Source organism: Gastrolobium bilobum, unplaced genomic scaffold (genome assembly GCF_033153095.1).
Source record: "Gastrolobium bilobum isolate Gb01-03AN ecotype WA unplaced genomic scaffold, APGP_CSIRO_Gbil_v1 utg7641, whole genome shotgun sequence".
NCBI lineage: Eukaryota > Viridiplantae > Streptophyta > Magnoliopsida > Fabales > Fabaceae > Gastrolobium > Gastrolobium bilobum.
The window spans coordinates 131,151-193,030 of record NW_026895989.1 but is presented as its reverse complement, the minus strand read 5'-3'; the positions used below and the strand labels follow the sequence as shown (position 1 = coordinate 193,030).

At 33.9% G+C, this 61,880-nt stretch overlaps 4 protein-coding genes across 4 annotated transcripts; 2 read left to right on the top strand and 2 right to left on the bottom strand.

Annotated features, from left to right (window-relative positions):
* Positions 1-1,309: 1,309 nt before the first annotated feature.
* On the bottom strand, positions 1,310-2,608 carry LOC133297164 (uncharacterized). Its single transcript, XM_061496252.1, has 5 exons — positions 2,506-2,608; positions 2,296-2,417; positions 1,798-2,025; positions 1,556-1,690; positions 1,310-1,441 (listed from the first exon to the last, which is right to left on the bottom strand). The coding sequence occupies exons 1-5, from the start codon at positions 2,606-2,608 to the stop codon at positions 1,310-1,312; spliced, it is 720 nt and encodes a 239-aa protein (XP_061352236.1).
* Positions 2,609-20,876: 18,268 nt separating this feature from the next.
* LOC133297163 (uncharacterized) lies at positions 20,877-26,114 on the top strand. The gene is made up of 4 exons (XM_061496251.1): positions 20,877-20,933; positions 25,400-25,639; positions 25,734-25,868; positions 25,983-26,114. The coding sequence occupies exons 1-4, from the start codon at positions 20,877-20,879 to the stop codon at positions 26,112-26,114; spliced, it is 564 nt and encodes a 187-aa protein (XP_061352235.1).
* An 8,920-nt stretch (positions 26,115-35,034) lies between these two features.
* LOC133297161 (transcription factor GTE12-like) lies at positions 35,035-35,706 on the top strand. Its single transcript, XM_061496250.1, has one exon. The coding sequence runs from the start codon at positions 35,035-35,037 to the stop codon at positions 35,704-35,706; it is 672 nt and encodes a 223-aa protein (XP_061352234.1).
* An 18,372-nt stretch (positions 35,707-54,078) lies between these two features.
* Positions 54,079-57,312, bottom strand: LOC133297160 (putative receptor-like protein kinase At3g47110). The gene is made up of 2 exons (XM_061496249.1): positions 54,615-57,312; positions 54,079-54,500 (listed from the first exon to the last, which is right to left on the bottom strand). The coding sequence occupies exons 1-2, from the start codon at positions 57,310-57,312 to the stop codon at positions 54,079-54,081; spliced, it is 3,120 nt and encodes a 1,039-aa protein (XP_061352233.1).
* Between the last annotated feature and the right edge of the window lie 4,568 nt (positions 57,313-61,880).

Below are 61,880 nucleotides of genomic sequence, written 5' to 3'. Positions count from 1 at the left end.
GTATTCTATAGGAGTGAGAAATTATATGCAAACATTTGTGCATAGAAATGCTTCAAGAAACTCAAAATATTTCGAGAATAAGAAACAAGTAAGAGAAGCTAAGTTGGAAAGAGCACAATAAGAATGAACAAACAATTAATTGAAAATTATAAAACAAAATAAGAGCAACTAATTAGTTAATTAAAAAAATTAAAAAATAAAAAGTTTGAAAAATAAACATATCTCATTTTAAGAAGAAAATAAAAAAATCTCGACCACTCATAACTTTTAATTACAAATTTGTAACGGTCAATCATCTAAATGACTCATTTATTCTTCTCTGGTTTACAAGTACAATAATTAAAAACTATATATTTCATTAAGGTAAATCAAGCTTCTATGCAACTCTAACATGAGGATTGATTAATAATGAATGAATAAAATCTTCTCACACCAGAACATAGGTCAAATTCAGATATGGAAAAATTCATTTCCCTGCTTTCCCATAACCCATTAGGCCATTAGGGAGCCACAACGGAATCCACTAGAGAAGACTCCTCCACCAGAACTGCAACATAGGTCCAACGCCTCACCAAAAAAAAAAAATCACCGACATTATTTGATCCAATTTTGGATCATTCATTGATTCTCTACAAGCAACAGGATGGTTCCAGACCACATTCCTTAACCAGAGACCGTAAGTAGAAAAATAATGCCTTCCCCGAGAACAACACCGGGAGTTTTTCATGATTTGCAAGCCCCGAATATAAACAAGTGATGCGGGGTCTTATTATAAGCAGATCAATCTATGCTGAAGTCTAGGCATCAAAGAATAAAAGCAATTACATCCAACGGATACATCATTTTTCTGTCTTCTAATCCCACTAGATTGCTATAGTAGAACTCCAGACTAATGAAGAGGAACGCTCACCTATGATACGAATAAATCTTTGGTGCTACTGTTGCACCAAAGATTCAGTACATCCCACTAATAAAATTATTACATGTCAGCTAAAGTTTTTTTTCTCTGTCAAATTTTTTCTCTCTCTTATGATGTGTAATACTTTCATTGATGGGATGCAACTAATCTTGGTGCAGCAGTAGCACCAAAGATTTATTCCTACGATACATATATAGTGACAAAAAAAAAACTGGACCTCTTACATAATTCACATATTGACCCGGGAAACTCAACAAGAGTCACATAGCCGCCCGTTGTCTGCCAGCATACCTAATTCTAGACTTAGATGGCAAACAAAGATGTTTACTGAAAATATCATTAAATTCTCCATGTTATCATCATCTAATCTTTTATGACGAATATCATAAACTAATTTTCATCTTTAATAATTCTTGTCACAAGTCCAACAGCAATTGTTCTTCCTAATGATCTTAAGGACACCCTTCCAAGAGCTTTGCAACTAGAGAACTCTACTACACAGACTGTCTCGTGCAAAATCACCTGAAATCAGAGACAATAAAAGTCATTCCAAGTTTTTTTGAGTCCGTGGCATCGAAGACGAACAAAAATCCGGGTAAGATTATTTAAAAAGCAAGGTTTGCATTGTTTATTTACCTCAATTACTGCACTTTGCTTTGCAGTAAGACAACGTGGGGACTTTTTGGTTACCTTACCAGTCTTGGGATCAAGTACTGACAATATTTTTGAAACTCTAGCAGGTTCCTTTGCATGGTGTATATGAAACTCTAACTGCACGTATAGAAAAAGAAAATTGAATTTTTTTCCCCCAATGAATACAAATTGGATAATAAACTGTAAGAATATCTCATACATATCATACACACATGAGAGCCCACCAATAAGGGACTTGCACCATCCAAGAGAAGTACTTTCAACTCCAAATGCTTTGCAACTGTGACAGGAATGTCAGGATGACATAGTACATCTCCTGCCATTACATGACTTCCATCTACACCTAGCAAAGTTACAGCTACGTTATCTCCAGCTCTTGCAACCTTGCAGGCATTAGAGTCACGCTCCAATGAGCGTACTGTCCCCACAACAGCTGAAGGCATAACTAAGACCTACAATATATAAATGATACAGTTATAGAAAGAAAATAGTTTTATTTCATGTCGTGTTAGAAGAGTTTAGGCATGTGATTTCATTCCATGCACTGTTATATTATACAGTAACCACATACAAAAAGGTTAAATTTCCAGGCTATAAAAACAAAATTCAAGGAATAATGACCATCAATTTGTAACACTATAAACATCACAAGATAACACAAGGAATAATGAACAGAAATATTTTCATTGACCATAATTGATTCCGCCGAAAAAAGGTATAACCTGGTCCAAAAGTGTTTCATTTTGTGCTTTACAGATAGTATCTGCAAAGCGGCGCTTCAGTGTAGCAACACGGATAGCCTGTTTGGGTGATAACAGTAAATCATAAACAAGAGTGCTCCATTCTGGAAAAAAAAATAGCAATTAGAGTCATACCAATTCACAATATAAAATGCAGTAGCAATTAAATGAAGCATAAATGGAAAAGTTGACCTTCTCTAGAAAGGGAATCAGTAACAGGTGATGTAAGGTGAGAAGTATGACATCCATGTTCACTATCGAGACAACTTGCAGTCCCTTCACATACTATCCACATCATCAGTGCATTCCAAATTATCGAATAAGTTACAAGTAGAACGTCACATATCACAAATCATTTGCAACGAATCTGTAACGACTTAATGCTAAAGCAAAGGTACAAAGCATTATTCGATACAAAGGTACAAAGCATTAAGTCGTTACAAATCAAAGCATGTAAGCATTTGTTTCTTTTTTTCTAAGACTGTAAATTTTGTTAATATAATTATAGGCGATCATTTACCTAAAAAAAATATATACATATATTTTGGTGTCGTTGTCTTGCTGATAAACTTAAACTCATTTGTGTTTTCTATGTTTTCTATTGCAATTTCATATTTGTATCATTATGAAAAGTATATGCATTGAAGAAGTATCAGGGGTAGTTAGTATTTCCTATTAGTCTTAATAAAATTTGTAATTTTATAATTTTATTTTTATCCCCTGTTATAAAAAATCCCGGGTCTGCCAGAGAAATTTGAATTCATTCATACACGACTTCAGCAAATGGATCTCTGTTGCTCCATCTTCTTCGTTACCAATTAATTCCCCCTATGACACAAACAACATAAATACTAGAGAAATGCATTTCATTAAATACAAATTTTAATAAAGCACTATAAGATGTAACAAAATCAGACTTATGCCAAAATCAAAAAAAAAATTGATTACCTTCACTAATTTCTCTTTTATTATAGCAATAGCTTTAGCATTTTATGTAACGAAGAAGATGCTGATTAGGAAACCCAGAATATTGTTTGACTTGCATCGATATGGGTTAAATCACATGCAAGTCCTCACGTGCAACCTTGTATTTCGCGTTACTTTGCCAAGTTCTCAATCCATATATAGTTTCCTCTCTTTTCTAAAATCTAAATTTTCTCTTGAAGTAAAGACTGCCCATAACAATGCTAGTTAAGCATGTATCGTGCAATATCATCCTTCATTCCATTGAATATGATATAAAATAATATCCCAATGTCATGCAAAGTTTTAGGACATTCTTTGCTCAGTTTTGTGTAACCCCATATAGTCACGATACATCTTATTTGTGGTGAAATCTGTATTTGACTTGTTGGTCCGTATAAGACCTCTAATAGCTTTAGTGAAAATATAAACAAGGTAATGGATCCGATGGTCAATATTGCAGGTGGTAATGGTGCTGCAAAAGAGTACCATGGTGGCCTCCTTTTTAATTTTGTTTAATTTTTTTCAGTCTTCGGATAGAAAGTATTGATGTGATTGGAGTTTGAATTTTGTTTTTATAGCCTGGAAATTAAACCTTTTTGTATGTGGTTACTGTATAATATAACTGTGCATGGAATGAAATCACATGCCTAAACTCTTCTAACACGACATGAAATAAAACTATTTTCTTTCTATAACTGTATCATTTATATATTGTAGGTCTTAGTTATGCCTTCAGCTGTTGTGGGGACAGTACGCTCATTGGAGCGTGACTCTAATGCCTGCAAGGTTGCAAGAGCTGGAGATAACGTAGCTGTAACATTGCTAGGTGTAGATGGAAGTCATGTAATGGCAGGAGGTGTACTATGCCATCCTGACTTTCCTGTCACAGTTGCAAAGCATTTGGAGTTGAAAGTACTTCTCTTGGATGGTGCAAGTCCCTTATTGGTGGGCTCTCAGGTGTGTACGATATGTATGAGATATTCTTACAGTTTATTATCCAATTTCTATTCATTGGGGGAAAAAATTCAATTTTCTTTTTCTATACGAGCAGTTAGAGTTTCATATACACCAAGACTGGTAAGGTAACCAAAAAGTCCCCACGCTGTCTTACTGCAAAGCAAAGTGCAGTAATTGAGGTAAATAAACAATGCAAAACTTGCTTTTTAAATAATCTTACCCGAATTTTTGTTCGTCTTCGATGCCACGGACTCAAAAAAACTTGGAATGACTTTTATTGTCTCTGATTTCAGGTGATTTTGCACGAGACAGTCTATGTAGTAGAGTTCTCTAGTTGCAAAGCTCTTGGAAGGGTGTCCTTAAGATCATTAGGAAGAACAATTGCTGTTGGACTTGTGACAAGAATTATTGAAGATGAAAATTAGTTTATGATATTCTTCATAAAAGATTAGATGATGATAACATGGAGAATTTAATGGTATTTTCTGTAACATCCCGTTGTACACCGGTATTGTTAACATTAATTATGATATTAAGCGCAGTTACAATCACAGCAATTCATTTATAAAAATGCGAATAAACTTTTTCCGATTATTACGCGAGAATTTAAAACATAAAAAGGCGTAATAATTAAAAGCTGTGACCGTAACTGTAAACTCTTGCGGAAGACTTATTTAAACTATGTTTACAACTCACATTACTTATTATAAGTTACTAAGGAGTTCCCATAAACTTACTTAGCCAAATTCCAAACTTTACGTTTTTATCTATTCGGACATGTTTCACTCTTAATTTTTCTGCGACCACACCGCTAGCAACCAAACCTTCTTCTCAGATTAGATCTTTGTCTTACTTAATTCCCTTTTCTACAAGCTATCATATGCTCAATTCGGAGCTCATTAGCTCCGGTTATCGCCGTTTGAAGTTGGATCAGCAAATAGCCAAACAACCCCAAAAACAGCTCCAAACCACTCACCTTACTCGGTTTACTGCACTCAATCCATTCAACCATTTGCTCTCAAATTTTTATCCTACAAACTAGACATCTCAAACTTCATTTTGATATATCACACGCTTAATTTGACTGAGAAACGAAGCGGGAATTAATTTCCCAAATCCGGTCCAGAATCTGCCTCAGGTGCAGGGGCACATGAGCAGTCCGTGTTTCTCTAGTATTTTCAGGCCGAAGATCAACCCAGAATTTCCTCACATTTTGACACAAGGTAGAGGACATCTCAACCTTCAAAATGGAGTATGGCACGTCCCTATTGGACCTCTATGGATGGAGATATGCTCTCCCGAATTTCGCCTAAAATCTGCCAATTCTACAGAAATTTCGCCAGAGTTTCCTTTGTTTTTCCAATAATCCCAAAATTGTAAATGATCATTTAAACCTCAAATGTACCTAATAAACACATGATAATACAGTAATAATCCAAAGGGTGGCACACACAAGGACCAACAACGCCTTGGGGCACTTACAACCCAATCCAGTTTATAGTTGTTACACAGTTTATACAATAGAGCTCACATTATATTTCTTACTTGTTTCAATCACATAGGTCCCATTCACATGTAGTTTCACAATGTAATCATGTAATCATAACTCTAACATAGGCCTAAAAGCCTTCCATCTTGGTACATCATGCCTCTCTTACATTTACAACATACACTTAAATATTACAACTTACAACTTTAACTTCAAATTGCCTTTTACAATATTACAACACCAATTACAAATTTAGACATAAATTTAAATGATACAAACTGCTAGACCTAGGCATGCCAACATGAACAATATGCCAAATGCTGAAAATGTTCCTCTATCACCCTGCGGGCCTCTTGCCCGCTGCTCCAACGCTACAGGTACATCATGAAATAAATGCCCCGAGACGGGGTGAGATATACGAATATATCTCAGTAACCAAGAGGTTCTGGAGAAAACTCCACCCAATGGTTCGCTTCGATGCATATCAATAGAATAAAACAACCACTTTGAAAACGGGATATAGCAAGGGATTTAGAGAAATGGGGAATATAAAGAAACAAACTACGACGATACGGGATGGTAACCTCAATTCCACGTACGCCCTGGGCATATATAAGCCTATGGGTATCATCCAAGGTGTGTTCACAGAAACCACAACCATGATGCCCAAACCAACCAAAACGCCAAAGACATTCCTAGTGTGCTCCTACCCGGATCACACACCATGACACGCAGTCAACTGGAACTCCCTCCTGGAGACCTATCCAGCGAAAGTCCGAAAATGCCCGAAGGCTAATAAAACTGTCTACTGGCCAGAGACTCGGTACTGCAGTACCCATAGCAATAATGCATGCATGCTCATGTGTTCTATACTATTCATACACACTTCCTACCGTTGCCATCAACTGGCAAGGTGGAACAGAAAAGGGGAACAAGCCCCAGTACCAAAAGGTTACCTTAATTCGTTCCTTCACTTAGCTCCGCAGCAGCTTAAGTTCCAAGTCTGCTACTCAAGAGAACGCCTACACATAGGACGTTCCCACTTACTCAAAGTTCACAAAATGCATGTCAATTCTCAATTTCACATGCATAATACAATCACTTACCTCAATCCACTTGGTCCAAGACCAAGGGCAATCCACCGACTCACGGTTCGGGATTCAAGTCGACGTACAGCAACCTATACAACCATGTACAGCAATCAGTATGCGTCCAATAACATCAGAACGCAAAATCGCAAAAATTCCTCCCCATCCTCCTTGATGGTTCGGCCATAGTAGTGTTAATTTGAGATTCATTTTTCTAAATTTTCTTTCTCATTTTATTACTCATCCTTAGGTTGCCATAAGGCTAATTCAAGTGTCGTTTCGTCGTTTTACGTCTTTTAAGCATCGTTTTACCAAATAGCTTACTCTAGGTTCATTATGTCCCTAAACACAAGTTATTAATTTCCATTGATTCTTCCACTATCAATCCATCACACAACCCATCTAAAGACCATTTAGTTACACCTTACACCATTCAAATTATTTTTCCAACACAATTACTCATTTTTCCCACAATGGCCGAATTATGTCCTAGGGAATCCCAAAGGATTTCTTTCCATTTTCAACCATTCCACATCTAATACAACCTCATATTGTCAACATACAATCATTCAACAACTCACCAATCAAAGCCCAACAAAATTTCAAAACCCAAAGTCATGACATTTCTCAAAATTTCTAAGTTAAAATCCATATTTTTCCACTAAATTTTTCATGGCATTTCTAGCTTTAATACATCATTCTAAGGCACTATCATCTAATACACATTTTTCATTTGAGCTCTCTAACATCACAATTCATAAAATTCAAGCTTTAGGTTTCCAAAAATTCAATCACAATTAAACCATGTAAATGGGATGGAAACATACTCACAACAAAGGCTAGAAGCTAACCCAAGACTCCTCCAAGCAATGGAAGCTCAAATGACTCCATGAAACTCCATTTCCCCCCCAAATTTTCGCTGCTGATTTTGCCAAATAACTCACCAATGAGAGGGTTTCAAGGTGAATGGATACCACCAATGTGTTTGGAAGGTTGTTTCCAACAAATTTCAACACAAAAATCGCTTGATTTGGAGCTAAAATGACAAAGTTATGATGAAATGAAAATTTGAAGCAAAATGGTGTTGTTGGTGAAGGGGCTGCGGGTTTTGGCTGAAAGGGGAGGAGAGAAGGTGATGATGAATAGTGGTGATGAGGTGGATTAAGTGGATTTTAAGTGGGGTGGGTCCCACGCCACCTCACGCGACTTAAAACTCATCCGGATTTCTCTACGATTCCACTAAATGCCTGTAAATTCACAACCTATTTAGAAACTCTAATTTTTAAGATTAACCATTCTCCTTTAATTATACTTGATTAGGTGAGTTCGGAGTTTTCCGATCGTTCGGAGAAAACACTGTTTTAAGCTACTGCGCGCGCCATTGGCACGCTTCCCCAAAATGACTTACTTTCATCAAATTTTATCAACAATTATATTTCCTAACTCAATAGACCATTTGTAACTCATATTTGAAACCTAGAGCTCAAAATTCAACTGGCACGTTTTACGGTGCAATCGTAACGCGGTATTTTTTCCCGCGAAAAACACTATTCACTGATTTTTCTGAAACTTGCCTATCCACTCAATTTTTTCGTTCTGAACCCATTTCCAGGGTTATTTTTACCATCTGAGACCTTCTACTCAATTTTTATCTTCCTAGGGTTGTGTGTTGGCTAATTACCGTTTTGCCCTTTCTTTGTATTTTGGCATAATCTTTAGGATTTTCACTAATCCATCACTTGATTGCTCACTTAATATTTTATTTACTTGATTTAAAATTGTGAGGTGTTATATTTTCAGTAAACATCTTTGTTTGCCGTCTAAGTCTAGAATTAGTTATGCTGGCAGACAACGGGCGGCTATGTGACTCTTGTTGAGTTTCTCGGGTCAATATGTGAATTATGTAAGAGTAGTCCAGTTTTTTTTTGTCACTATATATGTATCATAGGAATAAATCTTTGGTGCTACTGCTGCACCAAGATTCAGTGCATCCCATCAATGAAAGTATTACACATCATAGGAGAGAAAAATTTGACAAAGAAAAAAAACTTTAGCTGACATGTAATAATTTTATTAGTGGGATGTACTGAATCTTTGGTGCAACAGTAGCACCAAAGATTTATTCGTATCATAGGTGAGCGTTCCTCTTCATTAGTCTGGAGTTCTACTATAGCAATCTAGTGGGATTAGAAGACAGAAAAATGATGTATCCGTTGGATGTAATTGCTTTTATTCTTTGATGCCTAGACTTCATCGTAGATTGATCTGCTTATAATAAAACACTGCATAACTTGTTTATATTCGAGGCTTGCAAATCATGAAAAACTCCCGGTGTTGTTCTCGGGGAAGGCATTATTTTTCTACTTACGGTCTCTGGTTAAGGAATGTGGTCTGGGACCATCCTGTTGCTTGTAGAGAATCAATGAATGATCCAAAGTTGTATCAAATAATGTCGGTGATTTTTTATTTTTGGTGAGGCTTTGGACCTATGTTGCGGTTCTGGTGGAGGAGTCTTCTCTGGTGGATTCCGTTGTGGCTCCCTAATGGCCTAATGGGTTATGGGAAAGCGGGGAAATGAATTTTTCCATATCTGAATTTGACCTATGTTATGGTGTGAGAAGATTTTATTCATTCATTATTAATCAATCCTCATGTTAGAGTTGCATATAAGCTTGATTTACCTTAATGAAATATATAGTTTTTAATTATTGTACTTGTAAACCAGAGAAGAATAAATGAGTCATTTAGATGATTGACCGTTACAAATTTGTAATTAAAAGTTATGATTGGTCGAGATTTTTTTATTTTCTTCTTAAAATGAGATATGTTTATTTTTCAAACTTTAATTTTTTAATTAACTAATTAGTTGCTCTTATTTTGTTTTATAATTTTCAATTAATTGTTTGTTCATTCTTATTGTGCTCTTTCCAACTTATCTTCTCTTACTTGTTTCTTATTCTCGAAATATTTTGAGTTTCTTGAAGCATTTCTATGCACAAATGTTTGAATATAATTTCTCACTCCTATAGAATACTTTTTTTGTAGAATATTTATTTGTACTCGAAAAAAATATGCTAGAATTATTTAGTTAAAAATTAGAGAGTTGAGGAATCAATTATAAATCTTCTGTTTTTCTGAGAGATTCCTAGGTCAGCTATGCAATGAACGCGTGTTTATTTTTTTGTAGCGCTTGTTATTTATTATGATAATGTTAAGTTTACTACTTTTTACTTTTGTTTTTAATTGTAATTCTAGCTTAACAATCTTTTATACTATCATTGTTCTTCATGGTTGATCATTTAGTATTTGGAAATTGCAACATACGATCCTTTACATTCTGGTATGCAATGCATTTAGAGTTTTAGATGAGTAAAAAAAAAGAAAAAAACATAAAAACCATGATATGTGATGCAAAGAAACATGTAACACGTACCTCTCAAGAGTTATAGACTTCATATTTTTTGACGAAGTCATGAATTAAGTGATTATAGTAAACTGTATTTATTAAGAATTCCTTTTGAATAAGTGTATTTCTAACACTACTTTCGTAATATTACACATATTTAATATTAATTACAGTAATATAATAAACAATGTCTATCAAATAATTTCAAATAGAATCAATTTTGTGTTTTTTGAGCTGCAATTTAAAAGGTGCAAAAAGAATAAGATTTGTTTTTTCAGCATTGGTGGTTTAATAAAAAATAGAATAAAATGTTGAGCACAGAAATTTTAAACAAAAAAAGAAATTAGAATATAAAGGATGTGAAGTGTGAATTATAAGAGATTCATGTTTGATTCAGTATATACAATAGTTTAAATGAATTATTACCGGCGTAAACAAAAACACGGATTTAAGGTTTATTCACAAGAAAAAATCACTCTAAAACCGATATATCCCTTATAGAAATGCCTCCCCTTCTTTTAATAAAAAGGATTTTAATGAATGAAAATATTGAAAATATTTAAATTAAATTGGAATTGAATCAATTGATATAAACAACTATGAACCAATACTTTAAAAATTAAATTGAAATTGAATTAGTGAAATTATAAAATAATTATCTACCCGTTAAGGTATTATATTTTTCAACTAATTTTGAATAAAGATTCAATTTTAATAGGTTGATTTAATCAACTTATGATCTATAAATATGTCAACTTTTTTTAAAAAAATCATTGTTATGAATATATTTCTAATTTTAACTATTTGAAAAAATAAAATAAAATAAACTTAATTTCAATACACTTACAATTTGTTAAAATCTATATCCTTTCAAAGGATATAACCTTATATCATTTTAGATCCTAACCGTTGATTTTCATCAATCAACGGTTATAATCTATTAATTAATTATTTAATTAATTATAAATTAATTAATTGATAATTTTGATCCAATAAATTAATGGGCCAAATTTATTATTAATTAATTAATAATTTTGATCCAATAAATTATAACCGTTGATGGACAAAAATCAACGGTTAGGATCTAAAATGATGCAATAAAAATTTCTATTTGTTTAAAAAAGATATTCAGTTTCGAATCTTTTTTTTTTAGCTTGGTTAAAGTTAACAATTCATTAATTTGTAGTGTTTTAAATTTATTGTATTCTATGTTGTCTTGTTTGCTTGGTTATGCATGATTATTTGTTGTTTGCATACTTTTTTTTTAAGGTAGTTTTAAAAAAAAATTAATTAAGTTTCTAGGACGAAACTTCTTTTAAGAAGGGTAGAATGTAATACCCCATATTTTTATTAACTTTAACCTTATGCCTTTTAGTTAATTTGAGGAGCTCAAACTTTTAAGTTTCGAGGACGAAACTTCTTTTAAGGAGGGTAGAATGTAATGCCCCATATTTTTTTAATAAAATAATAATAATAATAATGATAATAATAAACTATAAATTAGTAGTAAAAATAATATATATATATATATATAAATTTTATGGTGATAGATAACAAAGTAGAATATTAATTTTATTTTTGATAAAATTATTTTGTGCGATATGAGTCTTATTGGAAAATAATTTTTATACTTTGTAATACTCTAGATTATTTATAATAACATAATATTAATATGTACATATATATATATATATATATATATTAGATGATAAATTGTAATTAATTGGATTATTAATTGATTGATGATTTAAGCATTTATGTTTGATTGATAATGTTTATTGATTGATAATGATTGATTAATAATGATTGATTGGTAATGTTCGATTGGTAATGATTGATTGGTAATGTTTGATTGGTAATGATTGATTGGTAATGATTGACTGGTAATGTTGATTGGTAATTTGATTAGATATGATGAGTCAATAATGAGTCAGCCTTGAGTTAGCAAATAAGTTAGCTGTAATCTGAGCCATAAGAAATTAATAAGAAAATAGTGTATAAAGCCAAAATCTGAGCCAGATACATCAATAAAGAATAAGGAAATAAATGCACGAAATCCATATCTGAGCCCAAAACTTCAACTATAAATTGAGGTCTAGCCTAACCAAACCAATTCACTCTTCAACATTTCTCATCTACTATTCTCTTTTCTTAGTTTAAAAACTTAGTTTAATTTATTTTATATTCTTCTGGTTACCAACCGGTTCTCTGCCTCAAATTTCTCTAATCTCTAGGTGGTTGTAGAGATTATAATCTATGCTCCACTAGTGAAAAATTTGAAAATTTTGAATTAGGTTATATATACGGTTAAAACTTAAAACCCTGTTCGGAGTAAAACCCTGTTGCGAGTAAAACCCTATTGCAAGCGTGGTCCCTCCCTGCGGTTCGGTGCTCTATCTCTCTCTCTGTTGATCGGGTAGGATGGTTTTTGTTTTGTCGTATTTTGCTTTTCTGGGAATATAACTTCTCAATAAAATTGCCTGATACAATTAGGAAGAAGAATGAGAACGAGTTCCTTCCACCCATTTCTTTGGAATGGATCATCTCATGTGTAAAAGTGGTCATGTGGTCATGTTATTTGATCACAACCATTCATTGATGACGAGATAAGAGAGAGAAAAATATAAAATTTTTAAATGAGTGATTGTGATCAAATAACATGACCACTTTTACACATGAGAGGATCCACTCCCCATTTTTTTTTAAGGGCGAATGATTGCTTTTTTAAAGGTAGAAACTTTTTGTCTGCCTCGAAAGAGAAAAAATAGAGTGTGGTCTATTTATCATATTTATAGTTTCTCTCTCTTCTTGGTTACTTTCTGTGTTTTCGCTTTTCTCCTCTCTTTTTTTTTTTTTGAATAATTTTACTCTTAAAGTTTGCTTTTGAATAAAAACAACATCCATAGTGTAGAAAACACCATACTCTTCCTTAACAGCTGTGTGCCCCTCATCCATTATTGCTTTTATTTAAACCCTTCAAAGTGTGATTATATTTGTTGTTTAAACAGGGACATTAATAAAAGAAACCCATAAATGTATTAATGGTGATAAAGAGGGTATGAGTATTTTCTATATCACAGAGCCATTACTGTTTAAAAAAAGGTTAAAGGGTATTTTTGATTTTAAAGCAAACCATAGGAATATTATTAAAGTTTTTCCCAAATTTTTTTATTTCTGGTGTCGAGGAATATGGGTTTTGGATAGTTTTGAGTTTTTTTTTGGCCTGGGTTTATGCAAGTTGTTAAAAAAAAATTGTCCGAATTTGGTGTTTTGATGTCAATTTCTTTTTTAATCTAATTAACTGGTATATGCATGCCAGCGTTTTTGTTACAAAAAATGTGATTTGTTTTTGGTAATTTATAAAAAATGTGATTTACTTTGCGCAAAAATGTGTTTGATATATGTGTTATTTAATATTCGATTTCTTTCCTTGTATGGTGCTATATTTTATCCCTAAATTAATTATGCTTGTTGAATTGGGTTACATTATTTTTGCTGGGACTGTTGCTATCTTTTTTTTTTTTTGGCACCTTGTTTGGGCTATCCAATATGTGATTGATGTATTGTTTCTTTGATGCCTTTGCAGCAAAGTGTGCCTTCTGGATCCTAAGAATTTGGAAATCAAAACATTATCCTCAAACAATTTGTTTTAATACATCGTTATGGGTGCTACTAAAACAACAGTACAAGGTAAAAAATCAAATTTCGAGTTACTACTTACTACCAAAAGGGTTGAAGTTGAATCTGGATTGAAAAAGTATGAATTTAGAGAAAAAACATCCCACTTTGATGAGAATGAGTGCTCTAATTCAAAGGAAAAATCCTCTATGATAGGTTCCATCAAGAGAGGACCACAAGGTATTATCAAGGGCCATAAAGAGAAAAGGCAGAAGATAGATCGGAAATCATCTCTTCTGTGTACTGCCATTCTGAAGAGTCTAACATCCCACAGACATGGTTGGGCTTTTAATAAGCCAGTGGATCCTGTGGCATTGAATATTCCAGATTATTTTACCGTCATATTTCATCCCATGGATTTAGGCACTATTAAATCCAAGCTGGAAAAAAATATTTACTTTAGCATTGAGGAATTTGCAGCTGATGTTAGATTGACCTTTTCAAATGCCTTGACATATAATCCTCCTATGAATGCCATTCATTTAATGGCAACAGAGTTCAAAAAAATATTTGAGAGAAAATGGAAAGACTTGGAGAAAAAATGCAAGTGTGAAATTGAGAATGAAAAAATTATGACTGGAGCAGTGAGTGGACATGTGAGAAAATATTTTATAGCATATGACATGCAAGTCCTCACGTGCAACGTTGTATTTCGCGTTACTTTGCCAAGTTCTCAATCCATATATAGTTTCCTCTCTTTTCTAAAATCTAAATTTTCTCTTGAAGTAAAGACTGCCCATAACAATGCTAGTTAAGCATGTATCGTGAATTATCATCCTTCATTCCATTGAATATCCTATAAAATAATATCCCAATGTCATGCAAAGTTTTAGGACATTCTTTGCTCAGTTTTGTGTAACCCCAGATAGTCACGATACATCTTATTTGTGGTGAAATCTGTATTTGACTTGTTGGTCCGTATAAGACCTCTAATAGCTTTAGTGAAAATATAAACAAGGTAATGGATCCGATGGTCAATATTGCAGGTGGTAATGGTGCTGCAAAAGAGTACCATGTTGGCCTCCTTTTTAATTTTGTTTAATTTTTTCATTCTTCGGATAGAAAGTATTGATGTGATTGGAATTTGAATTTTGTTTTTATAGCCGGGATATTTAACCTTTTTGTATGTGGTTACTGTATAATATAGCAGTGCATGGAATGAAATCACATGCCTAAACTCTTCTAACACGACATGAAATAAAACTATTTTCTTTCTATAACTGTATTACTTATATATTGTAGGTCTTAGTTATCCCTTCAGCTGTTGTGGGGACAGTACGCTCACTGGAGCGTGACTCTAATGCCTGCAAGGTTGCAAGAGCTGGAGATAACGTATCTGTAACATTGCTAGGTGTAGATGGAAGTCATGTAATGGCAGGAGGTGTACTATGCCATCCTGACTTTCCTGTCACAGTTGCAAAGCATTTGGAGTTGAATGTACTTCTCTTGGATGGTGCAAGTCCCTTATTGGTGGGCTCTCAGGTGTGTACGATATGTATGAGATATTCTTACAGTTTATTATCCAATTTCTATTCATTGGGGGAAAAATTCAATTTTCTTTTTCTATACGTGCAGTTAGAGTTTCATATACACCATGCAAAGGAACCTGCTAGAGTTTCAAAAATATTGTCAGTACTTGATCCCAAGACTGGTAAGGTAACCAAAAAGTCCCCACGCTGTCTTACTGCAAAGCAAAGTGCAGTAATTGAGGTAAATAAACAATGCAAAACTTGCTTTTTAAATACAGAAAAATAGAAGATTTATAATTGATTCCTCAACTCTCTAATTTCTAACTAAATAATTCTAGCATTTTTTTTATAGAGTACAAATAAATATGCTACAAAAAAAAGTATTCTATAGGAGTGAGAAATTATATGCAAACATTTGTGCATAGAAATGCTTCAAGAAACTCAAAATATTTCGAGAATAAGAAACAAGTAAGAGAAGCTAAGTTGGAAAGAGCACAATAAGAATGAACAAACAATAAATTAAAATTATAAAACAAAATAAGAGCAACTAATTAGTTAATTAAAAAAATTAAGAAATAAAAAGTTTGAAAAATAAACAAATCTCATTTTAAGAAGAAAATAAAAAAATCTCGACCACTCATAACTTTTAATTACAAATTTGTAACGGTCAATCATCTAAATGACTCATTTATTCTTCTCTGGTTTACAAGTACAATAATTAAAAACTATATATTTCATTAAGGTAAATCAAGCTTCTATGCAACTCTAACATGATGATTGATTAATAATGAATGAATAAAATCTTCTCACACCAGAACATAGGTCAAATTTAGATATGAAAAATTCATTTCCCCGCTTTCCCATAACCCATTAGGCCATTAGGGAGCCAAAACGGAATCCACTAGAGAAGACTGCTCCACCAGAACCGCAACATAGGAGCAAAGCCTCACCAAAAATAAAAAATCACCGACATTATTTGATCCAATTTTGGATCATTCATTGATTCTCTACAAGCAACAGGATGGTCCCAGACCACATTCCTTAACCAGAGACCGTAAGTAGAAATATAATGCCTTCCCCGAAAACAACACCGGGAGTTTTTCATGATTTGCAAGCCCCGAATATAAACAAGTGATGCAATGTTTTATTATAAGCAGATCAATCTATGCTGAAGTCTAGGCATCAAAGAATAAAAGCAATTACATCCAACAGATACATCATTTTTATTTCTTCTAATCCCACTAGATTGCTATAGTAGAACTCCAGACTAATGAAGAGGAACACTCACCTATGATACGAATAAATCTTTGGTGCTACTGTTGCACCAAAGATTCAGTACATCCCACTAATAAAATTATTACATGTCAACTAAAGTTTTTTTTCTCTGTCAAATTTTTTCTCTCTCCTATGATGTGTAATACTATCATTGATGGGATGCACTGAATCTTGATGCAGCAGTAGCACCAAAGATTTATTCCTATGATACATATATAGTGACAAAAAAAAAACTCAACAAGAGTCACATAGCCGCCCGTTGTCTGCCAGCATAACTAATTCTAGACTTAGATGGCAAACAAAGATGTTTACTGAAAATACCATTAAATTCTCTATGTTATCATCATCTAATCTTTTATGACGAATATCATAAACTAATTTTCATCTTCAATAATTCTTGTCACAAGTCCAATAGCAATTGTTCTTTCTAATGATCTTAAGGACACTCTTCCAAGAGCTTTGCAACTAGAGAACTCTACTACACAGACTATCTCGTGCAAAATCACCTGAAATCAGAGACAATAAAAGTCATTCCAAGTTTTTTTGAGTCCGTGGCATCGAAGACGAACAAAAATTCAGGTGAGATTATTTAAAAAGCAAGTTTTGCATTGTTTATTTACCTCAATTACTGCACTTTGCTTTGCAGTAAGACAGCGTGGGGACTTTTTGGTTACCTTACCAGTCTTGGGATCAAGTACTGACAATATTTTTGAAACTCTAGCAGGTTCCTTTGCATAGTGTATATGAAACTCTAACTGCACGTATAGAAAAAGAAAATTGAATTTTTTCCCCCAATGAATAGAAATTGGACAATAAACTGTAAGAATATCTCATACATATCGTACACACCTGAGAGCCCACCAATAAGGGACTTGCACCATCCAAGAGAAGTACTTTCAACTCCAAATGCTTTGCAACTGTGACAGGAAAGTCAGGATGGCATAGTACACCTCCTGCCATTACATGACTTCCATCTACACCTAGCAATGTTACAGCTACATTATCTCCAGCTCTTGCAACCTTACATGCATTAGAGTCACGCTCCAATGAGCGTACTGTCCCCACAACAGCTGAAGGCATAACTAAGACCTACAATATATAAATGATACAGTTATAGAAAGAAAATAGTTTTATTCCATGTCGTGTTAGAAGAGTTTAGGCATGTGATTTCATTCCATGCACTGCTATATTATACAGTAACCACATACAAAAAGGTTAAATTTCCAGGCTATAAAAACAAAATTCAAACTCCAATGACATCAATGTAGCAACACGGATAGCCTGTTTGGGTGATAACAGTACATCATAAACAGGAGTGCTCCATTCTGGAAAAAAAAATAGCAATTAGAGTCATACCAATTCACAATATAAAATGCCGTAGCAATTAAATGAAACATAAAACAAGCAAAACACAATAACAAGCAACATTATGTTACATCAATTCCAACACATGTATTACATTTTCGCAAATTCCAATGAGGCTTACTTCCCTCGAAGAAAACAATACTTACTTTAGCATGTCTTCCATCCAATGAACTAATCTTCTGAATTTCTTTCATTTCTTTCATTTCAGGTACTTGCATCTTTTTGGGCAAGGTATCCTTTTGCAGGGGACGCATCCTATTACAAAATTTTCTCACATGTCCCCTACCAAAGAAGACACATAGAGTGAAACTTCATGTTGTCATTTTGAAAAACCATTATAAAAAATATATTATACAAGAACAAAACCTTTTGTATTCTGACTCGTTCAGCTTCTCTTTCTTTTTCTCTTTGCTGCTTAAACGCTTCATTGGCTTTTATTCTTGCAGCTACCACAACAGTGTAAATGAAGCAAAATGCAGCATTTATATTATATAAAAGCTAGAAATAAAGCTTCATAGTCCCCAAATCAAAATTCAACTAAGATAATGAGCATTTAAATATGAAAACAATCATAAAGTTATATTAAACCAAATTAATTTTTTCCCCGAGTATGGAAATGACAGATACTATATTCACCTTCATGCTGCTTCCTTTCCCTTTCCTTTTGCATCTTCATTTTCACATCCTAAACAAAGAAAGGCAAAAGGAGTTGGGGAATAATGCTACATTCAAAACTATAAACTATTAAAACACAAGGAGAAAGTACCATAACCAAGATATGCAAAATCCTTACCTGGTCCAAAAGTGTTTCATTTTGTGCTTTACGGATAGTATCTGCAAAGCGGCGCTTCAGTGTAGCAACACGGATAGCCTGTTTGGGTGATAACAGTACATCATAAACAGGAGTGCTCCATTCTGGAAAAAAAAATAGCAATTAGAGTCATACCAATTCACAATATAAAGTGCAGTAGCAATTAAATGAAGCATAAATGGAAAAGTTGACCTTCTCTAGAAAGGGAATCAGTAACAGGTGATGTAAGGTGAGAAGTATAACATCCATGTTCACTATCGAGACAACTTGTTGCCCCTTCACATACTATCCACATCATCAGTGCATTCCAAATTATCGAATAAGTTATAGGTAGAACGTCACATATCACAAATCATTTGCAACGAATCTGTAACGACTTAATGCTTTGTACCTTTGTGTAAGTTTTTCTGAATCAATTTGCAACGAGTCTGTAACGACTTAGGAACCTCAACCTATATAATCAAAGTATTGCCACAATTAAAAAATATTATGAACATACATAAAACAAGCAAAATACAATAACAAGCAACATTATGTTACATCAATTCCAACACATGTATTACATTTTCGCAAATTCCAATGAGGCTTACTTCCCTCGAAGAAAACAATACTTACTTTAGCATGTCTTCCATCCAATGAACTAATCTTCTGAATTTCTTTCATTTCTTTCATTTCAGGTACTTGCATCTTTTTGGGCAAGGTATCCTTTTGCAGGGGACGCATCCTATTACAAAATTTTCTCACATGTCCCCTCACTGCTCCAGTCATAATTTTTTCATTCTCATTTTCACACTTGCATTTTTTCTCCAAGTCTTTCCATTTTCTCTCAAATATTTTTTTGAGCTCCGTTGCCATTAAATGAACAGCATTCATAGGAGGATTATATGTCATGGCTGAAAAGGTCAATCTAACATCAGCTGCAAATTCCTCAATGCTAAAGTAAATATTTTTTTCCAGCTTGGATTTAATAGTGCCTAAATCCATGGGATGAGATATGACTGTAAAATAATCTGGAATATTCAATGCCACAGGATCCACTGGCTTATTAAAAGCCCAGCCATGTCTGTGGGATGTTAGACTCTTCAGAATGGCAGTACACAGAAGAGATGTTTTCCGATCTATCTTCTGCCTTTTCTCTTTATGGCCCTCGATAATACCTTGTGGTCCTCTCTTGATGGAACCTGTCATAGAGGATTTTTCCTTTGAATTAGAGCACTCATTCTCATCAAAGTGGGATGCTTTTTCTCTAAATTCATACTTTTTCAATCCAGAATCAACTTCAACCCTTTTGGTAGTAAGTAGTAACTTGAAATTTGATTTCTTACCTTGTACTGTTGTTTTAGTAGCACCCATAACGATGTATTAAAACAAATTGTTTGAGGATAATGTTTTGATTTCCAAATTCTTAGGATCCAGAAGGCACACTTTGCTGCAAAGGCATCAAAGAAACAATACATCAATCACATATTGGATAGCCCAAACAAGGTGCCAAAAAAAAAAAAGATAGCAACAGTCCCAGCAAAAATAATGTAACCCAATTCAACAAGCATAATTAATTTAGGGATAAAATATAGCACCATACGAGGAAAAAAATCAAATATTAAATAACACCATATATCAAACACATTTTTGCGCAAAGTAAATCACATTTTTTATAAATTACCAAAAAAAAATCACATTTTTTATAACACAAACGCTGGCATGCATATACCAGTGAATTAGATTAAAAAAGAAATTGACATCAAAACACCAAATTCGGACAATTTTTTTTTTACAACTTGCATAAACCCAGGCCAAAAAAAACTCAAAACTATCCAAAACCCATATTCCCCGACACCAGAAATAAAAAAATTTGGGAAAAACTTTAATAATATTCCTATGGTTTGCTTTAAAATCAAAAATACCCTTTAACCTTTTTTTAAACAGTAATGGCTCTGTGATATAGAAAATACCCATACCCTCTTTATCACCATTAATACATTTATGTGTTTCTTTTATTATTGTCCCTGTTTAAACAACAAATATAATCACACTTTGAAGGGTTTAAATAAGAGCAATAATGGAGGAGGGGCACGCAGCTGTTAAGGAAGAGTATGGTGTTTTCTACACTATGGATGTTTTTTTATTCAAAAGCAAACTTTAAGAGTAAAATTATTCAAAAAAAAAAAAAAAGAGAGGAGAAAAGCGAAAACACAGAAAGTAACCAAGAAGTCCCTAATCCCGCCAAGTTTGCCATTCATATCGGAACGGAAGGGTTTTTTCTTAAAAAGAAAAAAAAACTGAAATTTTGAGTAAGCAATTTTATTGAGAGAGAAGCAACTTTATGAGAAAACAAAAAAAAAAAAAAAATTTTCATGACAAAACTGTATCGTGTATATATTAAAAAAAAGGGCATGTCCAAAATCATTTGTCTGCGGTGAAGAGAAAAAAAGAAGAGAGAGAAACTATAAATATGATCAATAGACCCCACTCTATTTTTTCTCTTTCGAGGCAACAAAAAGTTTCTACCTTTAAAAAAGCAATCATTCCCCCTTAAAAAAAATGGGGAGTGGATCCTCTCATGTGTAAAAGTGGTCATGTGGTCATGTTATTTGATCACAATCACTCATTTAAAAATTATATATTTTTCTCTCTCTTATCTCATCATCAATGAATGGTTGTGATCAAATAACATGACCACATGACCACTTTTACACATGAGATGATCCACTCCAAAAAAATGGGTGGAAGGAACTCGTTCTCATTCTTCTTCCTAATTGTATCAGACAATTTTATTGAGAAGTTATATTCCCAGCAAAGCAAAATACGACAAAACAAAAATCATCTTACCCGAACAACAGAGAGAGAGAGAGAGCGCCGAACCGCAGGGAGGGACCACGCTTGCAATAGGGTTTTACTCGCAACAGGGTTTTACTCCGAACAGGGTTTTAAGTTTTAACCGTATATATAACCTAATTCAAATTTTTCAAATTTTTCACTAGTGGAGCATAGATTATAATCTCTACAACCACCTAGAGATTAGAGAAATTTGGGGCAGAGAACCGGTTGGTAACCAGAAGAATATAAAATAAATTAAACTAAGTTTTTGAACTAAGAAGAGAGAATAGTAGATGAGAAATGTTGAAGAGTGAATTGGTTTGGTTAGGCTAGACCTCTATTTATAGTTGAAGTTTTGGGCTCAGATATGGATTTCGTGCATTTATTTCCTTATTCTTTATTGATGTATCTGGCTCAGATTTTGGCTTTATACACTATTTTCTTATTAATTTCTTATGGCTCAGATTACAGCTAACTTATTTGCTAACTCAAGGCTGACTCATTATTGACTCATTATTGACTCATCATATCTAATCAAATTACCAATCAACATTACCAATTACCAATCAATCATTACCAATCAAACATTACCAATCAATCATTACCAATCAATCATAAATCAATCATTATCAATCAATAAACATTATCAATCAAACATAAATGCTTAAATCATCAATCAATTAATAATCCAATTAATTACATATATATATATATATATATATATATATATATATATATATATACATATATAATATTATGTTATTATAAATAATCTAGAGTATTACAAAGTATAAAAATTATTTTCCAATAACACTCATATCGCACAAAATAATTTTATCAAAAATAAAATTAATATTCTACTTTGATATCTATCACCATAAAATTTATATATATATATATATATATATATATATATATATATAGTTTATTATTATCATTATTCATATTATTATTATTTTATTATTAAAAATATGGGGCATTACATTCTACCCTCCTTAAAAGAAGTTTCGTCCTCGAAACTTAAAAGTTTAAGCTCCTCAAATTAACTAAAAGGCATAAGGTTAAAGTTAATAAAAATATGGGGTATTACATTCTACCCTCCTTAAAAGAAGTTTCGTCCTCGAAACTTAATTAATTTTTTTTTTAAAACCACCTTAAAAAAAAAGTATGCAAACAACAAATAATCATGCATAACCAAGCAAACAAGACAACATAGAATACAATAAATTTAAAACACTACAAATTAATGAATTGTTAACTTTAACCAAGCTAAAAGAAAAAAGTTTCGAAACTGAATATCTTCTTTAAACAAATAGAAATTTTTATTGCATCATTTTAGATCCTAACCGTTGATTTCTGTCCATCAACGGTTATAATTTATTGGATCAAAATTATTAATTAATTAATAATAAATTTGGCCCATTAATTTATTGGATCAAAATTATTAATTAATTAATTAATAATTTATTAAATAATTAATTAATAGATTATAACCGTTGATGGATGAAAATCAACGGTTAGGATCTAAAATGATATAAGGTTATATCCTTTGAAAGGATATATGTTTTTCCCAAAAATATATTAAAATTAAATTGTAATATAAATCCTTCTGGTGATGTAAATTTTTTTAACAAATTGTAAGTGTATTGAAATTAAGTTTATTTTATTTTATTTTTTCAAAAAGTTAAAATTAAAAATATATTCATAATAATGATTTTTTAAAAAAAAAAATTGACATATTTATAGATCATAAGTTGATTAAATCAACCTATTAAAATTGAATCTTTATTCAAAATTAGTTGAAAAATATAATACCTTAACGGGTACATAATTAGTTTATAATTTCACTAATTCAATTTCAATTTAATTTTTAAAGTATTGGTTCATAGTTGTTTATATCAATTGATTCAATTCCAATTTAATTTAAATATTTTCAATATTTTCATTCATTAAAATCCTTTTTATTAAAAGAAGGGGAGGCATTTCCATAAGGGATATATCGGTCTTAGAGTGATTTTTTCTTGTGAATAAACCCTAAATCCGTGTTTTTGTTTACGCCGGTAATAATTCATTTAAACTATTGTATATACTGAATCAAACATGAATCTCTTATAGTTCACACTTCACATCCTTTATATTCTAATTTCTTTTTTTGTTTAAAATTTATGTGCTCAACATTTTATTCTATTTTTTATTAAACCACCAATGCTGAAAAAACAAATCTTATTCTTTTTGCATCTTTTGAATTGCAGCTCAAAAACACAAACTTGATTCTATTTGAAATTCTTTGATAGACATTGTTTATTATATTACTGTAATTAATATTAAATATGTGTAATATTACGAAAGTAGTGTTAGAAATACACTTATTCAAAAGGAATTCTTAATAAATACAGTTTACTATAATCACTTTAATTCATGACTTCGTCAAAAAATATGAAGTCTATAACTCTTGAGAGGTACGTGTTACATGCTTCTTTGCATCACATATCATGGTTTTTATGTTTTTTTCTTTCTTTTTACTCATCTAAAACTCTAAATGATTTGCATACCAGAATGTAAAGGATCGTATGTTGCAATTTGCAAATACTAAATGATCAACCATGAAGAACGATGATAGTATAAAAGATTGTTAAGCTAGAATTACAATTAAAAACAAAAGTAAAAAGTAGTAAACTTAACATTATCATGATAAATAACAAGCGCTACAAAAAATAAACACGCGTTCATTGCATAACCGACCTAGGAATCTCTCAGAAAAATAGAAGATTTATAATTGATTCCTCAACTCTCTAATTTTTAACTAAATAATTCTAGCATTTTTTTTATAGAGTACAAATAAATATGCTACAAAAAAAAGTATTCTATAGGAGTGAGAAATTATATGCAAACATTTGTGCATAGAAATGCTTCAAGAAACTCAAAATATTTCGAGAATAAGAAACAAGTAAGAGAAGCTAAGTTGGAAAGAGCACAATAAGAATGAACAAACAATTAATTGAAAATTATAAAACAAAATAAGAGCAACTAATTAGTTAATTAAAAAATTTAAAAAATAAAAAGTTTGAAAAATAAACATATCTCATTTTAAGAAGAAAATAAAAAATCTCGACCACTCATAACTTTTAATTACAAATTTGTAACGGTCAATCATCTAAATGACTCATTTATTCTTCTCTGGTTTACAAGTACAATAATTAAAAACTATATATTTCATTAAGGTAAATCAAGCTTCTATGCAACTCTAACATGAGGATTGATTAACAATGCTAGTTAAGCATGTATCGTGCAATATCATCATTCATTCCATTGAATATGATATAAAATAATATCCCAATGTCATGCAAAGTTTTAGAACATTCTTTGCTCAGTTTTGAGTAACCCCAGATAGTCACGATACATCTTATTTGTGGTGAAATCTGTATTTGACTTGTTGGTCCGTATAAGACCTCTAATAGCTTTAGTGAAAATATGAACAAGGTAATGGATCCGATGGTCAATATTGCAGGTGGTAATGGTGCTGCAAAAGAGTACCATGGTGGCCTCCATTTTAATTTTGTTTAATTTTTTTCAGTCTTCGGATAGAAAGTATTGATGTGATTGGAGTTTGAATTTTGTTTTTATAGCCTGGAAATTTAACCTTTTTGTATGTGGTTACTGTATAATATAGCAGTGCATGGAATGAAATCACATGCCTAAACTCTTCTAACACGACATGAAATAAAACTATTTTCTTTCTATAACTGTATCATTTATATATTGTAGGTCCTAGTTATGCCTTCAGCTGCTGTGGGGACAGTACGCTCATTGGAGCGTGACTCTAATGCCTGCAAGGTTGCAAGTGCTGGAGATAACGTAGCTGTAACATTGCTAGGTGTAGATGGAAGTCATGTAATGGCCGGAGGTGTACTATGCCATCCTGACTTTCCTGTCACAGTTGCAAAGCATTTGGAGTTGAAAGTACTTCTCTTGGATGGTGCAAGTCCCTTATTGGTGGGCTCTCAGGTGTGTACGATATGTATGAGATATTCTTACAGTTTATTATCCAATTTCTATTCATTGGTGGAAAAAATTCAATTTTCTTTTTCTATACGTGCAGTTAGAGTTTCATATACACCATACAAAGGAACCTGCTAGAGTTTCAAATATATTGTCAGTACTTGATCCCAAGACTGGTAAGGTAACCAAAAAGTCCCCACGCTGTCTTACTGCAAAGCAAAGTGCAGTAATTGAGGTAAATAAACAATGCAAAACTTCCTTTTTAAATAATCTTACCCGAATTTTTGTTCGTCTTCGATGCCACGGACTCAAAAAAACTTGGAATGACTTTTATTGTCTCTGATTTCAGGTGATTTTGGACGAGACAGTCTGTGTAGTAGAGTTCTCTAGTTGCAAAGCTCTTGGAAGGGTGTCCTTAAGATCATTAGGAAGAACAATTGCTGTTGGACTTGTGACAAGAATTATTGAAGATGAAAATTAGTTTATGATATTCGTCATAAACGATTATATGATGATAACATGGAGAATTTAATGGTATTTTCAGTAAACATCTTTGTTTGCCATCTAAGTCTAGAATTAGTTATGCTGGCAGACAACGGGCGGCTATGTGACTCTTGTTGAGTTTCTCGGGTCAATTTGTGAATTATGTAAGAGTAGTCCAGTTTTTTTTTTGTCACTATATATGTATCATAGGAATAAATCTTTGGTGCTACTGCTGCACCAAGATTCAGTGCATCCCATCAATGAAAGTATTACACATCATAGGAGAGAGAAAAAATTTGACAGAGAAAAAAAACTTTAGCTGACATGTAATAATTTTATTAGTGGGATGTACTGAATCTTTGGTGCAACAGTAGCACCAAAGATTTATTCGTATCATAGGTGAGCGTTCCTCTTCATTAGTCTGGAGTTCTACTATAGCAATCTAGTTGGATTAGAAGACAGAAAAATGATGTATCCGTTGGATGTAATTGCTTTTATTCTTTGATTCCTAGACTTCAGCATAGATTGATCTGCTTATAATAAAACACTGCATCACTTGTTTATATTCGGGGCTTGCAAATCATGAAAAACTCCCGGTGTTGTTCTCGGGGAAGGCATTATTTTTCAACTTACGGTCTCTGGTTAAGGAATGTTATAACACCTCGAAAATCTAAATATGAAATTATATGCTATAATGTGGGTTAAAAGGGAAGGATTAGTGAAAATCCGGAAATTAAGGCCAAATTGAGTGAAAAGGGTAAAATGATAATTTACCAAACACGTATCCCTAGGCATGAAAAATGGAGTAGGAGATCTCAAATGATAAAAATAATGCCAGAAATGGATTCAGGATGAAAAATCGAGTGAATAGGCAAGTATTGAAAATTTTGATGAATATTGATTTTACCGGTGTAAAAATACTGCGGTATAATGGTACCGATAAAAGTGAAAATTTTATGAATATTTTTAGGAAACAAAAATATGTCTAGAACCAGAAAAATACATAGATTGTGAAATTGTAGTTGAAATTGATGTTTGAATCAAAGTTAAATCGTGTGTGGGACCCGCCCCACCAAAAGTCACTTAAATCCCTTATCTTCTCTCTCTCCCTCACGCCTTTTCTTTCTCTCCCTCTCTCCTCTCTTTCCTTTCTTCTTCGACGGCAGCACCTCCATGGGAGGGAGGGGAGTTTGTTTTGATTGTTGCCAACTTGAAACCTAGCCACCAAATCAATAGAGTTCCAACATCAAAGTTGTTTGCATTGAGGTTGTGAGTATGTGTCCCTTCTTGAGAGAGTCTTGAAAGTGAGTGTGTGATGAGATCTCCCTTGGTGAAGGGGTGACGATTTTGTGGATTTTGAGGGCCATTGATGGTGCTTTGGCTTGAGTGGATGCTTGATTATCACTTCTTGGACCATTTGCAAGCTATTGGTGGTAAGAATTCTTGTTCCCCCTTGAAGTTTCATGGTAATCATAGAAATGGGTTTGGGTTTGATGATGTATGTTGAATGAGGGTAGTTAGGAACCTTTAATGGTGTTGTCCCTTTGTAATTTATTGCTTGTGATGATGTATAGTGATGAATTATGCAATAAAATTTATAGTGATATTGGATTTTGTAACTTAGTGAAATTGGTGAAAAGTGATGAAAATGTGGGATGTGAACATGAATTGCAATGGTTGAGAATGATTGATTGTGTGTTGGTATATGTAAATAATAGGATTATATGATGAGTATAAGTGTTGAATTGGATTGAGAACCTTGTTGGATGGTTCCTTGTAATTTCGAACCATGTAGTGGGAAGGAAGAATTGAAGTGAAAAATGGTTTTAATCAATGGTTGATACATGGTTAGATGATGTAAAAATGATATAGTTGATGTTATATGATCGAGATTGGTGTTTAAATGAATGGTAGGTTGGTTGATGTAGTGAAATTGAAAGGAGGAATGTTGGATGTGTTATGTGTGTGAGATTTCAACCATGTTGAAGGAAATAAGGAGAATGATGTGAAAAGTGATATAACCAATGTGTGATGCCTTAGTGCATAAATGGTGAATTAGTTTAATGACTAAAATGGTTACAGTAATTGGATTAAATGTAGTTGGCCATTAGGCCTAAGTTGTTTTGTTGAGAATTATTGTATTTTGAAAGTGAATTGGTTGTCTTGAGATTGTATTGATGATCATATTGATTGATCATTATAGGTTTCCTCCCTCGGACTCAATAGAGGAGAATTAAGCTTGGAGCTTACGTTGTGGAGCATGGGCTTCAAAGTTGAGGTAAACCTTTGGAACTTGGGTTTTATTCCCTTGTGTGTTCCACCACACCTAGTGGAAGGTTGTGGTTGGATTTGATGCCTTTGATTATGTATAAATGTATGTTCATGCATTATTGACATGATTGTGTGACATGCTTGGAGCATGTTGTGTGATATAATTGTGATCTCTGGCCAGTAGATGTGTGTTGGTTTGGACTTCCGCTGGAGATATCCTTTGGGGATTCCGGTCGGGTTTTGCCGTGGAACCGACTCTGGGAGCGGTACCAGGATGATCCAAACGTGGGACTTCCGCTGGATAGGTCTCATGTGGAGTTCCAGTTGGGTTTTGCCATGGGGTCGTCTCAACCATGGGAGAGGCACCAGGAAGATTCCGGGAGTTATACGATGGGGTCCTTTAAGGGAATCCTGATGTGGATGTCCTTGGATTTGTGCCCAGTTGTTGTTGTGTGATATATGTATGTTATGCATTTTATATGATGATCATTGTATGCACATTGAGTGAGCCATGGGGTGGAGTGATTCTCTAGTACCCTTGGTTTACTGAGATATATTTGTATATCTCACCCCGCGTTTGGGGACATCATTTCAGGTCTTACTGAGCATGGTGGATCTCCAGGCAAGAGGCCCGCTTAGTGGAAGAGTAGAGCGTGAGGTGCATTTGGAGAGCATGACATATTGAAGGATTCCTTTTGATGTACATAGTGTAGTATGTGATATTTTGGACTTAAGATATGAACTTGTTGCATGTGGATATTGCCATGCTCTTGTATATTTATGACTATATGTTAAGTCCTTTAAGATTGATGTATAGTTATACCTCTTGTTATTTTGTATTTGGGTGAGCATGGGACTTGTCCATGGCCACATAATAGTATTTTGAGGCATTGGAAGACTTCAGTTGTAAATAAACTATTGGTTGTGTAAAATGGCCATGATATTGCAAATGGTTGTAATGATGCATTGGTTAATGAATATGCATGATGGAAGGGCTTAGAGCCTACATTAGGACATGTGTAAAGTGTATAATAAGTATCAAGGTGTTAGGAGTATGTTACACCACTCATTTTGGGTCTAAAAAGCTGTCATCTGTCATTTTTACTGTATAGTAATCGATTACTTTTCACTGGTAATCGATTACCTGCAACAGGGGACGAAAAATTGAGCTTCTGTCTGCAAAGTAATCGATTACCAGAGCTTTGGTAATCGATTACCTAGTTCAGTAATCGATTACCAATCCTTGGTAATCGATTACCAGAAAACAGGGGAGCCCAACTTGAGGTTCTGACTTCTACAGTAACCTTGGGTAATCGATTACCTCAGGGATGGTAATCGATTACCACTGTGTTAAATTTTAAAAATGTGTTTTCAAAAAGCTAAAATGAATGGTATTGATTAGAGAGCTTATGATGAGTATATTTTATGCTTCCACGAGCTTTGCATTTACAATTATGGAGTTGTTTTAATTGATTACGGAAATGGTTAATGTTTAAAGCAAAGAATGTAAGAAAGGAAAAAGTTACCCGTAATTTAATTAACTCAATTACTGTGATTGTAACTGCGCAATGATAACATTACCACATGCAAAAAATTTGACATTTAGCTGACATGTAATAATTTTATTAGTGGGATATACAAACAGTGATAACATTACCGCTTTTATTCTTTGATGCCTAAACTTCAGCATAGATTGATCTGCTTATAACAAAACATTGCATCACTTGTTTATATTCGGGGCTTGCAAGTCATGAAAAACTCCTGGTGTTGTTCTTGCGGGGAAGGCATTATTTTTCTATTACGGTCTTAAGGAATGATCCTGTTGCTTGTAAAAATTGGATCAAATAATGTCGGTGATTTTTTATTTTTGGTGAGGCTTTGGACCTATGTTGCGGTTCTGGTGGAGGAGTCTTCTCTAGTGGATTCCGTTGTGGCTCGCTAATGGCCTAATGGGTTATGGGAAAATGGGGAAATGAATTTTTCCATATCTGAATTTGACCTATGTTCCGGTGTGAGAAGATTTTATTCATTCATTATTAATCAATCCTCATGTTAGAGTTGCATAGAAGCTTGATTTACCTTAATGAAATATATAGTTTTTAATTATTGTACTTGTAAACCAGAGAAGAATAAATGAGTCATTTAGATGATTGACCGTTACAAATTTTTAATTAAAAGTTATGAGTGGTCGAGATTTTTTTATTTTCTTCTTAAAATGAGATATGTTTATTTTTCAAACTTTTTATTTTTTAATTTTTTTAATTAACTAATTAGTTGCTCTTATTTTGTTTTATAATTATTAATTGTTTGTTCATTCTTATTGTGCTCTTTCCAACTTAGCTTCTCTTACTTGTTTCTTATTCTCGAAATATTTTGAGTTTCTTGAAGCATTTCTATGCACAAATGTTTGCATATAATTTCTCACTCCTATAGAATACTTTTTTTGTAGCATATTTATTTGTACTCTATAAAAAAAATGCTAGAATTATTTAGTTAAAAATTAGAGAGTTGAGGAATCAATTATAAATCTTCTATTTTTCTGAGAGATTCCTAGGTCGGTTATGCAATGAACGCGTGTTTATTTTTTTGTAGCGCTTGTTATTTATCATGATAATGTTAAGTTTACTACTTTTTACTTTTGTTTTTAATTGTAATTCTAGCTTAACAATCTTTTATACTATCATCGTTCTTCATGGTTGATCATTTAGTATTTGCAAATTGCAACATACGATCCTTTACATTCTGGTATGCAATGCATTTAGAGTTTTAGATGAGTAAAAAAAAGAAAAAAAACATAAAAACCACGATATGTGATGCAAAGAAGCATGTAACACGTACCTCTCAAGAGTTATAGACTTCATATTTTTTGACGAAGTCATGAATTAAGTGATTATAGTAAACTGTATTTATTAAGAATTCCTTTTGAATAAGTGTATTTCTAACACTACTTTCGTAATATTACACATATTTAATATTAATTACAGTAATATAATAAACAATGTCTATCAAAGAATTTCAAATAGAATCAAGTTTGTGTTTTTTGAGCTGCAATTCAAAAGATGCAAAAAGAATAAGATTTGTTTTTTCAGCATTGGTGGTTTAATAAAAAATAGAATAAAATGTTGAGCACAGAAATTTTAAACAAAAAAAGAAATTAGAATATAAAGGATGTGAAGTGTGAACTATAAGAGATTCATGTTTGATTCAGTATATACAATAGTTTAAATGAATTATTACCGGCGTAAACAAAAACACGGATTTAGGGTTTATTCACAAGAAAAAATCACTCTAAGACCGATATATCCCTTATGGAAATGCCTCCCCTTCTTTTAATAAAAAGGATTTTAATGAATGAAAATATTGAAAATATTTAAATTAAATTGGAATTGAATCAATTGATATAAACAACTATGAACCAATACTTTAAAAATTAAATTGAAATTGAATTAGTGAAATTATAAACTAATTATGTACCCGTTAAGGTATTATATTTTTCAACTAATTTTGAATAAAGATTCAATTTTAATAGGTTGATTTAATCAACTTATGATCTATAAATATGTCAATTTTTTTTTTTTTTAAAATAATTGTTATGAATATATTTCTAATTTTAACTATTTGAAAAAATAAAATAAAATAAACTTAATTTCAATACACTTACAATTTGTTAAAAAAAAATTACATCACCAGAAGGATTTAAATTAGAATTTAATTTTAATATATTTTTGGGAAAAACATATATCCTTTCAAAGGATATAACCTTATATCATTTTAGATCCTAACCGTTGATTTTCATCCATCAACGGTTATAATCTATTAATTAATTATTTAATAAATTATTAATTAATTAATTAATAATTTTGATCCAATAAATTAATGGGCCAAATTTATTATTAATTAATTAATAATTTTGATCCAATAAATTATAACCGTTGATGGACAGAAATCAACGGTTAGGATCTAAAATGATGCAATAAAAATTTCTATTTGTTTAAAGAAGATATTCAGTTTCGAAACTTTTTTCTTTTAGTTTGGTTAAAGTTAACAATTCATTAATTTGTAGTGTTTTAAATTTATTGTATTCTATGTTGTCTTGTTTGCTTGGTTATGCATGATTATTTGTTGTTTGCATACTTTTTTTTTAAGGTGGTTTTAAAAAAAAATTAATTAAGTTTCGAGGACGAAACTTCTTTAAGGAGGGTAGAATGTAATGCCCCATATTTTTATTATTAAAATAATAATGATAATAATAATGATAATAATAAACTATAAATTAGTAGTAATAATATATATATATATATATATATAAATTTTATGGTGATAGATAACAAAGTAGAATATTAATTTTATTTTTGATAAAATTATTTTGTGCGATATGAGTGTTATTGGAAAATAATTTATATACTTTGTAATACTCTAGATTATTTATAATAACATAATATTAATATGTATATATATATATATATTAGATGATAAATTGTAATTAATTGGATTATTAATTGATTGATGATTTAAGTATTTATGTTTGATTGATAATGTTTATTGATTGATAATGATTGATTAATAATGATTGATTGGTAATGTTCGATTGGTAATGATTGATTGGTAATGTTGGATTGGTAATGATTGATTGGTAATTTGATTGGTAATGATATGATTTGAGTCAATAATGAGTCAATAATGAGTCCGCCTTGAGTTTGCAAATAAGTTAGCTGTAATCTGAGCCATAAGAAATTAATAAGAAAATAGTGTATAAAGCCAAAATCTGAGCCAGATACATCAATAAAGAATAAGGAAATAAATGCACGAAATCCATATCTGAGCCCAAAACTTCAACTATAAATAGAGGTCTAGCCTAACCAAACCAATTCACTCTTCAACATTTCTCATCTACTATTCTCTCTTCTTAGTTCAAAAACTTAGTTTAATTTATTTTATATTCTTCTGGTTACCAACCGGTTCTCTGCCCCAAATTTCTCTAATCTCTAGGTGGTTGTAGAGATTATAATCTATGCTCCACTAGTGAAAAATTTGAAAAATTTGAATTAGGTTATATATACGGTTAAAACTTAAAACCCTGTTCGGAGTAAAACCCTGTTGCGAGTAAAACCCTATTGCAAGCGTGGTCCCTCCCTGCGGTTCGGCGCTCTGTCTCTCTCTCTCTCTTTGTTCGGGTAAGATGGTTTTTGTTTTGTCGTATTTTGCTTTGCTGGGAATATAACTTCTCAATAAAATTGTCTGATACAATTAGGAAGAAGAATGAGAACGAGTTCCTTCCACCCATTTTTTTGGAGTGGATCATCTCATGTGTAAAAGTGGTCATGTGGTCATGTTATTTGATCACAACCATTCATTGATGATGAGATAAGAGAGAGAAAAATATATAATTTTTAAATGAGTGATTGTGATCAAATAACATGACCACATGACCACTTTTACACATGAGAGGATCCACTCCCCATTTTTTTTAAGGGGGAATGATTGCTTTTTTAAAGGTAGAAACTTTTTGTCTGCCTCGAAAGAGAAAAAATAGAGTGGGGTCTATTTATCATATTTATAGTTTCTCTCTCTTCTTTTTTTCTCTTCACCGCAGACAAATGATTTCGGACATGCCCTTTTTTTTAATATATACACGATACAGTTTTGTCATGAAAAATTATTATTATTTTTTTTTTCTCATAAAGTTGCTTCTTTCTCAATAAAATTGCTTACTCAAAATTTCGGTTTTCTTTTTCTTTTTAAGAAAAAACCCTTCTGTTCCGATATGAATGGCAAACTGGGCGGGATTAGGGACTTCTTGGTTACTTTCTGTGTTTTCGCTTTTCTCCTCTCTCTTTTTTTGAATAATTTTACTCTTAAAGTTTGCTTTTGAATAAAAAAACATCCATAGTGTAGAAAACACCATACTCTTCCTTAACAGCTGTGTGCCCCTCCTCCATTATTGCTCTTATTTAAACCCTTCAAAGTGTGATTATATTTGTTGTTTAAACAGGGACAATAATAAAAGAAACACATAAATGTATTAATGGTGATAAAGAGGGTATGGGTATTTTCTATATCACAGAGCCATTACTGTTTAAAAAAAGGTTAAAGGGTATTTTTGATTTTAAAGCAAACCATAGGAATATTATTAAAGTTTTTCCCAAATTTTTTTATTTCTGGTGTCGGGGAATATGGGTTTTGGATAGTTTTGAGTTTTTTTTGGCCTGGGTTTATGCAAGTTGTAAAAAAAAAATTGTCCAAATTTGGTGTTTTGATGTCAATTTCTTTTTTAATCTAATTCACTGGTATATGCATGCCAGCGTTTGTGTTATAAAAAATGTGATTTTTTTTTTTGGTAATTTATAAAAAATGTGATTTACTTTGCGCAAAAATATGTTTGATATATGGTGTTATTTAATATTTGATTTTTTCCTCGTATGGTGCCATATTTTATCCCTAAATTAATTATGCTTGTTGAATAGGGTTACATTATTTTTGCTGGGACTGTTGCTATCTTTTTTTTTTTTTGGCACCTTGTTTGGGCTATCCAATATGTGATTGATGTATTGTTTCTTTGATGCCTTTGCACCAAACTGTGCGTTCTGGATCCTAAGAATTTGGAAATTAAAACATTATCCTCAAACAATTTGTTTTAATACATCGTTATGGGTGCTACTAAAACAAGAGTACAAGGTAAGAAATCAAATTTCAAGTTACTACTTACTACCAAAAGGGTTGAAGTTGATTCTGGATTGAAAAAGTATGAATTTAGAGAAAAAGCATCTCACTTTGATGAGAATGAGTGCTCTAATTCAAAGGAAAAATCCTCTATGACAGGTTCCATCAAGAGAGGACCACAAGGTATTATCGACGGCCATAAAGAGAAAAGGCTGAAGATAGATCGGAAAACATCTCTTCTGTGTACTGCCATTCTGAAGAGTCTAACATCCCACAGACATGGTTGGGCTTTTAATATGCCAGTGGATCCTGTGGCATTGATTATTCCAGATTATTTTACAGTCATATCTCATCCCATGGATTTAGGCACTATTAAATCCAAGCTGGAAAAAAATATTTACTTTAGCATTGAGGAATTTGCAGCTGATGTTAGATTGACCTTTTCAAATGCCATGGCATATAATCCTCCTATGAATGTTGTTCATTTAATGGCAACGGAGCTCAAAAAAATATTTGAGAGAAAATGGAAAGACTTGGAGAAAAAATGCAAGTGCGAAAATGAGAATGAAAAAATTATGACTGGAGCAGTGAGGGGACATGTGAGAAAATTTTGTAATAGGATGCGTCCTTTGTGTAAGCTCTTGGAAAGGTGTCCTTAGGACAAAATTTTCTCACATGTCCCCTCACTGCTCTAGTCATAATTTTTTCATTCTCATTTTCACACTTGCATTTTTTCTCCAAGTCTTTCCATTAATGCCACAGGATCCACTGGCTTATTAAAAGCCCAGCCATGTCTGTGGGATGTTAGACTCTTCAGAATGGCAGTACACAGAAGAGATGTTTTTCGATCTATCTTCTGCCTTTTCTCTTTATGGCCCTCGATAATACCTTGTGGTCCTCTCATAATGGAACCTGTCATAGAAGATTTTTCCTTTGAATTAGAGCACTCATTCTCATCAAAATGGGATGCTTTTTCTCTAAATTCGTACTCCTTCAATCCAGAATCAACTTCAACCCTTTTGGTAGTAAGTAGTAACTTGAAATTTGATTTCTTACCTTGTACTGTTGTTTTAGTAGCACCCATAACAATGTATTAAAACAAATTGTTTGAGGATAATGTTTTGATTTCTAAATTCTTAGGATCCAGAAGGCACACTTTGCTGCAAAGGCATTAAAGAAACAATACATCAATCACATATTGGATAGCCCAAACAAGATGCCAAAAAAAAAAACAAATAGCAAAAGTCCCAGCAAAAATAATGTAACCCAATTCAACAAGTATAATTAATTTAGGGATAAAATATAGCACCATACGAGGAAAAAAAATCAAATATTAAATAACACCATATATCAAACATATTTTTGTGCAAAGTAAATCACATTTTTTATAAATTACCAAAAAAAAATCACATTTTTTATAACAGAAATGCTGGCATGCATATACCAGTGAATTAGATTAAAAAAGAAATTGACATCAAAACACCAAATTCGGACAATTTTTTTTTTACAACTTGCATAAACCCAGGCCAAAAAAAACTCAAAACTATCCAAAACTCATATTCCCCGACACCAGAAATAAAAAAATTTGGGAAAAACTTTAATAATATTCCTATGGTTTGCTTTAAAATCAAAAATACCCTTTAACCTTTTTTTAAACCATAATGGCTCTGTGATATAGAAAATACCCATACCCTCTTTATCACCATTAATACATTTATGTGTTTCTTTTATTATTGTCCCTGTTTAAACAACAAATATAATCACACTTCGAAGGGTTTAAATAAGAGCAATAATGGAGGAGGGGAACGCAGCTGTTAAGGAAGAGTGTGGTGGGTATTTTAATTCACATTTATATTACTGTAATTATGGGTATTTTAATTCACCTTTGACAATAAGTTTCTCTCCTGGGATAAAAATTTCTAAAGTTTGGGTGGTTGGTTCACATATCAGGCACTCATTAATTGATAAGATGAACAAGGCAGATGGACAGCATTATGATTCTGGTTGTGGATTATAGAACTCTCATCTAAACAGGCCAATGCCAGCTCTGTAACTGGCACGCCAAGCCGTAATCAGAATGTGGTCCTTTGGTAGAGAGACTTGTAAAAGTGTGTCTCCTCGTGCTTTGGTAGAGAGACTTGTAAAAGTGTGTCTCCTCAAAATTTCCCATAGTGGTTAGCTTTCTTTTTTGAATGTTAATTGCTTGTTATTACTATGTGCTCGGTAAGAATAGAAGCAAACTAACAGGTTTGCCTTCACATTAGTTTTGGGTGGTTTGTGTTGGTGTTGCTAACGTTTATACAAGAAATGCGTAAGTATACGCAACCACAAAGTAATATAGGGTCTTTGAATCTCAGTTATCGTTCCCACAAGGATCTTGCCAATGTGAATTAATTGAAAATTTGTAAATGCTAAACTGAATAAAAATAAAATTAAACAACAAGAGGAAAAAAAAGAAAAGTAATAGTATTGTTTACTATAAATTTTCTTGGATTTTTTCTAAGTTACTTTTGAACTTTGGATTTGTGTGTAAGAAAAATAAAATGATAAATTCAATTTAAAATTCTTTTTGGCTTTCTGGAATAAATGTATATATAGTTTCTTTTTTCTTTTTTTAACAGTAGTATTCCCAGTTAACAGATCACTATTGTTGATTTTAATCTCTTAAAATTATTTTATCCACAATCTTCATTCATACATCTCTGTGCTAATTACAGTGAGGACTCTTGAATCACAAGTCCAGAGTTACATGGTGGGTTCCTTCATCTCTGAAGTGAATCCTCTTGAATGATCTCTCATTCAAGCCCATGTGCCTAATGCATTTTCCAGGAACAGTTACCTCTCGATAACTTCTTCCTAATTAAACATCTAACATCAGCCCTAGATGCAAAATGTTTAAACAACTAATATGGCATTAAACAACTGAGAATTAAAATTAAACAACAGTAACCACACCACAATCATTCAACACTGAGGTTCGGGTAACCTAGACCCAACCTTTGAAAGCTGAGCTCAGACCCATAAGAGTTGATCTCTCAAAACAGTGATAGAAACGTAAAGGAATTACAACTAAAAAAATAAAAAATCAACTATGCAGAAGTTACAACCAAAGGGTAGGTCTGCTACAGTACCAAAACTGACAACATACTTCAGAAAGAAATTAAAACTTCTCAGGAAAATAATAAAATTGGAAAAAAGAAGAAGAAGACAAGAAAGAAGACAAAGAAGACCCCTACATGGTGCTAATTGCTCCATTTATAGTGCGCCTTCTACACATGCATGGGCCTTGGGCTCTACTTTCTTCCTTCGCACGCATTTCTCCAAGCGCGTCAATCACAAATCGTGTGATCCTCATTCCTGCAATGATTAACCACGTTTCACAGCTCCACTCTTGCATCACACCACCGAATCTCCAGCTTACCACTTAGTTGAGATAAGGTTTTGTAGTTTGGATTTAACTTGGGTTACGTTTTTGTGGAATAATGGGTTCGAGCGTAATTTTGAGAAGGCTTGTGGTTTGATTTGTAATGAAAAATCAAGATGGAAAGATGGTTAGTGTGAGGTGTGGTTCAAAGGTGCTTCCAATGAAAGAAAGGGCTAAGGTTCGATGATGCATGTGAGAATGAGAGAAAAAGGTCAAGACTCCATCAGTTTTAATACTGATTATCGAGTACATTGAGCCACGTCTACCACTCTAATCATCACCCATTTGCTTAATTTACACTTCTACCCTCAGCTTGTCGTTTCTTCCTTCTTCCAGCTTTACCCTTGGGCCATTGCTTAAGTGGACTTGTCTCTCAAATGCAAAACTTTTGGGTTGTAGAAACCTAAAATGTCAAAATTATAACCCATTACCTCTGGTTTGCCCAAAATATTAAACTTATCTGAAAATGGGTTAAAATTAACTTCCAATTCCTTCCTTTTTATCTTTTAAGCTGAACAAGTATGTGTTTTAAGTCTCAATTTAGAGACTTATCAGTCTGAAAATTTATAGCTTGTACACAACAATTCTGATAATTGACTATCAATGTATATATGAGTTTCCTTATGGATAAGCTAATATCAAACATTTAAAAAATATCTAAAATTTTAACTATCATGATTTTGTATGAGTAGTGTTTCAATATTTCAGTCACAAGTTTCAACAACCTAAAATTCTAGAAGAGTCTGGCGATCTTTGTAATTTTGGTTTAATACGTGGATATGTATAGTTTTTGTTGATTACGTTGATACATACAAAGAGAGTTTAGACAAGCAAAAGTTTGTATTTGTAGGTGTTAAATATCAGTAACCAAGATGTATCAAGTAATCCTTGTTGTGTTAAACTACACAACATTGGCTCTATTATATAACAAACCAAATGAAAAATACAAAGAGATACACACTATGTGGGACTTCTACACCACTATTCTAACACTATTCTTAACACTCCCTCTCAAGTTGGAGCATATAAATCATATGCTACAAGTTTGTTACATAAATAAGACTACCATTAGGAACCAAAAACAATAGTGCTATATCAATGAAATGAAATGACTAAGTACAACAAATCAACTGGAATGACCATCAGTCTAAAGAGCTGGTAAAATGACAGTGCTGGAATGGACATCAGCAACATAGACGGTGTCGGAATGAACATCGACAAAGACAAGTGAGCTGGCCAAGACATCATCCTTAGACATTTCATCGAACAATTGGTGAGCAAACTGATTTCCCCTTAATAGGAGGCCAAAATAATGCTAAAAACATGTAAAAATGCTGGAAACACCATAAACATATAGAAATAAAATAGAAATAAAATCATAGTAGCCATCTACAAGCTAATAGAAAACACAACAAACAACAAATAGCATCACACACAGCAAACAATTAATTGGGTGGTGCGAACAGATCGACAGAAGACGACGAAAAAGACAGCAGTGTCCGAGCTTCGCCAGAAAACATGAATGAGGTCGAACAACAATAGCTGGTCTGACGAACAAAGATGGACTTCCTCGCGAGCAAGGTCTGACCACTGTAATAGTGGTAGCGGTCGTGACGAAGACACAAATAGATTTGAAATCTCAAAAAATGCGAACACCTCCACCACTGATATTCGGCCACGTGTGATGAAGAAAAAGAAATCTTAGAGGAAGCATCACAATAGACCAAACCATGTGAATAGTGGACGAACTGAACAAGGGCAGCGACGAACTAAATAGGGACAGTGAGAAGGTGCTGTAACAAGGCCTACTGCGAATTGAACAGATCTAGAAACACAAACTGATGAACATAAGATCACACACTCGCGACCCAAATGATGTTGGTTGAACGAAGTGAAGACAGATCTGAAAAGAGGACGGCTGGACGACCTTGTTTTCCCTTGGTCGATGGTGAACAGCCAACAAAAAATGTCGCACGCGCCAGAGAAAAGTGGCGCGTGGTAGCCACGCGCAGAGACTGAAGTGGCGCGTGATAGTGTGTGAGGACTCCGATGATGGTGGGGCTGGCTATAAAATCTCACATATTTAAAATGCATGTTAATAGTTAAATTGAGAGTTAGAAGGTACGTTTAGTGAAAATTCTAAGTTTTGGGTCAAAATACGTACGAAGGGTAAAATGGTAAATCAACAAATATTTAACCCTAAATTATAAAATGATAAAATTAGGCCTCAATTGATGAAAATAATACTGGACATAGATTGAAAACTAAAAATTGAGTGGTTAGGCAAGTTTCAGGAAAATTGATGAATAATATTTTCACCGGATAAAAATATTGCGGTACAGTTGCACCGAAAAACGTGAAAATTGAGATTACTGTTCTAGGATTGAATATATGTTGGAAAAGGTTCTTAGAATCAAGAAATAGGTTTAGTGGTATTATTTGATGAATTTTAGGGTTTTTGGGGAGACATGCCAACGGTGCACCACTAGGGGTAAAACAGTAATTTCATCGAATTATCGTGAAACTCTGGATTCATTTGTTAAAGAGTAATTACAGAATTTTGGTCAATGTTAAAATTTTGATTAATGTATAGTTCATTAATTAATTGATGATTAGTGGGTTAAGTGTGTAGTTTAAATGACTTTTCGTCTTTCGTGTGCTTATGTGGCAATCCTTGTGAAATAACCCACTAATGAATAGTGTCATAGCTTCAAAAAAATCTGATTTCTTCCTCCTATCCTTGTGTAAACCGTGGACTCCATTGAAGGGTAAAGGAAGCTTTGTAATTTTTCCATTTTGAATTCTAGTCATCTTTTGCCAAAAGTTCTAACACCAGACTTATTCCTCTTGACATTGTGAGCAACTTCCATGTCTTAAACTTTTCTTGAAAACCATTGTGGAGAGAGTTCTTCCTCCATTTAAGTGACAAAACTTTGAGGAGATTGGAGTCATTGGAGCTTGTTTTGCTTGTTTGTACACTTCAAACTCATTCCTTGGAGTTTGTGACTTGATTGGTGGTGAGTTTTCTTGGTTTTGATTGAGTTTTCTAGTGAATTAAAATTTGAAGTGTATTCTTGAATATGTATTGTTGAGTGGAGCTATTTAGAGGCTTTAAATGACATGATCCCTTTGGAATATATTGCTTAGAATGATGTCTTGTGTAAGGAAATCCAATAAAATTTTAAGGCATTTGGAATTGTTTAACTTAGGAAAATTTTGATGGATGAACATAGTTTTCTTGTAAAAGAATTTATGAAGATAATCAAAATGAGTTGTGGATTAGTAAGGATAGTTGATTACATGATGAATGATGCATTGAATACTTAGAAATCAATTGAAAATCCCTTAGATTATGGATTAGTAAGGATAGTTGGGTATGCATTGAATACTTATGCTCCATCCTTCTGATGTTCGTCATAAGGATCTCATTTTTTACTTTCCACAAGAAGAATCTAAATTGAATTCGGTCCATCCCAATTCCAGATTTCATCCCAATCATGACTTTCCTCAAAATGAGTAGCAGCCACAACAAGATTATAGGCAGATTTGATGGAGACCATATGGTCAATTGAGAGAGTACGAATAACTTTATCCTCCCACTAAGGGGAGTAGGTGGAAGAATATTAGCTAGTTTTTTACGAGCCTCTCTTGATATCATGGTCGAGATGCAGTTGTAGTTCCAGCCTCCATCGCTCTTAACCACGTGGTTGACAGTCCAAAAGCGATTTTCATTATTGATCTCCACAGTGTTTTGGCGAACTAGAGGGACATAGCTATGAATTTAAAAGTAAGTTTGAGTTTACATTTACAAGATATGACTTATAAGTCTATATTATATTATTTATTTATTTTTAGTAGATTATTATTTATTTTAAATAAAATAAAAAATTAATATTAAATGAAATGAAATGAAATTATTTATATATATATATATATATATATATATATATATTAACGAAAATCATAGTCTTCTGCGGCAAGAAAGAAAGAAAAATTTCTTGCAGAGAGTTCGTTTTTCGTGCCAACTAATTTTATTTTTTTGTTGTTTTATAAAGTATGGGGCCCACGCTTGATTTGTTTCTGTTTTTTCTCTCTCATGTTGTCCTACAACATAAGAAAACATGAACCCATATATTAATTCTTGATAGGTCTTAAATAAGCTAATGAGCTTATGCTAGGCTTTTTGAATTTTATAGAGGGGTTAATGTTTCTCATGTTATAAGAGATAAATTTTATTTTCTACACACACATAAAATATGTAGGGCCCATGTGAAGAGAAGAGTGAAAAATAGAAAATATGGGTCACACACTATGTGTGTAGAAAATAAATTTATCTCCTATAACATAAGAAATAATATACTAGTTTATATATAAACCACACTGGATCAATAATTTAGTGCAGATAATAGACTAGGCGAGACTCAATATAATAAACTATTTAGATGAAAACCTAACCTAATCCAACCCATTCAAATCCCTAAGTGTGAATATATTTTTTTCTCCTTCTTTTCCACCCGTATTGGGTTGCATCCGTCAATTGCACTTTTTTTTGTTTAATACTAGAGTACCCTTTTTTTGTCCTCAAAAAATGTTAAATCCCCGTCTCGAGCCAGTTCAGTTAACACACATATGATACTAAACATAAACAGTGAAAGACTTAACTTACGAAAATACGAGCTAACTTTTTCTTTTTCTTTCATCTAATTCACATGATATATAGTATAACATACATATTCTAGTTTACTTTTCATTTGACGGAGACAAAAATCGGACAGAGTAATGGCTGAAAAATGGACAACTGGGGATTTACCAATCCCCCTCTAAAGGTATCCTGATAAACAGTTTATACAATCCATGAATTACAAAATACCAGATGTCCATCACAGATAACATATCCATCCATGGGCTCTTACATAACTTGGCTCTGTGCCACTAAGTCTATCAACATGCACAACCAACATGTAGACATATAACTGAATACTACATCATAATATAGACATACCTGAATACACAATTGTACATGCATCAAAATGAAAACATGTACAAGACATATACAAGCCATATACAAGTAATGGATCAGACATCATGATCCCAAAATCATAAAATACTAAAGCAACATAAATACAATCCAAAATATCAGTAGCCTACAGCTACTCAAAATCCGGTCTGTCGCAATCCCTCTAGCCACGAGTCGTGTCCCTGCCTTGTGAGGGCTCACCGAGAATCTGAACACCTGAAATGATGTCCCCAAACAGGGTGAGATAACAGACCTCCCAACAGAAAAAAACCCAGAATCTCCTTCCTTCAAGGCCTTTATAACCCGAAGGACAGGCAGATAAGGAGACTCTCTCTCTTCGTCATTAGAGGAAACATAAATGGTCTTGCTCCAACAATCAATCTTCACACAGTACTTAGACAACCAATCCATTCCCAAAATCAAATTCACAGAGGCAAGATGTAAGACAATAAAGTCAGCAGAATACTCACTGCCATCATACTTGAATTTCACATCTTTACAAATGTATTTTTCATCAAAAACACTTCCCACAGCCGTAACAATATGCATTGGAGTTCTCATTTTTTGTCACAATCAGATAAAATGATTTAGCTACATAATACAAATGTATTTTTCATCAAAAACACTTCCCACAACCCTAACAATATGCATTGGAGTTCTCATTTTTTGTCACAATCAGATAAAATGATTTAGCTACATAATCAGCAAGAAAAGAATGTGTGGCACCAAAATCAAACAAAACACTAAGCATTTCATTGTAGATAGAAATCATACCACGTACCAAACTAGTCGATTTCTCAGCTTCTTGCTGAGTCACTGCATATACCCGAGCAACAAGAGGTAGAGATGGTTCCTCAACCACAATAGGAGTCGAAGTGGCCTGAACTGTAGAAACCTGTCCCCCTATAAAGGGACAGTCCTTAATGAAATGCCTCGCTTGGCCACACTTATAACAGAGTCTTTGTTCTTTTCTGCAGACCCCATAATGAACCTTATCACATATAGAGCACTGAGGAGCAGATTTAAAATTAACAGGCTTTGAATTTCCAGACTTCTTCAACTTGCCATTAGACTGTTTAACCTGTAAACCTTTCCCTTTAGAATTCCCAGAAGTATTTTTGGGACCAAAAGCAGGAGTAGCAGAATTTTTATTTCTTTTTCTGAGGTATTCTTGAATATCCTTGCACTTCTTGACAAGTGCCAAAAAAGTATCAGAAGAATTTCCTGCAAGCTTTTCAAAAATATTATCATTATGTCCTCTCTGAAATTTAAACATGTGATCCTCTTCAGTGGGCAGAGCTCTCTGAAAATGAGAATATTTTGCCAATTTATTAAATTTATTCAGATATTCATCAATAGACATTTGACCATATTTCAGGTCCTCAAATTCCCCTTTTTTCCTCAGACGGGCTTCCTCAGGAGAATATCTCATCAAAAATTGTCTCTCAAACAAAGGCCATGTGATAGCATAACCCTGGAATTCAAAAGGTAGGCGGGTATTCTTCCACCAATCAGATGCATCACTCTACAACATATATGAAACATACAACAATTTCTGCTGATCATCACACTCCATAACTGTAAAGATACGATCTAGTTCCTCTAAACACTGAATAGCAGCAATAAGATCAATGCCACCCTTATAATGCGGTGGTGAATGCTTTTGGAATGAATTTAACATCCAATCTCTCTGATCTCTATCAATAACAGGTAGCCCCACAAACCTGACAACACTATAACGGTGACTACCACCCACACCACCTCTGTGACTAGATACTTCATTTTGATTTTCAATTCCTTCACCCTCCTCTACATGGAGAGAATGAGGGGGAGGAGGTTGCTGCTGTGGCTGTGGTTGTACCCCAGCTCTCATATCAGCTATAAGTAATCTTATCATTTCAACATTTGCCAATCAATTTGCTGTCAACATATCTTGATTAGCTTTCATTATCAATTCAAGTTCTTGTTGCCTAGTTGCAGCCATAATTTGTTGCAGTGCATTCAAAGTTGTTATCATAGGATTCGGTTGTAGATCATTCACTCGACGATGTGTTCGGGGCCTAACTATATTTGACAAGGTAGGATCTAACTAATCACCAGAAGGTTTAGGAGTCTTTCTTGGAGGAACCATAATTCTACATGTATTACACAAAGGAATGAGTTAGCTACGCTCACATTCAGTGATCAGACATAGCACTCCAAGAAAAACATTCAAGAATATCATAATATAGACATACCTGAATACACAATTGTACATGCATCAAAATGAAAATATGTACAAGACATATACAGGCCATATACAAGTAATGGATCAGACATCATGATCCCAAAATCATAAAATACTAAAGCAACATAAATACAATCTAAAATATCAGTAGCCTATAGCTACTCAAAATCTGGTCTGTCGCAACCCCTCTAGCCACGAGTCGTGTCCTTGCCTCGTGAGGGCTCATCGGGAATCTGAACACCTGAAATGATGTCCCCAAACGGGGTGAGATAACAAATCTCAATAAGCTCTAGGTTTATAGAGAATTCTCCATACCCTAGGCCCACTCCTGCATGAAAGTCAGATACAGAGTATACAAGGCATCATATAACAAATATCACAACTGAACAAAGCTTATATACGTATCTTATCAGAGGCGTACACAGTCATTTCCAAGGGAAGACCCAAAACCGAAATCAACGCACGTGTTCCCAAGGGAGGACCCCAAGCGGAACCAGAAACATATCAGAGTGTACACAGTCAGCCCGAGGGAGGACCCCAAGCAGACATCAGTGTACAAACGATCAATAGCCAAAGATCATTTACATAAATCACATCAGAACAAAACATATCATATTGTCATATAGCTCTATATAAATGCATCTATACAAAGCATGAAATACAATCATACAATCCTACCATAGTCCACTAACCATGGTGGAGCACACAAGTAGGAATATACTCCTTAAACATAGAGCTTACCTCTTGAAGCTTTACCAATTTGCTCACTTGTAACACAAGTTACTTATTTAGCTCTAAATGAATCCAAAGACTTGCAGTCCCTAGGCACACCTAGAGAAAGAATCCAAAACAAAACTCAATAAAATGCTACAATGCCATGTAATTATGTAACGTCTGGCAACTTGCAAGGATCAACGACTGTCCCCACACACTAACACGAGACTTTTCAGCGTGCTTTGTCCTCACTCGCACACTTTCCGATAAAACTTCCCAAGAGGTCACCCATCCCAGAATTTCCCCAAGTCAAGCACGCTTAACTATGGAGTTCTTCCGAGAAAACTTCTGTTCCGGGCTACCGAAAACTAGATGCATCTTGTTAGTATAGGTAGTACCAATTAATTCTTATAAGCTATTCCCAACTGTACCATCCCATACCAGTATAGTCTCTGGAATCCCTCTCTTTTGGGTGTTGATTCGATTCATTCATGTACCCCCGTTGCTGGAAGCCTGCCAGGAGCCGCTCCTTGTCCATTCCCTTTCGCACCGGCGATCACTCCCCTCCCTCGTCAGCGCCCGGGATGTTACATGCCCACCAACTTCCGCCTGGTTCGTCCTCGAACCACACCGTACTGGAAGAGAGGCCCTGCTCTGATATCACTTGTAACGCCCGGCAACTTGCAAGGATCAAGGACTGTCCCCACACACTAACACGAGAGTTTTCAGCGTACTTTGTCCTCACTCGCACACTTCCCTGAAAAACTTCCCATGAGGTCACCCATCCCAGAATTGCCCTAAGTCAAGCACGCTTAACTATGGAGTTCTTCTGTTCCGGGCTACCGAAAAGTTGATGCATCTTGTTAGTATAGGTAATACCAATTAGTTCTTATAAGCTATTCCCAACTATACCATCCCATACCAGCACAGTCTCTGGAATCCCTCTCTTTCGGGTGTTGATTCGATTTATTCATGTATGCCCGTCGCTGGAAGCCTGCCAGGAGCCGCTCCTTGTCCATGCCCTTTCGCACCGGCGATCACTCCCCGCCCTCGTCAGCGCCCGAGATGTTACAAATTACAAGACATACACTTAATTATTTACTTTCATTTCTTTACATTTATGCCAATCATATGCCAGTTCACAAGTCCAGACCACAATCTTTAAGCTCTCTTATTAGACCATTTAAAGATGGCTACTCAGACAACAAGTAACCACCTTGGTTCATATTTACATAGGATCTTAGAATGACCCAAACAAGCTTCTAAAATACCCTTTACAATTTTTAACAACATAGACCTACTTTTGTTCACAAAGCCGATGGAACACATACAAAGGAGCCAAAATGTCTCTCATTATTTCTTAAGCCATTTCACTTCAAAATCATACCAATGCCATGCCTTGGAACCTAAACACATCGTCAAAATAATTTTTAACATATCAACCCCCAAATAATCTTATAGGCTGAATTCAATGAGGAGGGTTTTCCAAAGGATTATTTTTCATACTTTCAATTTAATCACTCAATTCAGACTTCCACATACATATAATCTTCACAAATTATGCAATTTAATTTTTGCACAACAAACTCATATCATCACTACATGGCCGAACCTAGGGAGGAAAGCCAAGGGGATTTTTTTTCAATTTTTATACACACATTCATGCTTATTTAACACTATTGCTTCATAAACCATACTAATTCATCATCAATTTCAAATTTCCAACTGAATAATTTTCACCAAAAATGCTCATAATATTCAAAACTTAAATCATGACATTTAAACCATTGGAATAAGAATCTCTTACCTCAAATCACCTATACAAGGCTTGGAGAACAAAACCCAAGTTTGGTTCCATCCAAAAATCCAATTCTCTCTCTAGGATGAATAGTGACCGAAATTTGAGAAGAAGAGAACTCTTCACACAAGCCCTTTCAGCCTAAACAAATAGGTGGAATGGATTCACAACGATTTCTACTTAAAGTTTCATGTATAACACTTTGTATTTTGGTGATTGTTTGAGTAAAAAATCAAGGAAAAAAGAAATGAAACCAAAGCTCCTTCCATGGAGGAAAATTCGACCAATAGGGAGAGAGAAGATGAGTTTCTGAAATGAATAGTAACTTTAGGAAAAACTTAAGTTTATAATGATGTGTAATCTTTTATCGGTTGTTTTTCGCTCACTTAATTTCATTTAAATTAACCCGAAACTCACTTAAAGCTACACACATATTTTTATTTTCTTGAACTTATTTACATTAATTTTTATCCCGTAAGGAATAGTATTTTTAATTCACAGTATGGTTTCTGCATCGTTTTTGACGAAATGCACTATGAACCACTTATTGTGCATTGTTTACACAGAAAATTGTAAAACTTATAAACTTAACACTTTTGGTCTAAACATGACTTGCTTGGCATATATTGGACTTTCTTAATCTTATTTCATCAATTATTTAATTCTGGACTCTACCGGTTGCTTAAACAGCGGTACAAAATACCTGGCAGAAACACTATTCATGAGATTTTCATCAAAAGTGTCAAACTATACAATTTTTCGTTTTGAACTCATATCTGGCATCGGAATTACCAAATTAGGTCTCTAAACTCATTTTTCTCATTTTAAGCTCCTCCAGTTGCTACACAGTAATGCAGAACATCCGGCATAAAGCACTGTTCATGACCTAGTCATGATCACAGTCAAAATACTCGAAATCACGTTCTAAATATAATTATGGAATTTAAATCCTTAAATTAAATCTCTAATTAAGATTTACTAGTTGGGTTCATTATATTCATAAACCATACTAATTCATCATCAATTTCAAATTTCCAACTCAATAATTTTTCACCAAAAATGCTCATAATATTCAAAACTTAAATCATGACATTTAAACCATTGGAATGAGAATCTCCTACCTCAATTCACCTATACAAGGCTTGGAGAACAAAATCCAAGCTTGGTTCCACCCAAAAACACAATCTCTCTAGGATGAATAGTGACCCGAAATTTGAGAAGAAGAGAACTCTTCATGTAACAGCCCGTTACGTACCGGTAATGTTATCATTTCATATGGTATTAAGCGCAGTTACAATCACAGTAATTGAGTTAATTAAATTACGGGTAACTTTTTCCTTTTATTAAATCCTCTTTGTTAAACATTAACCATTTTCGTAAATAATTAAAACAACACCATAATTGTAAATGCAATACTCGCGGAAGCATAAAACATACTAATAATCATTCCTATAAGCAATACCAATTATTTTAGGTTTTAGAAAAACACATTGTCAAAAATTACACAGTGGTAATCGATTACCATGCTTGAGGTAATCGATTACCAAAGGTTCCAGAATGAGGCAGTAGCTAATTTTGGGCTCCCCTGTTTTGGGTAATCGATTACCTTGACATAGGTAATCGATTACTGAACTAGGTAATCGATTACCCATGCAAAAGTAATTGATTACTTTGATCACAGTGGCTCAATTTTGCGTTCCCTGTTTCAGGTAATCGATTACCAATGAAAAGTAATCAATTACCCTTCTATAAAAATGACAAATGACAACTTTAAAAACACAAAATGAGTGATGTAACTTACTCCTAACACCTTAATACTTAATATACATCTTACACAAGTACTAATGTAGGCTCTAGGCCCTTCCATCATGCATATTCCTTACCTTTGTATCATTTTACATCATTCACCATATCCTTTGCCATTTGCACATCATATGGCTCATGTTACATCCCAAGTAACCAAATGCCTCTAAATGCAAAACATGTGGCCATGGACAAGTCCCATGCTCACCAGTAAGTCATTGTAAACAACATGCATGAAATGTAAAGCAATTACAAAAGACTTAGAATTTAATCATGAACACAACAAAAGCATGGAATCTCAACATGCAATATGTTCATGATCTAAGTCCAAAATGCTAATTATAATACTATGTGCATCAAATATGCTCCTCCAAAATGCCATGCTCTCCATATGCACATCATGCTAGAATCCTTCACTAAGCGGGCCTCTTGCCCGAAGCTCCTCCATGCTCACTATAGCCTGAAATGATGTCCCCAAACGCGGGGTGAGATATACAAATATATCTCAGTAAACCAAGGGTACTAGAGGATCACTCCACCCCATGGCTCACTCAATGTGCAACAATAACATTATGTAAAAATGCATAGGCATACAAAATCACAAATAACTGGGCACAAATCCAAGAACATCCACATAAGGATTCCGTTCAAGGACCCCATCATATAACTCCCAGGAAGCTTCCTGGTGCCTCTCCCATGGATGAGACGACCCCATGGCAAAACCCAACTAGAACTCTTCAAGAGCCCTATCTAGCGGAAGTCCCACGTTTGGATCATCCTGGTGCCGCTCCCAGAGTCGGCCCCACGACAAAGCTCGACCGAAATCCCCAAAGGATATCTCCAACGAAAGTCCAAACCACACACATCTACTGGCCAGAGATCACAAAATTTCACACACAACATGCTCCAAGCATGTCACACAATCAAGCAATAATGCATGAACATACATATTCACACAATGCCAAAAGCACATAATCCAACCACAACCTTCCACTAGGTGTGGTGGAGCACACAAGGGACTAAACCCAAGTTCCAAAGGTTTACCTCAACTCCGAAGACAAGGCTCCAAAATGTAAGCTCCAAGCTTAGTCTGTTTCTATCGCGTCCGTGAGAGGCAACCTATATGATCAACAATAATGACCATTAATCAATTGCAAACAATTCATCAATTTCACAAGACTTATCACCAATTTTAGCCATTTAGGCCTAATGGCCCTTTCCCATTTAATTCAATTATCTTAACTACTTGAATCATCAAACTAATTCACCAACCCACCAATTATACACTAAATCATCAACCATTGCCTAAACCATATTTTCACATCATTTTTCCTCCAACCACATCATGGTTCGAAATTCTCAAGAGGCATAACCCAAGACTTTCAATTCAATTAAACACTAACGCATATAATGCAATCCTATTATTAATTCATATCAATGCTCCATAATTCAATTATACAATCCCACAACCATGTTATTTCACAAATCATCAATATCAACTCCAATTTTCACTAAGTTATAATTTTCCAAGTCACAATAATTTTTATTGCATCAATCATCATCATTTATCATTCTAAGCATTTAATTCCAAAGGAGACATACCATTTCATGCTCCTAACTACCATAACTCAACTTACAACTTCAAAACCCTCATCAATTTTACGATCTCCATGAAAACTCTAAGAGAATGGGAAAACTTACCACCAATAGCCTCCAATGGTCCAAGGGAGTGATCTCCAACCAATGGTTCAACCCAAAAATCCTCCAAAAAGTCAATATTTTCGTGGCTATTTTAGGGGGTTTTCTCCCTCCACAATGCTCCCCACAAGATGCACTCTACATGAAAGTCATACACAAGAGTGTGGGGAACAACTTTGTAGTTGGAAGTTTCTCCTAAATATGACTAGAAAAGGAGATGGAATTTCAAAAGCTCAAGGTCACCTCCATGGACAAGGAGCTCGACGGTTTCAAGAAGAAGAGAAGAGAGAAAATGGCTGATTTCTTGACTTTGGTGACCTTAAATCACTTAAGCCATTTAAAGTGGGTCCCACATGTCACTTAACCCACAAATTCATAACCTACGTATTTTTCTCGTTCGTGCCATATTTTTACTTCCTAAAAATTCTGATAATATTTTCACGCTTATCGGTACAATTATACCGTAGTATTTTACATTGGAAAAATCACTATTCATCAAATTTTTCGAAACTTGCCTATCCACTCGATTTTTTGTCCTGAATCCATTTCCGACATTATTTTTATCATTTGAGACCTTCTACTCAATTTTCATTCCTAGGGATACATGTTTGGTAAATTATCATTTTGCCCTTTTCACGTATTTTAGCCCTAATTTTTCGGATTTTCACTAATCCTACCCCTTTAACCAACATTATCACATATAATCATGCATTTAGAAATATGAGGGGTTATACTTCACACAAGCCCTTTCAGCCCAAACAAATAGGTGGAATGGATTCACAATGATCTCTACTTAAAGTTTCATTTGCGGCACTTTGTCTTTTGGTGATTATTTGAGTGAGAAATCAAAGGATAAAGAAAGCTTGAAGCCAAACTTCCATGGAGGAGGGTACTGCCAGGAGAGAGAGAAGAGGTGGGTGCTGATGTGAATAGTAACCGTAGGAAGAAAACTTAAGTTTATAATGATATGTAATCTTTTACCGGTTGTTTTTCTCTCACTTACTTTCACTTAAATTGACTCGACACTAACTTAAAGCTACAGACATATTTTATTGTTCTAAACTCATTTACATTAATTTTCATTTCTCAAGGAGCAATATTAACAATTTACAGTAGGGTTTCTGCACCATTTTTGACGAAGTGCATTGTGAATCACTTACTGTGCATTGTTTACACATGAAGCTGTAAAACTTATAAACTTAACATTTTTGGTCTAGACATGACTTGTTTGGCATATATTAGACTTTCTTATTCTTATTTTAATAATTATTTAGTTCTGGACTCTACTAGTTGCTTAAACAGCGGTACAAGACAACCGGCAGAAACACTATTCACGAGATTTTTATGGAAAGTGCCAGACTATACAATTTTTCATTCTGAACACATATCTGGCATCAGAATTGCCAAATTAGGTCTCTAAACTCATTTTGCTCATTTATAAGCTCTACCGGTTGATTCACAACAATGCAGAACATCCGGCAGAAGGTACTGTTTATGGCCTATTCATGATTACAGTCAAAATACTCAAAATCACGTTCTGAATCTAATTATGACATTTAAATCCTTAAATTAAATCTGTAATTAAGATTTACCATATATGGTTATTATAAGAAAAAACACGAAGCCCAAATTAATCTCGGTGATAAAAAAAACGTCGCCTTATGATCCCTCTGAAATTCCAGTTCTTTAAAATTGTGGTTCCTCAGAAATTCAAATAAGACCCTCATTAATCCCTTAAAAAAGACTAGCATGGATACTTTTTTTTCTAAAGAATTAAAATAGATTTCGTATTTTTTGTTGAAGACTCAAAAATGTATTTACTCTGATTATTATTATAGGTATACTTTTGGTCATACTCACTTCTGTCACGATTCATTTTCTTCTGAAAAGAAAGATATGATATAATAAATTATGATAGTTTCGTTGAGGTAGACCCTTTCTTCACGAGATAAACATACTTGTTTCTATATATTATCTTGTGATAATTCATGAAGTACGTAAGGACAAAGAAAGAAGAAAATGCGCTGCTTAGATTAGATTTTATAGTTTACGATATTTCTTCTTCTACATCCTTTCTTCTACTATTAATTACCTTCTAATAGACCAAAAGATAGGAATTGAGGTTGTTGGAATGTTGATCAGTTTGACAATTATATAACAACTGGAACAAACTGTTTTCACACCATCAAACATAAAACACACCCGTAGAGGTTTTCTGCGGTGCAATGAAATAAGAAGGAAAGTGTACACTTATTCACGTTCACACCAATCACAATGCACACTTATTCATGTTCATCACTCCACTTGCCTAATCTATAGTAATTGCAGCACTCGTGATACAAATTTATTGTCAGTGAGTCTCTATTGATCTGCCTTTGAAAAAAGCATTTTTGATTACATTTAGTTCCCTTGTGACATCCCTCATATTCATTCTTTCTTTTGGTGACTCTGCAGAACAAGCAAGTCCAATGCTAAACAGTTCAAGTAAGCACTTCTTGAAATCATTGGGATGCATCTGACTCTGGTTCTGATTACTAATATTGTTTTCTTCTTCTGCTGATACAAATTCTTTTTTCAATTCTCTTGGGAGAATGGCTGAGTCCACTATCTGTAGGAGTTTATCTGGCAAGGAAACTTTGACAAAAGTATGGAGATTGATACCATTTATAAACATTTCATCTGTGGGCTTCCTTCCAGTTAGTATTTCCAGTACAAGGATTCCAAAGCTATACATGTCACCAAGTGTTGAAACTTCACCTCCCATTCCATACTCTGAAATTTATGTTATTTAACACAATCAAAACTATCAAAGTTAAGATTAACCTTCAAAGAAATTAAAACTCATTGTTTACAACACTTTTGAACGTAAAAAATATTAAACTGTACCTGGAGGAGCATACCCAACAGTTCCCTTGATTCCAATTGTGCTTGATTGAGGATGAGAGATACCACTGATAGTAGAGAGAAGTCTTGCTAGTCCAAAATCATTCACATGAGCAACCATGTCATTATCAAGAAGGATATTGTTTGGCTTTAAATCACAGTGAACAATTGGCTGCTCACATTCATGGTGAAGATAGAATAATGCAGAACCAACATCTATGAGAATATTCAGTCTTTGAAGAAGGTCCAAACTTGGTTGATCTCCAATTTCTGACTCAGGATGCAACCATTTCTCTAAGCTTCCATTTTCCATGTACTCAAAAACTAAAGCTTTAAATTCGTTTCCATTGTAATCCATACTTGAGCAACATGTTAGAATCTTAACCAGATTTCTGTGACGGATATTTCTGAGTGCATTACATTCAGCAATGAAACTCTTCTGAGCTCCCTTCTTTTGAAGGTTCAAGACTTTAATAGCAACAACTTTTTCTTCTGACTCAAAAGTTCCTTTATACACAGAGCCAAAAGCACCAGATCCTACCAAGTTATTGGGAGAGAATCCATTTGTTGCTTGGTGGAGTGTCTGGTATGAGACCTTGGCAAGATGATCCACTGTTGTTGGGGAAGTAGATGTTCTCCAGTTTGTTCTTTTCTTCCAACAGACAACAAAAGAAGATAACAACAGTAGGAGAAAGAAAACCACAGAAATTATTATTACTATGTCCTTCCAAGCCTGATGTTTTTTGTGTGTCATAACTTTGACAGGGCATGGTGGTAGATGTAGCTCAGTGATACCACCACAAAGGTCACTGTTTCCTTTTATTGATATTGCACTTGCATTTCTAAAGACACCTTTTATTGGTACTTCACCATCCAACCTGTTGAAAGAAATATTCAAATACTGTAGAAAAGGAATACCCTCTAGACCTTCTGGAATTGATCCAGACAAGTTGTTCTGTGACAAATCTAAATATTGAAGACCTTTCAATGAAGCCAATGATGAAGGTATGGCTCCCAGGAAGGAATTCCCTTGTAAGTTAAGGTATTCCAAGGTTATGCACTCTCCAATTGTTGCAGGAATTTCACCAGACAGCACATTTTTAGAAACATCCAACTTATTGATGCTTTTCAGGTTGCCAACTTCAGAGGGTAGGCTACCATTTAATGAGTTCTGGGATAAGTTCAGTAACAATGACAAAGAGGGGAGACCAAGCACCTGCAAAGGAATAGTTCCACTAAGGTTGTTATGTGAAAGGTCTAGGTACTGTAAATATTGGCAATTCCCAATACTAGGAGGAATGCTTCCTTCCAGAATATTATTTGATAAGTCAAGTTGAGACAACTGACTAAGATTGCCAATGGATGATGGAATTTCTCCTGAAAGTTTGTTTGCATTTAAATTCAATAATTGTATCTTTTGAAACTTGCCAAAAGAAGTTGGAATGGACCCTGTGAGAAGGTTGAACTCCAGTTCGAAGCCAATCAATTCAATGAGATTTCCTAATCCTGCAGGAATAGTACCAGTAATCTGATTGCCACCAATATAAAACTGGTTCAGTTGAGTTGAAAAGTTGGCTACTGAGTTGGGTAAAGAACCACCAAAGTTGTTTACATTTAAATCTAACACTTGTAGTTTGGTGCAGTTTGTCAAAGATGTCAAGAAATCCAAGTCATTAGATGAATTACTCCCTAGATGATTGTATTCCAGAGCAATAAACCAGATGTCTTGGAGATTTCCTATTCCAATTGGAACTTGTCCTACAAAGTTATTCCTGGGGATGTTAAATAATAGCAAACGGGTTGCATTGGAGATGGAAGCTGGGATAGGACCTGAGATCTTATTCATACCAATCCCAAATTGTTGGAGATTAGGGAGTGTGAGGAACATGTTGGAAGGTAGGGAACCATTAAATTGATTCACTGCAGCTGAGAAGTAGGTGAGAGATGACATATTGTAGAGTGTAGAAGGAAGCATACCAGATAGTTTGTTGGATGCAATAGAGATATGTGTCAAGTTTTTCAGATGACTTATCTCTTCTGGTACATTTCCCTCTAAGTTATTGATCCCCAGAGAGAGAATACTAAGAGATGAAAGATTGCCTATAGAGGCAGGGATTTCACCTGTCAAATTGTTCACAGCAATATATAGCTCTTCTAGCTTAGTTAGAAAACCAAGCTCCGTAGGTATTTTGCCAACAAGTTTGTTTCCTCTTAAACTCAAACTCTTGAGTTCAGAGCAACCAGACAAGTTGGTGGGAATTTGACCCCTTAATGTGTTATTGGTGAGATACAATTGCTGCAGCCTAAACAAACGACCTATTTCCTGTGGTATTTCACCATAGAAGCTGTTGTTTTGAAGGTTGACATACCTTAAAAAGGTGAGGTTGCCAATCTCAGATGGTATCAACCCACGTAAGCCATACCCTTGTAGGTTTAGGGCAGTGACCCTTTGATGCCTGAGGCTGCATGTGACTCCATGCCAGTTGCAAAAGTAAGTTGAACTATTCCATGAAGTCAAGATACCTAATGGGTCATCTTGAACTGCTTCTTTGAATCTTAACAATGACAATTGGTCTGTGTCATTTCCTAAGGCACTAGCAGTATTATTAGGTTGCAAACATAGTAGGGTGGCAGAAAAGAGAAGAACCACATGGAGGCTTGTGGACCAGAATGCACAGGAGAAGAATGAAGAAAGATTCATTTAGTTAAGAGTTTGGAGAATCAGAAGCAGATGAGAATGTTTATGGTACAAATTTTAATGTTGAACCACTGCTGTCCAAATGAGTCTATATAAAATTGATAAGTATGAGTTGAAGTTTGTTGATGGTGTGTGTGAACATTCATATAGTGATAGAAATTACTCATATCAAAAGTATTATTAGGTTCAGATATATTCTGCTTATGTTGACATTGAAAATCCATCCTCATCTGCACGTTACCAAATATTTTTATCAGAGGCTAATGTTGTTTTCATGCATATTTTCTATGAAGGTACAGAGAGGTTTCTTGAAGTTGACTTTGCTATAAAATATTCCTTTCGTATTCTCCAAGTAGAGTTAATTATTCTATATTCTTGTTTTAAGTTACATATTCAAACATGATATATAAATTAATTAAAGTGATAAATACGTGAGACAGAAAGGGATTAGTTAAAAAAGTGATATTACTATTGATTGAAAAATAATGAGATTTAGATAGTCCCTAGAATCTTTCAATATAAATATAAATGGTAATGTGACATCTATAAGTAGCTCACGTCGTGTTTTTTTTTTTTTTTTTTTTAAATATTTCAATTGGTTCATTGCACGACAGGCAGATACAAAATTAAGGTTTTAAACCCCTCCCTAAGGTGATACTAGAAAGAATCAAACATATACTCTCACCTCTACCTGCTCAGCTCTCATATGCCACTCAGCTACCTCCATTTTATTCTATCACCTGTACCGAAAACGTTTGCAATTGGAGTAAACAACACAATAATTTGTGCATACATAAAAATTACACTATAAAATAGAAGTGTTGTGCTAACTAGAGTTAGCTTACAAAATAACAGTTAATTATTTTATCACCTGTCTACATTCACATTTACATTAGAATAATATCTATGATCCTTTATTGCACCAAAAAATATATATCTATGATCCTTTTCTATTGATATGATTAAACAAGTGATAAATTAGTTAACCAATATCAATAAGAATAGTCACTTATATAAATAATAGTTTATGTATATTTCCATCAATCAGAGTCTCACAGCATGATTATAATTCTACTCTTTTGATTAGCTCACCTAGCATGAATCTTATTATAATATTTATGAATCAGCTTTTATCTAGCCTTAAATTCATAACATTTTTTTTTTCATTTTCATTATTTTATGAACATATACGAAATCATTTTATCAAAGTCTTTAGGTACATTGACTAAGATCGCTAAGTAAGGTTTTTCGGGATGGTATCATGATATTGTGCATTGATTACCATCAGTTAAATAAAGTTACAGTTAAGAACAAATATCTTCTCCCTCGCATAGATGATTTGCTTGATTATTTGACTGGTGCTTGTGTTTTCTCAAAGATTGATTTAAGGATGGGTTATCATCAGATCTGAATTAAGTAGGAAGATGTTCCGAAAACAGCTCTCCGATCTAAATACGGACATTATGAGTACAAGGTAATTTTGTTTGGATTCACTGATGCTCCGTCTGTGTTTATGGATTATATGAATCGCATATTCAAGCCTTTTCTGGACCAATTCGTGATCGTGTTCATTGATGATATCCTGATACATTCCAAGAGTATGGAAGAACATGTAGATCACTTGAGAGCTATGTTGCAAATTCTGCAAGAGAAACAGTTGTATGCAAAGCCTTCAAAGTGTGAATTTTGGCTTTCTCAAGTGTAATTCCCAGTCACATCATTTTTCATGATGGGTGGCGGTTGATCCTAGCAAAATAGAAGGGGTTATTGATTGGGAAAAACTCAAGACCGTGACTGAAATACTGAGTTTTCTGGTTTGGCCGGTTATTACCGAAAAATTATTAAAGGGTTTTCTACAATGGTTCTACCATTGACCCGTTTAACTTGGAAAGATGCTTCATTTGTTTGGACTTATGAATACGAAGAGTGTTTCCATAACCTTAAGGAAAAATTGACGACTGCTCTTGTGTTGATCATTCTTGATCCAGAGGGAGAATTTAAAATGTACAATGATGCTTCTAAAAGGGGTTGGGTTGTGTGTTGATGCAAGAAAGAAGAGTTATGGCTTATGCATCAAAGCAGCTAAAACCACATGAAGAAAATTATCCGACTCACGACTTAGAACTTGCTGCGATTGTATTTGGGCTGAAATAGTGGAGACATTTCTTGTATGCGTGAAATTTGCCGTGTTTAGTGATCATAAGAGCTTGAAGTATCTGTTTGATCAGAAAGAATTGAACATGAGACAGTGCTGGTGGACTGAATTTCTAAAGGACTGTGACTTTGAATTGAAATATCATCCTAGAAAAGCTAATGTTGTAGATGACGCATTGAGCAGGAAATCTGTGAGTGTATCCAGTATGATGACGAGAGATTATGATGTGATTGAGAGATCCATAGATATAAAATTGTCTGAAGTATTTGCAGGTAGAATTTCTACAACCGAAACCACAAGGATTAAAAATGAGTCACTAACTAGAATTAAGGAAGCTCAAGTGCAAAATGAAAGCGTTGAGTATATGAAGGGTCAGAGTGGTATATCGTGGAATGAGTAGGGTGTATTGTTGAATCAAGGCAGGATTGTTGTTCCTAGGGGCCAGTTAGCTAAGGAGGTGATGACTGAAGCCCACAAAGGTCAGTTCACTATCCATTCGGGAGCTATGAAAATGTATCAGGACCTTAAGATGAGCTTCTGGTGGCCTGGTATGAAGAAAAATATTGCAGAATTTGTTTCCAAGTGTCTCATTTGTTAGAAGGTCAAAATTAAGCATCAAAAGCCTTTTATTTTATTACAACCTCTTATAGACAACTTAATAAGGTAACTATTAAGAACAGGTACCCTCTGCCAAAATTGATGATATCTTGGATCAACTTAGAGGTGCTTGCATATTCTCCGAGATTGACCTTCGATCCGGATATCACCAGATCTGGATTAAGCCGTAGGATTGCCTAAGATGGTTTACCGGTCTAGGTACGGACATTATGAGTACCAGATAATTCCTTTTGGACTCACTAATTCTCCGACGGTGTTCATGGACTACATGAATCACATATTCAAACCTTATCTATGTCAATTTGTTATTGAGTTTATTAATTATATATTGATATATTCCAAGAGTAAAGCATAGTATGCAGATCACTTGAGGATCGTGTTGCAAATTCTAAAGGAGAAATAGTTGTAAGCTAAGCAATCAAAATGTGATTTCTGGCTTGATGAAGTGCAATTTCTGGGTCATGTTATCTCTACTGATGGAGTAGCGGTGGATCTTAGTAAAATCGAAGTTGTTATAGATTGGGAGAGACCTAAGACTATGATTGAAATCATAAGCTTTATGGATTTAACTGGATATTTTCGGAGATTTATTATGGGGTTTTCTACAATGGTACTGCCATTGACCCATTTAACACGAAATGATATTCCTTTTGTTTGGACTCAGGAATGTGAACAATATTTCCTTAATCTGAAAGAGAAATTGACAACAACTCCAGTGCTGATTCTTCCAGATCCTGAGGGCAAATTTGAACTTTACTATGATGCTTCAAAGAAAGGGTTGGGTTGTGTTCTAATGTAGGAAAGAATAGTTGATTCTTATGCATCTAGGTAATTAAAGCCTCATAAAGAAAATTATTCGATTCATGATTTGGAGTTAATTTCTATTGTATTTGCCTTGAAGATTTGGAGGCATTTCTTGTATGGGGTGAAATTTGTTGTAGTGACCATAAAAGTTTAAAATACCTATTTAATTAGAAATAACTGAACATAAGACAAAGTGGATAAGTGGAATTCTTGAAAGGTTATGACTTTGAGCTAAAATACCATCCAGGTAAAACTAACGTGTTGGTAGATGCGTTGAGCTGAAAATCTATTAACTTGTCTTGTATGAGAATGTGGGATTATGAAGTGATTGAGCAGCTAAGAGATTTGAGGATATCTAATATCTTTGTAGGTAGATTGTCTGAGAATGAGACTACTAGAATTGAAAATAAGTTACTTGCTAAAGTTAAGGAAACTCAAGTACGAAATGAATGCGTTAAATATCTGAAGGGTTGGAGTGATATATCTTAGAATGAACAGGGTATGTTGTTGTATCAAGGCGGGATTGTTGTGCCCAGGGTGTTTGATGTGCCTCTGGCAAGTGTGGTTTTTCAAGTTAAAATTGATAAGAATTGAGTCATAAAAGAGCATATTTAAATACATATTTGCTAATTATATTGATTCTTTCTTTGTCAATAATATTTATCACCTATTGATTGTGTTTTTACAGGAAAAAGAAATAAAAATTATAAAAAGCCTGTTAACGCAATTCTAGACGGGTGTAGCACACTACAAATTCCAGAAACATGGCGCGGACCGGCACCACACTGGCGCGAACTCGCGCCAGTTTACGAACTGTGAATCGGACAATTGCAAGTGGCGCCTAGTGGCGCCAAATTGGCGCCAACTAGCGCCAAGAATTCCAAGCAAAGTGGCGCCCAAAATGAACAAAGGTGGCGCCAAAATGCCACGCCAACTAGCGCCCAAGGAGAAGAAAAGATGGTGCCATCTAGCGCCCAAGGAAGGAAGAGAATGG

Coding starts and splice junctions, on each gene's coding strand:
- LOC133297164 (XM_061496252.1), bottom strand. CDS start 2,608: ATGTGGATAGTATGTGAAGGGACTGCAAGTTGTCTCGATAGTGAACAT. Junction 2,026..2,295: donor ATGAAACACTTTTGGACCAG/GTTATACCTTTT, acceptor TATATATTGTAG/GTCTTAGTTATGCCTTCAGC. Junction 1,691..1,797: donor ATGGTGCAAGTCCCTTATTG/GTGGGCTCTCAT, acceptor CTATACGTGCAG/TTAGAGTTTCATATACACCA.
- LOC133297160 (XM_061496249.1), bottom strand. CDS start 57,312: ATGAATCTTTCTTCATTCTTCTCCTGTGCATTCTGGTCCACAAGCCTC. Junction 54,501..54,614: donor TGTTGGGTATGCTCCTCCAG/GTACAGTTTAAT, acceptor CATAAATTTCAG/AGTATGGAATGGGAGGTGAA.
- LOC133297163 (XM_061496251.1), top strand. CDS start 20,877: ATGGAGGAGGGGCACGCAGCTGTTAAGGAAGAGTATGGTGTTTTCTAC. Junction 20,934..25,399: donor GTGTTTTCTACACTATGGAT/GTTTTTTTATTC, acceptor TATATATTGTAG/GTCCTAGTTATGCCTTCAGC. Junction 25,640..25,733: donor CCTTATTGGTGGGCTCTCAG/GTGTGTACGATA, acceptor CTATACGTGCAG/TTAGAGTTTCATATACACCA.
- LOC133297161 (XM_061496250.1), top strand. CDS start 35,035: ATGGGTGCTACTAAAACAAGAGTACAAGGTAAGAAATCAAATTTCAAG.